This window comes from Impatiens glandulifera, chromosome 7, assembly GCF_907164915.1.
Source record: "Impatiens glandulifera chromosome 7, dImpGla2.1, whole genome shotgun sequence".
NCBI lineage: Eukaryota > Viridiplantae > Streptophyta > Magnoliopsida > Ericales > Balsaminaceae > Impatiens > Impatiens glandulifera.
In genome coordinates this window covers 9,922,915-9,995,003 of record NC_061868.1, presented here as the reverse complement: position 1 = coordinate 9,995,003, position 72,089 = coordinate 9,922,915, and the positions used below count along the sequence as shown (strand labels likewise).

The 72,089-nt window shown below is 27.7% G+C and overlaps 2 protein-coding genes and 1 non-coding gene across 3 annotated transcripts; 2 read left to right on the top strand and 1 right to left on the bottom strand.

The window, feature by feature from the left end:
* The first annotated feature begins 45,199 nt into the window (after positions 1-45,199).
* Positions 45,200-48,633, top strand: LOC124945576 (sodium/calcium exchanger NCL-like). Its single transcript, XM_047486032.1, has 8 exons — positions 45,200-45,677; positions 46,386-46,571; positions 46,652-46,833; positions 47,007-47,152; positions 47,229-47,505; positions 47,594-47,735; positions 47,811-48,004; positions 48,214-48,633. Exons 1-8 carry the CDS (start codon positions 45,317-45,319, stop codon positions 48,460-48,462), a joined length of 1,737 nt encoding a protein of 578 aa, XP_047341988.1. The 5' UTR covers positions 45,200-45,316; the 3' UTR covers positions 48,463-48,633.
* A 3,939-nt stretch (positions 48,634-52,572) lies between these two features.
* TRNAI-UAU lies at positions 52,573-52,646 on the top strand. The gene has a single exon. It is a non-coding gene; the product is annotated as a tRNA-Ile (tRNA).
* Positions 52,647-58,947: 6,301 nt separating this feature from the next.
* LOC124944884 (transcription factor TCP4-like) lies at positions 58,948-61,361 on the bottom strand. The gene is made up of 2 exons (XM_047485234.1): positions 59,429-61,361; positions 58,948-59,321 (listed from the first exon to the last, which is right to left on the bottom strand). Exon 1 carries the CDS (start codon positions 61,123-61,125, stop codon positions 59,479-59,481), a length of 1,647 nt encoding a protein of 548 aa, XP_047341190.1. The 5' UTR covers positions 61,126-61,361; the 3' UTR covers positions 58,948-59,321; positions 59,429-59,478.
* Between the last annotated feature and the right edge of the window lie 10,728 nt (positions 61,362-72,089).

Genomic DNA, 72,089 nt, shown 5'->3' with positions numbered 1-72,089 from the left:
CACCCTTTGATTCTTGAGTTTGTTCATCAGTTCCCATATTTCATTTTTGTCAAGCAATGCCATCTCCTTTGCCATAGGACACTTCCATTCAATTCTCTCATAGCTCTTCATTGCTTCTTTTAACGATTTCGACTTTGAATCTTGTACCTCATCTACCACAAGTAATGCAAAGGCTACAAAATCGGAGTAGCTAAATCTCTTCGGAGCTCAGGTTGTCCTATGGTCTCTATCTCGTGCTAATTGGTTTGAGCTAAGGTTCTCTTTTGGATCCGTACCTTCCTCCTCTATTTGACCGCCTGTTTCATCCTCTTCACTAGCCTCCTCCATGTATACCGATTCTTTAATAATCCCTCCTAGGAACTCCACCTCAAATTCAATCCTCTCTTTAGCGACTTCGCCAACTTCGACTGACTGTGTTGCTCCATAATAAAACTCAGTTTTCCTAAAGACCACATCATGTCTAATGATACACTTGGATGTTTCCCCGTCCTTGTAAAAGAGTTTCTAACCCTTTACTCCCTTAAGGTATCCAACAAACATACACTTCTTCGCTCTCGGCTAAAGCTTTCCATCCCGTTGGTGCATGTAAGCCACACAACCAAATACCTTCAGGTTGTCGAGTTTTGGAGGAGTGCCATTCCAAACTTCTTCTGGTGTCTTGCATTCCAATGCCGTCGATGGACAACGATTGATAAGATAAGCCAGAGTGTTAACCACCTCACCCTAAAACCGTTTCGGTAGACCAACCTTAAACAATATACACCAGACACGCTCAAGTAACGTTCTGTTCATTCGCTCCGCCAAGCCATTTTGTTGGGATGTATGTCGGACATTTTTTTGACGAACCATCCCTGCTTCCTTGATGAACTAATTGAACTCCTCGCCTAGGTACTCCAACCCATTATTTGTTCGGAGCTTTTTAACATTATTCCCGGTCTGAGTCTTTAACATCTTCTTTCACTCCTTAAATTTAGTAAATGTTTCATCTCTGTGCTTCAAGATGTATACCCAAACCTTGCACGAACAATCATCAAGAAGGTGATAAAATACCGACCTCCACCTGGAGTTGCAGTCCTTGCTAACCCCCACAATTCTAAGTGAACATAATTGAGCGTCTTTTGAGTCACCTCAATTGATTGCCCAAAATTCACCCTCGTAGCTTTACCGTATATGTAGTTCTCTGAAAACTCCAAATCATCAAGTTTCTCCTTGCCAAAATAACATCTTTTACTCAACTCCTTCAAACCCCTCTCACTTACATGCCCCAATCTTTTATGTCATAGACTTGTTGACGATACATCTCGAGGTTCTTCCACTACCGCCATATCACCAACCAAGGTGCTACCTTGAAGGACATAAAGACTCTTCTCTCGCATACTTCTCATTACCACTAGCGACCCCTTTGTGACCCTCAATACGTTCTTCTCGCCCTTCCATGCAAAACCAAGTTGGTCTAGTGAGCCAAGAAAGATTAAATTCCTCAAAAGATTCGGGACGTGTTGTACTTCCGTTAATACCCTCTTGATTCCATCATGCGTCTTCAAACGCACTATTCCAATCCCCATCACCATACAAGACTTGTTACCTAACAAAACTTCACCCAATAAAGTCTTCTCATAGGTCTTTAACCAACTCTCGTTAGGTGTCATATGGAATGAACACCCGTAATCCATAATCCAACACTTGTCGGACTAATTTGTGGAGACAACGAGAACATCCACACTTTTGTATCCATTTTCGACCTCTTGAACAATCGTCGCTTCTCCGCTCTTCTCCCCGTCGTTACTCAAATTTGGACAATCTTGCTTAAAGTGCCCTCCTTGTCACAATTGTAGAACTTAGTAGATTTCTTCCTTAGAGACTTCGAATGCCTCTTCTTTTTGCTTTTATTGTCTCTTTTCTCGGTTCTCCCTCGAACCAAGAGTCCATATCCACTCACATTGCTCTCTTCATTCTTCTTCTTTTGGTCCTTCGATCTCAACGCACTCATTACATTATCGAGGATAAGCTCCTCCCTCCCATGCTCGAGTATGTCTTTGAACGTCTCATATGACTTCGGTAAAGAATTCAAAAGATCAGTGCCTTATCCTCATCCTTTTACTTCTCCCCGATGTTTTCTAAATCAAGGAGAATCTTGACATAATCGTCGATATGCGTCTACAAATCCTTCCCCTCAATTATTCTAAACTTGAAGAATCTCTACTTGATGTAGATCCAAGACGAAAATGTCTTAGTCATATATAAAGATTCCAACTGAAGCCACACATCTATTCTCGTCGTGACACTAGCAACCTCTCGCAGTACCTTGTCATTGAGACTAAGAATCAAGATATTTTAGGCTCTTTCCAACACCTCCATCTTTTCTCTACATTCATTGAGGTTGGTAATTTCAATTCCCCCTCGAGTTCTTTAGAGACTCCCATTTGGCTTAGGTGTTCCCTCATCTTCCATAACCCAAAATCCTTTGTCCCATCGAAATTCTCGATACCCACCATAGAAGTCGACCCCATCTCAAGTAAAAAAAATCGAACTGTGGCCGCCTTAGACCAACCTCGCTCTGATACTAGTTTGTTGTGAAAACTATCACTGAAGAATGAAAAACAGAAATAAAGCAATTGTAATGGATATAGAACAATAACGTAAAAGCAAAGAATAAACAGAATAACGATATAAGAGTTTTACCTAGGTTCAGACCAATAGTGTCCTACGTCCTGCTTTCGGAGAATCGATTCAATAGAGTTATAATTACAAATTCTAACTCTATGTATGTTTTAGGTTTTAGTCTCCTCACACTATACAACTCGTTTACAATGTAAATATATATAGACTTTTAGAATTCATAATTAGGAAAGAATCATCATCTCTATATATTATATTATATTATATTATAATATACATATATATATTCTTTCCCTTTTAGAATATATCATTCTCTCTCCATATAATATAATATATATGGATTTTTTTCTTCTTTTGTACCTAACATTGATGCACACTAAATTGGGCCTCAAAACCCTAGGCTCAATTCCACATAACATAACAGAAAGAGAGGAATTAAGAGATAGTTTGGTGATTGAAGAACAAAGTCACAATGAAAATGAAGAATTGATTGAGACTGTTAATTTGGGTGAATCAAATGAGAACTTGGAGAATGACTCTCAACATGAAAATTTAAATTTGATTGAGAATTTAAGGATCCTAGACATTAGAATAATATTAGTCAAAAACTGAGAGATTACTTGGTACATACGGGTCCAAAAAGAGTGAATGATTTTTTGTTTTCTAAGGATAGTAACAATAGGCATTTTGATTCATCGCATTACACACGGATAATAGTAAATGGACAAACATTTGATAGACTATGGATTGTATATTCTATTTCATTAGATAGAATATTTTGTTTCTATTGTAAGTTGTTCAAGACTGAACAAATGATGAGTAGAATGGGGAATTTGGGTAATGACGGATACAAAAACTGACATAATATACATAGAAGTCTTAAACATCATTAAGTTAGTAGGGATCATATGGATTGCATGTTTTCTTGAGTTGAATTAGAAAAGAGGATGAAAAAATCAAACAATTGATGACAGTATTCAACTTCAAATCAACAAAGAAAGACAATATTAGAGGCTAGTGTTAACAAGAATAATCTCCATTATGAAAATATTTGTCAAAAATACTTTGGCCTTCCGAGGAAATAATGAGAAACTTTATGTCGAGAATAATGGACTATTTTTGAAAATGATAGAAACGGTTGTTGAGTTTGATTTAGTGATGGATGAGCATGTTCGACATTGTGAAGCAAGGGAATCACAAATACATATTTAAGTCCCAAAAAACTCAGAATGAGTTGATAGAGAGTTTGACAAACGATGTGAAAAGGGAAATCATTGCTAAAGTTAAAGATACAAAATATTTTTCAGTAATACTTGATTGTACTCCAGATGCGAGTCATTAGAAACAAATATCTCTAGTGCTATGATGCGTGGATAATTCGACAGTGGATAATTCGACAGATATACCAAGAGTAGAAGAATATTGGGTTAAGTTTTTGAAGGTGGATGACACATCAAGTCTTGGGTTATCAAGTGTACTTTTGAATGTGTTAACTAGAGTTGGGCTTGACATTGATGACGTAAGTGGACAAGGGTACGACAATGGGTCTAACATGAGTGGAAGACACAAAGGTGTACAAAAAAGATTGCTTGAAATAAATTCTAGAGCTTTTTACACACCATGTGATTGTCATAGTCTTAATTTGGCATTAGTTGGTATGGTGGAATGTTGTCCTAAAGCCAAGTCCTTCTTTGGAGTGGTGCAACACATCTATACATTGTTCTCTTCCTCTACAAAGAGATTGAAATGTTTTAAAGATTAGGTGCCTGGTTTGAATGTTAAGTCATTGTCACATATCCGCTGGGAAAGTCATGTTGAGAGTGTAAAAGGTATAAAATAGCAAATTGTACATATAAGAGATGCTTTACTTGACTTGGCGAAAATTGCTGTATATTCTAAAACAAAAGGTGATGCTGAGACCTTAGCATTTATATGATCTTGAGAGTTTTGAGTTCTTGCTTGGAATGGTAATATGGTATAACTTGTTACACACAGTAAATGCTATGAGTAAGTTTATCCAATCTGAAGATATAGATATTGATATTGCAATCAACCTCTTACAAGGACTTGATCAATTTCTTGATGAGTTTAGAGAAGAGGGATTTGTAGTGTCACGAATGAAGTTATATAAATGAAAAGTGAAATGGGGATTGAACCTATATTTCGAGAAAAACGCATCATTCGAAGAAAAAACAATTTGATGAAAGTGACAATGATGATGTGACACAATCTGATGACGAGTCTTTTAAAGTTGAATATTTTTTGTTTATAATTGATCAAGCTCGATCTTCGCTTCAAGTTGGATTTGAAAATTTTAAATAATATCAAGAAATATTTAGGTTTTTATTGAATTTAGAGAAGTTAAAACGTGAGTCTTTAACTAGCTTGATGAAGTCTTGTATGAAGCTTTAACAATTTTTGAGTCACGATGGATGTTCAGATATTAATGGTGATGAATGGTATTCAGAGTTGCTGGTCGTGAGATGCTATTTAATAAATAAAAAAGATCAATTGATATGCTACAATGTCTGGAAAAACTGAATGGTTTATTCCCAAATACTTATATTATATATAAGATTTTGTTAACCATACCAGTAATAGTTGCATCGACAGAAAGAAGTTTCTCGAATGTTGAAGTTAATCAAGAATTATCTTCAATCAACAATATCACATGATAGACTAAATGGGCTAGCAGTGTTGTCAATTAAGAAAGAAATAGTCCGTCAATTAGATTATACAGATTTGATCAATATTTTTTCCTCTAAAACAGCTAGACGAGTGATGTTTATTTAATTATTTTAAATATTGTTAACTTTTGTCTTTTTATTTGCGTGGAATATTGTTTCTGATTTATTTATATATATAAATATATATTTATTGCTACTGAACTTTACGACAATAAAATGACCCATTTTTTATTTTTTGTCTTCAGCCTTGTCAAACACAAGTACAATTACGGCTCTATTTTGGCTACTTTGATTACCTTCCAAAACTCTATTATTAAAGTTTGTTTGAAACGAAGCTAAACGTGCAAATGATTACCACAAACAAAATTAATATGACACAATTATTATTTGGGTTGAATTTGAACTAACTCACATTGTTCGAATTTTTGAACTAACTCATTTCTGACTAACTTTAACATTTTAGATATTTAAGATTTTTCTCTTTGATGGGGAAGGAATAATAGATTCGTATATATATTTTTGTAAAGAATTATTACCGTTTTATTATTACTATTTTTATCATTCTCATTTTGTATTTACCTTATAACTTTAGGGATTTGTTTGTTTATTTTGTTAGTATTTATAATGAGAAAACTATCAAAGTGCAAATGTTGGTTTTCTAATATCTCAAAACCTAATCTCTAAAGCTCTCAACTATTCTTCTAATCTCTCAAAACCTAATCTCTAAAGCTCTCAATTATTCTCCATTTCTGTTGATTTCTTAACATGGTATCAAAGCACGTTGGTGAAAAATTTTAATTGACAAACTAAATTCACCATGGCTGGAAGAGAAGTTGTAGAAGAAGGCGCAACTGGAAGCGGAACAATGGGAGCAAATCAAAAAAGGAAGTACAATATTGATCCTTTGATGCTCCATAGTGTTGATAATCCGAACACCATTCTCTGCTCAAAACTCTTAACAAGATTCAACTACTTCATCTGGTGCAAATTAATCAGGTTAGCCCTAAAAGATAAAATTAAATTAGGGTTTTTGGATGGTTCATGTCGTAGGCCTAAAAATGAAGCTGATGCAGAACAATGGGAGATAGTTGATGCAATGACCTGTTCTTGGATCATGAATTCAATATCAAGTGAGATCCAAGAAAATTTCCAAGAAACAGAAACAACTCATGTGCTATGGACTGAGATCAAAGAGCGTTATGAAAAGAACAACGGTCCCAGAAGATTTGGAGTAAAAAAGGAAACCACAAATATGAAACAAGGTTCTCTAACTCTAGAAATATATTACTCCAAGATCAAACTTTTATGGGATGAGTCAAAAGGGTTAAAATCAACATTCTACTATCAAGATGAAAAATATAGAGAGCATACTGCTCAAAATGATGAAGATGACAAATTGCTTCAATTTCTGATAGGACTCAATGATCGTTATGAGCACATCATTGATCAAATCCTTGTTGCTGATCCATCTCCTACAGTTTATAAAGTGTATACTATGCTTTTGAATGTTGAGATGAAACGAGAAATTGATGAAAATAAAACAGAGAGTTTCAGTGCTCTCCACATCAGAAATGAAGAGAATAAAAATCTTAATTTTGATAAAAGTGTGGCTCTTGCTATTGAAAAAATAATGACTATTAGTCAAGTAAGGAACAATAAGGTTAGAACAGACAAAGGAAAAACTTCTCAAAATCCTTACAAAAATACAGTTTGCAAACATTGTGAATTGAAGGGGCATATTCAAGAAGGTTGTTTCAAACTTATTGGCTATCCAGAATGGTTTAAACAATCAAAAGAGCAAAGGAAGAAAACATTTGTGAATGTTGTCAACACTCCGTATAATGTCAACAACAACCCCGACAATGTAATTGCTTATGATTTTAAGATGTTCCGAGCTTTCATGAAAAATATGAAAGGAAATGAGAAAAATAACTTGGAATTTCAAGCAGGTAAGCATTCTAACATTACATTAATTTTTAGTATGAATCTTAATCATGTTGATAATTTTAGTATAACTTGGATTATTGATTTTGGAGCTAGTGCTCATATTTGCAATAATAAAAAACTTATGAATAATATTTATACAATTGCTAAACCATTAAAATTATTTTTACCAGATGGCAGTAAAAAGATAATTACAGAAATAGGTACAATTGTTTTAAATAAACATTTTCACCTAAAAAATGTTATGTTTTCTTCAGATTTTAAATACAACCTTATATCTGTTGCACAATTACTAGAACTAGCATGTATCCCGTGCATTTGCACGAGTAAAAATATAAAAAATCGTGAAAAAAATATTACGGTAAAAATTTTATGGGCGGGTCAACCCACAATCCGACCCAAATATCCATTTACTCTCACATATATCCAAATTAACCACAGCTCTGCATCATTATATATATATATATATATAGTTAAAAAGTTAAACTTATATTGTTAAAATGTCACGCGTTTATCAAATTTTGGGTTGAATTTAAAATATAAAGTGTTATTAGCCTAATTGGTTAAAAGTTCGAACCATACCTATAGCATTTTTAATTTTATTTTTAACCGTTTTAAGTTTATGGACGGGTCAAACCCATAATCCGACCCAAGTATCTATTTACTCTCACATATATCCAAATTAACCATAGCTCTCGACCCGGCAATCCGGACACTTTAAAAATTAAACATCATTATATATATATATTAGTTAGTTAAAAAGTTGAACTTAAATTGTTAAAATGTCGCGCGTTTATCAAATTTTGGGTTAAATTTAAAATATAAAGTGTTATTAGCCTAGTTGGTTAAAAGGTTATACTTGTTTTGTTAGGTTGCAAGTTCGAACCATACGTATAACATTTTTAATTTTATTTTTAACCGTTTTAAGTTTATGGGCGAGGTCAACCCACAATCCGACCCAAGTATCTATTTCCACAGCTCTCGACCCGGCAATCCGGACACTTTAAAAATTAAGCATCATTATATATATATAGATTAGTTAGTTAAAAGTTGAACTTATATTGTTAAAATGTTACGCGTTTATCAAATTTTGGGTTGAATTTAAAATATAAAGTGTTATTAGCCTAGTTGGTTAAAAAGCTGTACTTGTTTTGTTAGGTTGCAAGTTCGAACCACACCTATAGTATTTTTAATTTTATTTTTAACCGTTTTAAGTTTATGGGCGGGTCAACCCACAATCCGACCCAAGTATCCATTTACTCTCACATATATCCAAATTAACCACAGCTCTCGACCCGGCAATCCGGACACTTTAAAAATTAAGCATCATTATATATATATATATATATATATAGATTAGATAACTTTAAATGTTGTTTTTCTTCAACATATTGTGTTTTGTAAGACCTTGAGAAAGATTTAACATTAGGAAAGTGGATTAGGGTGAACAATTTGTACTATTTTGAAAATGATATGGATGATTTCAACGGTGATCATTTTGTCAAAACAAAAACCAATTATTCCTTTTATAAGAAATGACAAATTCTATTAATGTAAATGAAAAACTTTCATTTTGTAGACTTTGTAATGAGCAACAGTCAATGACTACTATTAATGAAAAATTTCCATTTTCAGTTCAAGTTAATTGTAATACATTGCATCAAAGACTTGGTCATCCTTCTCATAAAGTTTTACAAAAAAATATTTCCAAATATAAAACATGAACTTAAACATTATGAAGTTTGCCCTATTTCTAAAATGACTAGATCACCCTTTTATACTAGTCAATCCAAAACTAACTCAATTTTTGAATTAGATAACTTTAAATGTTGTTTTTCTTCAACATATTGTGTTTTGTAGGACCTTGAGAAAGATTTAACATTAGGAAAGTGGATTAGGGTGAACAATTTATACTATTTTGAAAATGATATGGATGATTTCAATGGTGATCATTTTGTCAAAACAAAAACCAATTATTCCTTTTATAAGCAATGACAAATTCTATTAATGTAAATGAAAAACTTTCATTTTGTAAACTTTGTAATGAGCAACAGTCTATGACTACTATCAATGAAAAATTTCCATTTTCAGTTCAAGTTGATTGTAATACATTACATCAAAGACTTGGTCATCCTTCTCATAAAGTTTTACAAAAAAATATTTCCAAATATAAAACATGAACTTAAACATTATGAAGTTTGCCCTGTTTCTAAAATGACTAGATCACCCTTTTATACTAGTCAATCTAAAACTAACTCAATTTTTGAATTAATTCACATTGATTTATGGGGACCATATAAAGAGTCTTCAATTATCAATACTCCATATATGTTAACAATTGTAGACGATTATAGTAGAACTACATGGACTTTATGCTTTCTGATAAAATAATAGTTTTTAGTATAATAAAATCATTTTTTAATAAGGTTAAAACTCAATATGAAAATTCTGTTAAGATTATTCGTAGTGATAATGGATCTGAATTTATTAATTCAAAATGTTTTGAACTTTTTTCTAATATTGGCATTCAACATCAAACCTCATGTGTTTACACTCCACAACAAAATGGAGTTATGGAGCGTAAACATAGACACCTTACTCAAATGGGAAGATCCGTAATACTCCAATCAAAATTGCCTATTAAATTTTGGCCATTTTCTCTATTAATGGATACTTATCTCATTAATAAGTTACCTAGTAGTGTTCTCAATTGGCAAACACCATTTTCCTTACTTACCAACAAAGAGGTTGACTATAACTATATGCGAACATTTGGTTGTCTTTGTTACATAGCAAATATTCAACCTTATAAAGGTAAATTTGAACCTAGAGGTAAAAAATGTATTTTTTTGGGATATCCTCTTAATAAAAAAGGTTATATAATTTATGAAATGAAATCACAAAAAATTGTAACTTCTAGAGATGTTCATTTTTTTTAGAATATTTTTCCATTTGATCAATCTGGAGTTTTAAAATCACAAGATAACTTGGATTCTCTAGAGCATTTCTTTAATAATAATGAGAATTCTCCTTGTTTTGATTCTGATGAGTTTGACATTTCTGATGAGTTTGATACTTCTCATGAAATTCAACTTGATGCCTCTATGGAAAATCAAATTAATGATCCTAATATTAATCTTCCTAATAAAGAACATGTTCAACCAACTAGTTTTGTTCCAAGAAAAGGAACAAGATCTCGAAATAAGCCTCACTAGTTTGATGACTATATGATTAATCATATCATGGCTACACAAAACACAAATCATATTCTTCCACCAACATTTCTTTTAATTTCTAATTGCACAGATACTATTTATAAATGTTTTCTATCTAACATTTTAAATGTTTGTGAACCAAAAACATACAAAGAAGTATCTCTTAATTCTGATTGGATCAAAGCTATGAATGATGAAATTCGAGCCTTGAACGCCAATAAAACTTGGGAAATTACCACTCTTCCACATGATAAAAAGACTATTGGCAGCAAGTGAATTTATAAAACCAAATTAAATCCAAATGGTACAATTGACAAATTTAAAGCTCGTTTAGTTGCCAAAGGATATAATCAAATAAATGACATTGATTTTCATCAAAGTTTTGCTCCGGTGGCAAAACTTGTGACTATACGACTATTAATTGCATTAAGTGCTGCTAAAAATTGATTTTTTTCATCAAATTGATGTGCATAATGCTTTTCTCCATGGTCATTTAGAGGAAGACATTTATATGCAACAACTAGATGGTTATATTGAAGGTAATCCAAATCATATTTGCAAATTAAAAAGAAGTCTTTATGGCCTCAAGTAGGCTTCTAGACAATGGAATACTGAATTTTCAAATAATCTTACTAGTTTTGGTTTTGTTCAATCATCTCATGATCATTGTGTGTTCATCAAACAAATGAATTCTATTATTACTGTGGTATTGATTTATGTTGATGATGCTTTAGTGGCTGGTAACAATCTTGATGAAATCTCTAAAACAAAAGCATTCATTGACTCTAAATTTCCTATTAAAGACTTGAAGGAAGCAAAGTACTTCCTTGGTCTTGAAATTGGAAAAACCTCTAAAGGTTTGTTTGTCAATCAAAGAGAATACATTCTTGACATCATTGATGATGTTGGACTCATTGAAGCTAAGCCGCCTAAATCCCCGATGCGTAAAGGCATCAAACTTGAACTAGATTCACAAAGTGTCTTTGTTGAACCAGAATCATTCCGTATACTCATTGGCCGTTAATTTACCTAAATTTTACACGACCGAACATTGCATTCGCGGTTCAACAATTAAGTCAATACATGCACAAACCAACTAAAGTTTGGGATGCTAGTTTACAAATTGTTAGATACCTCAAAGAAACACCTTCCCTTAGAAGTTTTTTTCCTTTTTCTAATCATGTTGTTCTTGAAGCTTTTTCTGATGCTGACTAGGCAAAGTACTAGGATAGTCGATGATCGCTTACGGGATATTGTATCAAATTAGGGACTGCACCTATATCTTGGAAAACGAAGAAGCAAACCATAGTATCTCGATCTTCTACTGAAGTAGAGTAACATAGTCTTGCATAAACTATTTGTGAATTGCAATGGATATCGTACTTACTCTCGGATATGGACGTCAAACTACAAATTCCCATTCCATTTTGGTGCGACAACCAGATTGCAGTTCATATCACTCAAAACCCCATCTTCCATGAGCGTACAAAACACATTGACATCGATTGTCACGTAGTTCGTGAAAAATACAAAACCTACTTTATTGATCTTCGACATATCTCAACCAAAAATCAAGTTGCAGACATTTTTACTAAGACTTTGGATGGTACTCAATTTGATGATTTACGTTCCAAGCTTTATCTACAAGATTTTCATCTTGAGGGAGGAGTGTAAAGAATTATTACCGTTTTATTATTGTTTTTTTATCATTATCATTTTGTATTTAACTCATAACTTGAGGGACTTGTTTGTTTATTTTGTTAGTATTTATAATGAGAAAGCTCTCAAAGAGCAAATGTGGATTTTCTAATCTCTCAAAACCTAATCTTTAAAACTCTTAACTATTCTTCTAATCTCTCAAAACTTAATCTCCAAAGCTCTCAATTATTCTCTATTTCTATTTATTGCTTAACAATTTTTAGATTAATTAAACATTTGTTATTAAATAATTATGTGACAAAAAAATAAAATGTGTGTTGGAATCCGTAAACGGACATTCATTAAGTCAAAAATACTTGAATTACTATTAATATTATAGTTCGAGCTGCGGTTTAATGTTCACCTATATATTAAACAATGAATTTGTGTAAATAAATATAAAGTGGTTCAATTAAGTCGGTTTGTACACGAAAATGCACAATAATATATAGGTGAACTTTATTAAAGGCTTTCATATATATATATATACATATAATATAATTCCCAGAGGAAGATGTTTGCATTAGTTTTTCTAAACTCATGTCTCCTACAGATGAGCTGATGTATGTGCAACTCCTCCAATGCTTCTTCAAACTTTTTTGGGATATAGTGAATTCATGTCACGACTCACGACAGCTTGTCGTCAATGGCGTCCTTGGAATCATATAATTTCAACGTTTACGTTTGTCCTCTCGTTACATCTTCTTCGACGAGGTAAGTTTTCAGAGCGAAGATGAATTCCAATCGAGAAATTGTTTTCACTTCATAAATATACATTGCTTCTCTTATTTGTAAATAATTGAAATTATTATATATAATCAAACTAAAACAAAAATTGTTTCTGGCTCATTCGATTGACTTTTTGACCTATGACCTATGACCTATGATTACATTAACGACCGGAATGGTATACCCTACCTATAGACTTATTGGACTTACTCAAGGCCAACCCTAATCATATGTTTCCATAATAACTCCCACTTTGAAAAATTATTAAGTTTTTATTTTTTGGATAAGAGTATTTTTACAATATATGATGGGTGAGCTGTAATGTAGGAGTTAGCACGTGATGGGCACATGGGGGGGAGACATTGGAATTTGGAGTGAAGGGAAGGAAAGGGGCCATGCAAGCTAGATTATTATCATTTTCCAAAAAGCTTTTTTCTGTCCTCACTCATTCATAATTAATTATATTTCATAGAATAAGAAGAAAGACAATATTTATATTCTATTAGTCTAGTTTGATGTTTAATTGATTATTCAACTTATTTAATTTTGAAATTTGTTTTTTTTTTTTTAAATTAAAATGACCATATATAAAATACTATTATTGATTCATCGTAATCATCTTATCCTGAATCTGATTTCAGTAGTGACCTCACTTATACGTATTATGCATATTTATTATATTAATATTTATTTTATATATATATATATATATGCATGTGAGTACTGACAGGTGGGGTTTGTTTGATTCAGTCTTCTTTTTCATTCCAGTTTATTCTAGGCGCCACTACGGATAACAAAAGAGCTTGTTTTATTTTGGATTTTTTTTAATAATAAAGTAAATTATTTTTGTTTCAAATTTTATATATGTATTTAATTAGATTTTTTTAGTTGATAAATTTTGAAGTAAAAACTAAAAATAATTAAATCAAATCAGCTCTTAAAGTTTATTCAAAAGGTTAAATTCTTTGTATTTGTTTATACATATCATTCTTAATTAGTTTCAGATTATTCTATTTAGAAGTTAGATGTGTTAGATTTTATTTATATCGAAATTAGTTCTTTATTATTCTTTACCCTTATATTTTTTTATATATATTCTTTTATCTTCTTATGCAGAAATTTTATTTAATTTTCTTTTACTCAGCTTATAAAAAAAATGTAATGATTTTTTTTTTCAAATAATTGAAGTTGCAGAATAATTGGAACCTGGAATTTGTCTTTTTCCTGGGAAATTTGAGACCCGACAGTAAAGGACCTTACAGGAGAATAGGAAGAGATAAATTTAAAATAAAATAGTAAAGAACAAATATTTTATAATCAAATTAAGTTGAACCAAATATACAAATAAAACTTAATTAAATTTCTGAAAAGATTCATAAAGTTTGAATTCTTGATTTTTTTATTATTATTTATGCAACTTTATTAATCATATTAAGAACTAATCCACGAGGTAAGTGCTAAAGAATCTATACTTAAGAATTATTTATTAAGGGAAAATAATTTATGACAATTACTCACTTTTATGTTGGCCCAATTAGCTGAGTAATAAATCTGTGTCCTAAGGCCCAACAAATTATTAGGCATAACTTTAGCCCATACTATTTTATTAATTAAAGTGTCATTATTTCAGTAGAGATTGAAAGTGTAATTTTATAATAATATTTTCTTTTGTCACTATTCTTTAGTTAGCTCGATTTGAGCTTTGAAATCACTCCAAATGCATAAATTTATAAACTAATGTTTAAATCCTCAGAATTTGTATAGAAATAATATTCATATTTGAAATCTCATTATTTTGCTCAATTTTTTTACAAAAATGTCAAATCTTTTCTAAAACCGCTCAATTTGGAATTTTATATTATTTCAAATTCATATAACTTAAAAAAAATAGTCCTTTCTTTCAAATTGTTTGGACAGTTGAAACCAGAGACAGATCTAGAATTTAGAATTGAGACGAGGTTACAAAATGAAGAAAAGTTATTTATAAAAGGGGGGATAAATGTGAATTTGATTCGTTTTTAAAATTTAGAGAATTGAATAGTGATTAAATTGGAAAAAAAAATGGGTTGGGCCGAAGCCTACCTGAGTCCCTTAATAAATCCGTTAGGGTTGAAACCCTCTTTGCATTCAAAATCTTTTTTTTATTCAAACAAGATTCTCTCATTTTATCAAGTTCTCCTCAAATTTATTCAATAGATTTCATCTTAATATATTTAGTTTCAGATCAAACTTTAACTCAATGGTTATAAACTCAAAAATTCATTCAAAACGGGAAAGAGTAGAGGTTCTAGTTGAGTAATTACTTAAACTAGCATGTATCCCGTGCAAATGCACGAGTAATAATATAAAAAATCGTGAAAAAAATATTACGGTAAAATTTTTATAAGCGGGTCAATCCACAATCCGACCCAAGTATCCATTTACTCTCACATATATCCAAATTAACCACAGCTCTTAACCCGACAATCCGGACACTTTAAAAATTAAGCATCATTAATATATATATAGATTAGTTAGTTAAAAAGTTGAAATTATATTGTTAAAATGTCACGCGTTTATTAAATTTTGGGTTGAATTTAAAATACAAAGTGTTATTAGCTTAGTTGGTTAAAAAGTTGTACTTGTTTTGTTATGTTGCAAGTTTGAACCATATCTATAACATTTTTAATTTTATTTTTAACCGTTTTAAGTTTATGGGCGGGTCAACCCACAATCCGACCCAAGTATCCATTTACTCTCACATATATCCAAATTAACCACAGCTCTCGACCCGGCAATCCGGACACTTTAAAAATTAAGCATCATTATATATATATAGATTAGTTCTCTCACCGAAATATATAACTTTTTGTGGACATTTAATGTTGTTTCCAAAATGTGGCAAGCTCATTAATTAAATTTTAAGCTTATAAAGGAAATTTTGAGGTTTAATTGGATACAATATTTTATATGATGATGACAACATTTATTTCTTTTTGGAATATTTGACCTCTTTTGTTGAACTAATTAAATATTAGATGATGGATAAAAAGAACTTTAAAAGCTATACTATTGAAGAAATTAAATGTGTGGGTGTAGAACTTTTACTTTAATTCATCACAAATATGAAAATAATTGTTTTACAAAAAAAAAAATTAAAAATTTAATATGAACGGTAATAAAATTGATGAAATAAAATAAAAGATCGAGAATAATTAAAAGCGTCACAAAATTGATTTCGAATATTGTTAGAACGAAAGATGATAAAAGAAGACATAATAAATTGGTATGAAATAAAAGAATTATATTATAGTTTATACCAACATAATAATTTATATTTTATTAAAATTTAAACTATTAATTTAATTGGTTCATATATTAAGAATTGAAATATTAAAATTGATCCCTAGGCTTTTCCATATTTGATCTATCATAATGAATAATAATTTATTTTATTTTAAAAGTTAAATACAACTCATAAAATTCACAAATATATGAAAATTAATAATTAATTTGTGTTATGTGTACAAGAGAAAATGAAAATTTGAACTACTACCATCAAATATTCGTATTGACATGTTTAGTCAAAATAACTATTTATCATCAATTCAATATTAATACGTTGAATAAACACTTTCTTTTTCTTAATGCGATCTTTGGTGACAAATATTTGTGTCGATATACTTATTTCAATTCCCAGTTATTAATAGAGTTTGCAATTCTAACGGTAAAAAATATAACTCTTTAATATATATGTAAAGTGACCCAAAATCATGAAATAAATTCAATTATGTTAGTCTCTTAAAAGTATCTTATAAACATTTTTTTACAATTATCTAGTGATCTTAATCTAAATTAAAATATATATTTGTGATTTTTTATAAGTAAAAATAAACATATGATAGTATTTCACTTTGGATGAAATAAAAAACATTTCTCATCCTATTATTGTATTCTTAAAATTTTCTTTTAGTTTTTTATTTGTGCTTGGTTAATGCTGAGTAGTTCCATGCACAACATTACAAAACTTTGAAATATTTATCCTAAATTTGATTTGATTTTGATTTGGTTCTATTAATAAATTAAAAATATAACATCTTATTTACTAAGAAAAATAAAATCTTATTTTATCAAAAAAACACAAAAACTGCTTGGTTAATAAATGATCTAAAATATTAAATAAATCACTGTACAAAATTTAAATTAAATGTCTCACATTTCAAACTCATTTAAAACAATCGTTTTCTGATTTAAAATAAAATATACAGATAATATAAATAATTAACTAGCTTGACAGATATTGACAAATAATTCATTAATATTTTAGAAATTAAATAACAAATATTTGTGGAGAAGATGTCGACAGCAATGTGAAAACTTGTCTTGTAGGGATATGAAGGATGGACCACAAAAGTTTTTCTTTTATATATTTTACACCCTAAAATATTAGAAACATTAATATCGCTCTAAATAAAAGAGTGAAAAAAAACTGTATGAATTATGTTTTTATTTCACAATAACATTTATGTTAAAAATGGATTTTGATGTTGTGTATGAAAAATGTGGAAATTTTATTTGATGAAAAAAGTGTGAAAAGTTTTCAACTCTTTTGATTATGCAACACAATTTTTTTTATTTTGGATTTACATATTTTTGTCATATATAATTTTTAAATAATCGATTCTTTATTTTAAAATTTAATTCAATTATGAAATTACTCATTAATATTATATATATATATATATATTATCTAATTTTATTTACTATTAAATAAGTTTGAAATATCTTTCTTACTAATTTTAAAAATTAACATGGTTACTTAATTAATTTGTTTTAATGTTTTTAAGTTTTTAATATCTTTTAATATATTTTGAATAAAAGTTTTAATATTTAAAAAATAATATAAACATCTTTTTTTGTTATTCAATAATATTATAAATTAAAATAATAAATATAATTGTAAATATAGTGGTAAATAAATAAATATTATCCTTATTTGGATATTTGGATATATATTATGTATTTATATATATATATATATATATATATATATATATATATATATATATATATATATATATATATATATATATATATATATATTTATAAGAATAATTAATAGTTTTAAAATATCAATAATAAGAAGACAAAAAAAATATTAATATTTTAAATATTTATTAAATAATTAATGTAAAATTTCATTGTACAATGTTAAAATTTTATCATGTTAATGAATAATAAGTAATTATTATTTAAAAAACATTAACATAATATAAAAAAAATTTAAAAAAATTATTTTATATTATTATATTTTAAATAGTTAATAAATATTTATTATGTTAATTATAGTATGAGAAATAATTAGGAAACAATATTTGAGTGAGAAATGAGAGAATGATGTGATTTGTCTGAAAAATTAAAATAATTTCTCTCCTTTCTTAAAATTTTTTAAAATTTTTTCAATTAACAAGGTGTTCATACATAATCATTTTCTCATTCTCTTCCTATCCCTCCTCTTATAATATTATTATATAACAAAAAACAAATGTTAAATATTATTTAAAATATATATTATTAAATAAAATAGAAAAAAATTCAACAAATTTTATTAAAAAGGAATAAAATATTATAATACAAAACATTACAAAACATTTAACTTACAATTTTATTTTTAAACTTTTAAATTTAGTATTGGAATATATTAGACATGTTTAAAATTGGAAAGTTTGGGCAATTTTTTAAAAATATTATTTTTTATTTTATTTTTATTTAAGTATTAATTTAGATGAAATAATGTTCAATTATTTTTATAATTATATATATATTAACAAATTTAATAATATTTATTTGTTCAAATTCAGATTCACTCTAGTTCTAGGTGTTTCCAAATAGGCCATTGAGAAAATTTTGAGACCATGATCTTGTTCGGTTTGAGTTATTTGAATAACCAAAATAAAAAATGTCATTACACATTCTCATCTACCACATTACTCAATTCATTAACTAAAATATTAAAATACCATATATTTTAAATTATTAATTTTTATTTTATAATTATATATTAATACTCTTTTAAGTTTTTTTTTACCAAAATCAATCAGTACCTCTTCAAAAGAATAAGGAATGTTGAAAGAAAAAAATTACAAATAATTCTAGTATATTTTATCAACCCTAATCTCGTGAGAATGGCTTATGAAAGCAAAACTGTGTAGAAGTTGGATCAAACTTTCAAAATGTGAGTTGAAAAAAAAAACTCTAATTAGAGTTTTATCACTCAATTTTTTATAGTAGAGAATTTTATTGTAAGTGTTAGTTGAGTATGTATATAGCTACTTGAAATTTAAGTTTATAAATTTGATTTCATCTTAATTTATATATTACAAAATATGATAAATATATTCGTAAGCACTAAAAATTTACGTATTCAATTTATAAATTTAAAAATAATTATATTTTAATAAATAATTTTAAAATAATTAAAATCAAAGCCAAAGTCAAAGCCCTAATTAAACAATTAATGAGATTAATTATTATAATAATTTAATCTTAAATTAATTAAAGATAATTTAATAGAATAATTTAGGATACATGTTATACTCATTTTATCTCAAATTAATTTTGGAAAAATTAAGAAAATTAAAATAAATAATTTATGATAAATATTGTATCTATTTTATTTAACCCAAAAATATAAAATAAAATAAAATAAATTGACAAAATATATGTCATATTTATTTTAAATGTTTGGTATATTTTTAAGAATTTAAAACAAAGCCGAAAAAGTTTTGGAAGAAAAATCAATTTCAAATAAACCCTTAAAGTTAAATAAATAAATTTGTGATCCAGTGTGTAACCGAAATTTGAATGAATTGCTACCACATGAGTCATAATCATCAGATAGGCGTTGTATTTTCATCAAATGCCCAAGAGATGTCCACGTCGCCCGCTACAACGAAGCAAGAGCGCGCTCACGAAGAAGGGATCAGCTAATGCACACCCTAGCGCCGTTAGTTGAATTGCAACGAACTGCTCGACCGTTGATGGAACGCGGACGGAACGCCAATGGAGTGTCCCGTGTCTGACTTTTTGCTCGAAACGATGCAATTTTGAGCCTAGATCGTCGTCTTCATCGCGACACCGGACGGATAAGAACAACAATCATCTTTGATTTTTCAAAGATGGAACTCTACCATTTATTGATCATTTCGCCTTATACAAAAAGTGAAATGATCACCCTACTTCGGTGATCATTTCCCCTAAGCCTATTATCATAATCTTAACCTACACCGGTGACTAGCTGTAAAACAACCAAAATAGCATCATAGTTGTTTGACTTGAATATAATGAAGCCCACTTGGTCGATGAACCGACCTTGAGAGACTTTAAATACTCTCCCTTGATCAATCTGAAGCCAAGAGAAATACTCTCAAGCCTCCAATAATTTTTTTCAGTAATCTTCCATTAAAGCTTCAAGCTTTCTGGATTTTTCGAAAATTCAATGCAAGGTATTAAAGCTTGGATTCAGGTATCCCCAAAGCTTCCCTAAGGTATAAAGTGTTCTCCAATCCTTAGTAAGCTTTCAATCATCCTCTGAATCAAATTACCAGTTTGAATTGGAATTTTTACATTTCAGTTTTGACAGTTCGATATATTTTCTGGTTATTTGATTGTGAAACGATCTTAGAATAATTTGCGAACTTTCTGTTGAAGCCAAACACAATCAATCTATCTAAATTGAAAACCCCCAAATTTGAATTTGAAAATTTTAAAATCGGGTTTTCTTGCTCAAGAACAACAACCTAGAAAATTTCTCAACATGTTTCTAATGATGTTGAGAACTTATTTAGATAATTCTTGATCCATCTCGATCATGTTTGATCAAAATAAAAATTTCATAAAAATTAAAAATTTTAAGTTCTTAAATTGGTTAAGACGAATAGTCAATGTTTATGTTTTGGTTCCAATCAATCATATGAAACATAAAGAAACTATTGAAAAGCTCCTTACACTTCAATTAAGCCAAAAAACAAAATACCCAATTTTTACATCAAAACTGTTTTGGTTGAATGAATCATCATCCTAATCGAATGACACCTCATGATGATGTTCATAATGCTCATGGGAGCTTTTTGAAGCTACCCAAGCCTCTAGATCAAAGAATCCAAGTCTCAATCAAAACTGTAAAACTTATAGTTTTGATGTTCTTGAGGACCAAGGAACCTAGCTAGGTTCGGACAGGACCAAGAGGTCCGATTAATAATTTTTGACATTCGACCGAGGATATTCGAACCTAGGAACGAGAATTTCTGCACCCGACTGGAAATTCTAGCCTTAAGATCGGGAGGTTTTCTTATCCGACCAAGAATCCCAAACCAGGACCGATGATCATAACCTCAAGAATGGGAGGTTTCCGCACCCGACCAGGAATCCTAAACCAGGACCGAGAAGGTCTCGATCTAGGACGGAGGGTTTTAGCCCCAATTGATAAAAATCGACCCATGACCAAGGACACGGGTCCTAGGATTTGTTTGGTTGCATTTTTAATTTTCAAAATTAATTTTGTAATTTTGGCATCCCAAACCATTTTCTAAAAATTCCAAAAAAATAGAAAATGATTTCAAAATATTTTTAGTATATTTAATAAAAAATATATTTTAGATAAGGGCTCGTTCGGGATTTATTTTTAAACCATAATGCCGTTAAAATTAATGTTCTTCAAGTACGTTCATCCCTACTCATCATCATCAACAATAGGTATCACTATTTAAATATTTTTTTTATAATTTTAAATATACATAAACATGTGCATGTTTATGACCAGAAGAATAATTGGTTAAAATAATACGTTATACAACCAATTTTCAAAAGCCGAGATTTTATAAAGTATACACCATTTTTAACACGGGTACGAATGATGAAACGCGAAAACCATTTTCCGCGTATCACCAAACTACGAATCAAACAGAACTCTAGTTAAAATTACGTTTGTATACATATACATTTGTATTGGTTTTAAATTGAAAATTTATTGACGACTTTTTATCAAATAAATAATCTTTTAAATTAAATATTTTTAATTAATATAAATAAAATATTTCTTTCATCAAATTGTTATTTAATTTTTCAAATTTAAAAATTATTTGTGATAAAAAATTAATTATTTTTATCATTAATTTTAAACTGCTAGGATTAAATTTATATATCTTTTAAAAATAATGTTTTATTCAAAAAATCTTGACAGGATAAAATTTCTCGAATTTCAAGAAAAGGATTTTCCGGGGTTACACTCATTTCAATGTGTTCTCTCTAAATTTGTGTTGTAGTTTGATATGATTAAAAATTGTTCATAATCTAAAAAAAGATTAAACACCATTTATTCTATTTCTTAATTAATTTCCTTTAAAATATATATAATGAATGAAAAAAATGATTAAATACCATTTCTTGTATTTGTTAATTAATTTCCTTATAAAAAATAAAAAAAATAAATAGTCAATCTTTTCTTTTACCTTAAAATAATTTAAATTTAAGTTTTCTTCAATGGAGTTTTTTTAAATAATTTTAAAAACTCATAACTTTTTATTTATACTTTAGTCCATTCGTATTAATCAGTTAATTAATACACTAAACACTTAAATATTATTTTAAAAAACCATTAACCAAAATAATTTAGGTAAACAAGTTGAATTAGAAAAGGTCTTAATTCACTTCTCTATCAAAATAAAATTATAAATTATAATATAAAATCATTTATTTGAGACCTAAGTGTTATTTTCACAATATGTAGCTCCAACATTAGATTGTTTTAATTAGATTGTTTTAGACTCATACTATCACAATTCTAGTTTTTTTTTTCAAAATGAACAAAACGCCTTCTTATTCTATTATTATTCTAACGTATAATTTTTGCGTTTCTAATTAATTTATCACGTTTATAATGAAATTATATTTATAAATATTTTGAACCCGTATTTTTCTATAAATTAAAAATTATTAGACCTAAAAATTTTAATTTGTTCAAAATGGTTTGGTTGTCTAAAAAAATGTGATATAAAGAAAAAAAATTGATGATATCAGTTAGATTTGGTAGATGTGTTTCAAACTATTTTTACAAATTATATCTTTTTTAATATTTAATTTAAAAAATAAATACATTAAAATTAATAGATGTTACACAAAATAATGTTTATTCTAAATTGCATAATAATTCGAACACTATGACACAAATCAAAATTAAGTAACCTTTGATAGCAATATTTGAAATTTGTAAATAACAAGTGGAACATTTATTTATTCTAAAGAAAACCTTTATGGTCTCTTTCGGAGCAACCTAAATATGACATTTATTTTTCACACTAAAGTTGGCATATGATCACGTATTTGCATTATTTAATAATAATTTCATTAACTTAGCACAACATTGAATTAAATAATTTCATTAACTTAGCACAACATTGAGGACCGCATTAACTTATAATTGTTGAATCATAGCTAACCATGTTGATAATTTAAAAAGTAATTTATTATAAATGCTTAAAATTTGTTCACATTATATTTTATATATAACCATATAAAAAGTTATTCTAATTAATAACATTAATTTTCCTTTCAAAATGAGAAAATTTTACAATTATTATGTGATCCTGTTAAAATATTCAATAATGCACGTTCTTGATCTACAGCCATCTTTAGACTGAGCAAAAATATGTCAAATCTAGTTTGCTCAACAAGAGAAAGTAAAAGTGTTGTTTAGATTGACCTTTAAATAATATAGATCACATAACTTATAAAATAATACAATAATCTGAATTATTTATCTTGAAAATAATATTTATACTAATTAGTAAAATATAATATAAATAGTAATCTATAAAATGATTCGTGTTAATTATGATTAAAAGACAATATTATATAATAAAAAAATCAAACAATTACCCATTATATTAAAAAAAAATCAAAATTTTCAATAATTTCCTATAAAAAATATTTTAAAATAATCACTTTACTATTCAAATAAAATTATATCAAACAAGGTCTAAGTTTATTAAAATGCAACTATAAATTTAATAATTTTTTCTTTCCAATATAGTATGTAGTAACCTACCGTCACTTGGTCAACCGCCTACAACGGTTTTGTCCTTCAAATGTTAGTTCTCATACACCGAGCTTTTCAAACCTACCTCCACGGCCTGTTACATGCAGCTAAAATGTGACTTTTTAACCTAAATGGACCTTTAACCTAATGTCCACAGTTTCTAATCCCCTTTTGTCATGTAAACTCATGTTGGCCCTTCGTGACCCGAATTGAAAAAGATCAAGGAAATATCGTGCTCTTATTATTAGAAAGTGGGAGTGGTTAATATCATACTATATCAATGTTAATTTTTTTTTCATGAAAGGCATAAAGCTCGTTTTATAGGTGATGAGAAAATTCAACAAGTTTGCATGGATTGTGGTGACACTTTTAACCTGGTTGTTAAGTCGACGACTATTCACATTGTTCTTAGTCTTGTTTTATCTAAAACTTGGTCCATTCATTAGCTTGATGTGAAGAATGCGGTCTTACATGATGAACTTAAGAAGACTATACATGCATGAGCCTAAGGGGTTTCAGGATCCAACTAAACTCAATTATGTTTATCATTAAAAAATCTATGTCTCCACGGTATGGTACAAGAGATTTGCTAAGTTTATTCATACTATTGGGTTCTCTTAACAGTACTTCACATAATTATCTTTTCGTCTATTGAAAATGTACATCTATGACTTATCTTCTATTATACTTAGATGACATCATATAGATTGCATCTTTAGATGAAATTCTTAAGCTATTATTAGCTTCTTAGCTCGTAATTTACTATGAAGAACTTGAGAAGACTAAGTTATTTTTGGGTATAGTCGTTACCCATCACGCCAATAGTTTATTTTTATCACAAAAAAATATGTAATAAAAATTGTTGATCGTGCCGGCATGTCTTCCTGTAAACTGTCACTAACTTCTGTTGATACTAAATTGAAGCTTAGTGCTACATCGAGTAATCCCTTTGTAGATATGTTTCTATATAGTAGCCTTGTAGAGATATTTCAATATCTTACTTTCACGAGACCCAACATCACTTATGATGTGCAACAACTGTGTTTATTCATACATGACTCCAAAAATGCGAACATGCATACATTAAAGCGCATAATGTGCTATATACAGGTTACTCTTGACCAAGGTCTTTACCTTTATCCATCATCTATGTCAACTCTAGTTTTGTATGCTGATGCTAATTGTGGTGGTTGCCCAAATACTAGACAGTTGTTCACTTCAGGTTATTATGTTGTTTTCAGGAATAATTCAATATATTGATCTTCTAAACTATATATAATCTTATATGGTTCTAGTGCAGATGTTAAGTATAGAGGGGTGATCAATGTGGTTTCAAAATTTTGTTCGTTAGATGAACCTCTTATTAGAACTTCACTATCTAATCGAGAAGATTACTTTAAATTATTGTGAAAATATTAGTGCGGTATATCTTGTTGGAAACTCGGTTAAGTTTCAACGTACTAAACATATTGAGATGATATTTATTTTGTTCGTAAAAATGTTGCTCATATATACAAGTTCGAGTGTTTAAATGTCCCATCACGTTATCAAATTGTCGACATCTTTACCAAAGGTCTACTCTTAGTATTATTTGAAGATTTTCAGAAAAGTCTCAATGTTTGAGGACCTCTTGGTTTGAACTACTGGAATTTAGGGGTGTTCAATATTTTGTTTAAATCGAATATCGAATTCGATTCGGTTTAATTAAAATTTATTCGAATTCGGTTCGGTTTTCGAATTGGCTAAAAAAAATAAAAATTCGAATAAATCGAACCGAGGAACTCGAATAACCCGAAAACCGAACCGATAAACACCCTGTTGTTATAATATATTATAATATAAGTAATACCAATTAAGTGTGAATCAAGACATTTATTTGATATATTGACTAAGTCATAATGATTTTGGTTTTTTTAGTTAGATGGAACTTAATTATACTATTTTTAGCATCGTATAGGATGCTATATTTTCCTTATTTTTATCTACAAAATGTTGCAAATTCATTATTTAAATTTTAAGCTTAGAAATGATTTTTATTTTTTTAATTTGGATACAGGATTTATGATGGTGATAACATCTATTTTTTTTTTGGAATCTTCGACCTCTTTTTGTTGAACTAAATATTAGATGATGGATAAAAAACTATTAAAAGCTACTGATGAAGAAATTAAATAGGTGGGTTTAGAACTTTTATTTTAATGCATCACAAATAAGAAAGAATTGTTTTAAAAAAAATTAAGAAAATTAATATGAATGGTAATAAATTAGGAAGATTTTGTGCGATTCATATGGATAAAAATATAAAAAAAAATTAATAAAAAAAATAATAATAATATGTATTCCATATTTATAATTTTTAATAAATCACGAATAATAGATGAAAATAAAAAATAGAACACTGTCTTTCCATATTTTATTCAATTCCGTAAAATAACTTATCTTCTCACATATCTCATCACATATTTTTTTTGAATGAATTTCTCATCTCGTGACTTTACACTTTTACTTTCAATCAAATATTTGATTTCTATTTTTTAACCACTTTCAATTGATATCAGCTTATGATCCCTAGGCAAACCACATCTCAATCAGACTTGATTAAAGAGTTGTAATTTATTTTGTTAGATTGCAACTTCAAAACATACATATAACATTTTTAATTTTATTTTTAACCGTTTTAAGTTTATGGACTGGTCAACCCACAATCCGACCCTAGTATCCATTTACTCTCACATATATATTCAAATTAAGCACAACTCTCGACCCGACAATCTGTACACTTTGAAATTAAACATCATTATATATATAATATAATATAATATAATATATATATTAGTTAGTTAAAACTTGAACTTATATTATTAAAATATCTCGCGTTTATCAAATTTGGTATTGAATTTAAATTATAAAGTTTTATTAGCCTAGTTGGTTAAATGGTTGTACTTGTTTTGTTATGTTGTAAGTTCGAAACATACATATAACATTTTTTATTTTTTTTAACCATTTTAAGTTTTTGGCGGGTCAACTCACAATCCGACCCAAGTACCCATTTACTCTCACATATATATACAAATTAACTACAGCTCTCAACTCGACAATCCGGACACTTTGAAATTAAGCATCATTATATATATATATATATATTAGTTAGTTAGTTAAAAAGTCGAACGTATATTTTTAAAATATTCTGCGTTCATCAAATTTGGTGTTAAATTTAAAATATAAAGTCTTATTAGTCTATTTGGTTAAAGGATTATATTTGCTTTGTTATGTTGAAAGTTCAAAACATACATATAGTATTTTAAATTTTATTTTTAACCGTTTCAAATTTATGGGCGGGTCAATCCACAATCCGACCCAAGTATCAATTTACTCTCACATTTATATTCAAATTAATCACAACTCTCAACCCAATAATCTGGACACTTTGAAATTAAGCATTAATATATATATATATATATATATATATATATATATATATATATATATATATATATATATATATATATATATATATATATATATATATATATATATATATATATATATAGATGTAATGAAATAAAATGAAAGATTGATAATAATATGTTAAAAAGAAAGATATAAAAGTTAGCGCTGGGTTTCGCAACTCCTTCGAAGTGCGACTAATCCCCGCTAGTTAAGAAGATAGCTCGCAAATCTACTCAACCAATTTAACTAGACACAGAACTTGTCGTATGACGGACTCGAACCTAGGACCTTAGAGAGTTTGAGGACTTGAGGATACCCACCTCCTTTTGCCGCTAGACATAGTAATTTGACATAAAATAAAAAAATTATATCAACTAGGAAGATTCTCGTGCGATACACACGGATAAAAATATAAATAAAAAATTATAATAATATGTATTTAATGTTTAAAATTCTTAATAAATCATGAATAATATATTAAAATAAAAAATAGAACACTCTCATTCCACATTTTATTCATTTCGGTAAAACAACTCATCTTCTCACACATCTCATCAAATATTTTTCCCAATTAACCTCTCATCTCGTGACCTTACACTTTCACTTTGGTCAATCAAATATTTGATTCATATTTTTTAACATTTAGCATCCTGACCTCACACTTTGTTCAATCAAATACTTGATTCATATTTTTAAACCACTTTCAATTGTTATCGACCTATTATTCATTGGTAAACCACATCACAATCACACTTGGTTAAAGGATTGTACTTGTTTTGTGAGGTTGCAAGTTCGAAACATATATATATATATATAACATTTTTATTTTTATTTTTAACAGTTTTAAGTTTATGGGTAGGTCAACCCACATTCTGACCCAAATATCCATTTACTCTCACATATATATATTCAAATTAACCATAACTCTCGACCCGGTAAACCGAACATTTTGAAATTAAGAATTATTATTATATATATATATATATATTAGTTAGTTAAAAAATTGAACTTATATGGCTAAGAATGTCCCACATTCATCAAATTTGGTGTTGAATTTAAAATGTAAAGTCTTATTATCCTAGTTGGTATGGTTGAACTTGTTATGTTTGGTTATAAGTTCGAAACATACATATATCATTCTTAATTTTATGATTAACCATTTTAAGTTTATGGTCGGGTCAACCCACAATCCGACCCAATTATCCATTTACTCTAATATATATATTCAAATTAACCACAAATCTCGACCCGATAATTCAAACACTTTAAAATTAAGTATTATAACATATATAGATTAGTTAGTTAAAAGTTGAACTTATATGGTTAAGAATGTCTCATCTTCATCAAATTTGGTGTTGAAATTAAAATATAACGTCTTATTAGCCTACTTTTAAATTTATCCAATAAGTTTGAAAAAATCTATAATGCATATGGACCAATCATATAATTTGACAACATTCAAGGTAAGAAAAGTAGTTTAAAAAAAATTATCAAACATTAAATTTTGAATTAAATTATCAATGAAATGATATAAACGTTTTACTTGTGTTTAATATTTTATTAAAAATATAAAAAAAATAATTTAACTAATTTATTTAAATTTTTTATATTTATAAAATTTTGATTATTTAATAACTAAATTTGGTAAGAATCGATATTTATCAAAAAAAAAATAGTAAAATAAATAAATTTAATCTAATAAATTGTTTTAAAATAAATAAATTAATATAATAGATAATTGGAGAATTATAAAAAAAATATTTAAAATTAATATATATATATAAATAATTTAAAAAATATGTGATAATAATATTATTTTATACATTGTCTTAATTTGTTTTTTATTATAATAAATAATTAGACAAATATTAAAAAATAATTAAATTAATATAAGAATTAAATAAAAAAATATGTGTTAATAAAAAATTGTTCACAATGTCTTAATTTCGATTTTTATAATAATAAATTATTGAAAACTATTTAAAATTAATATATATATATATATATATATATATATATATATATATATATATATATATATATATATATATATATATATATATATATATATATATATATATATATGTATGTCTTAATTTGTTTTTTTATAATAATAAATTATTAAAAATTATTTAATATATATATATATATAAATAATTAAAATAAAAAATATTTAATAATAAAAAAATAATTTTTTTTTAAGTATCTTAATTTATATTTATATTTATATTTTTAACAAAAAAAAATTTATTTCTTTTATTTCAATCTTTTGAATTAATAATATATATATATATATATATATATATATATATATATATATATATATATATATATATTATTTGAAATATATAATGTCATATTTTTTAAGTTAAAAGTGGGATAAAGTTGGCAAATGTAGTTGGGTTCAGAATTGATGATCTTTTGTCAACATATCTTGTATGTCATTAGGTGTTGTGATCCAAGGTATATTGGGACCTGATTATCACTAATATGGAATATAAATTGTTTAGATGGAAAAGTAAAATAATCTCGAAAGAGGCTCGGCTAATCCTCATTAAGAGTGTGTTGTCATCTTTGCCCACATATATGATGTCGTTATTTATTCTCCCCAAAAGTGTGGCGGTAAAAATGGAGAGAATAATGTGTACATTTCTATGGGGATCTTCTAACTCATCATCTTGTCATCTAGTTAGTTGGGATAAAATTAAATGTTTTAAATATCAATGAGGTCTAGATATTTGAGATCTTATTTCTTTTAATAAAGTTATTCTATCAAAATGGTGTAGTAGATTTGCAATAGAGCCGAATATTCTTAATGCATCGATAATCAGATATAAGTATGGTAATGATTGGTCTGGTTAATTCACCAAAATGTCTAATTATCCAGCGGGATGTAGCATTTAGAAGAGAATTTATCCTATGTAGAAAAGTTTTCGTGAGCTATCTAGATTCATTGTGGGGATGGTTCTTCCATTAGATTTTGGGACGACATTTGGTGTAGTGTCAAAAGTCTAGATACGATGTATCTTGAGTTTGCTTCCATTGCTATATGTAGAAATGTCACAGTTTAGGACATGTTTGATCCTCAGTTTAGTGGTTTCGCTAGCCGAATTAGATATAAAAAGAGATTAAACATTTTGGAGACTTCGTCCCATAATAAAGTTTTACTTTTGGTAGGTCATAAACAAGTGTCATCGTCTGAACAAGATATTATGCGTTGACAAGATATAGATAGTTTCCATGTGGAGCATTGCTACAAGTTGTTCGTTAAGTTAATTCCATATAATTTTATTAGGAAAAAATTTAGGAGTCAATGATTCCATCAAAGATCTCGTTCTTTGGATGGAGCGTTATTCATAGTGGAATTCTAACAGACGATATGTGCATGGAAAATGGTTGTATTATGGCTAGTCATTGTCGTATGTGTATGTTGAATCAGCAACTCACTTACTTTTGCATTGTCGAGGGGTGAGTAGTATTTGGAGCCTTAAGAGTCTGTCGAGCAAGTTAATCGTTCTTCTCAAGAATTTACGAGCTAAATAACATTTTAAGTATTGTTTTTTCTTATTTTTTATTTGTTATTTTCATGTCATGTTTTGTCGTTGTACTTAAACGATTTTTTTCATTTTTAATATACATGGACCCTTTAAAAAAAATTTAAAAAATGTCTTATTTTTTTACAATAATAAATAAATAAAATTTCGATTACTTTAAAAACTTAACATATTTAGTTAAATATATTTTTAAATTTTTTTCTAATTTATATATTTTTTAATATATATATATATATAAATAAGAACATTATAAGTTAAAATAACAAATATTTATTATATTTATGAATTTTATATATATATTATATAAATAATTAATAATTTTAATACTACAAAGAAGAAGAAAAATGCATTATTAAAATCTCTTACACCCATATATATCATATAAATTATTTTTCAATGATACATTATTAACCCTAATCATTCTCAATTTGCATCATACTTAAGTATTTGACTATGCCTTTTGGCTTTGGTTCCCTCTTTGTGAAAGAATTTTACGGTCTTCAAGGTGAAATCTTAAACATTCAATTACACATTTTGCATGATCTTAAGCCTTGAAATACCATTTGTTGACGAACTCTTAGTTTTTCTTACTAATGTTTGTTTTACTCAAGCCAACATTCTCAACATTTGATTACACTTTTTGGCATGAACTTATGCTCTAAATCACCCTCCGTGGACGAACCATTATGTTTTCTCACCAATGTTTGTGTTACTCAACGACATTCTCGCTTCTACTTCATCTACCAATGTTCGCGCACTCACATATAATAATTACTTTTAGAGGGATTTGAACTATGGTCTTAAGTAAGAAATGTTAACACTTTAACTGTTAGACCACTTATGAATTTTAAAATAATTTTATAATTTTTTGTATATATATTTTGTTAAGTTACATTTTGAATAATTATATATATTATATAAAAAAATTATACTCATACCAAAAAAAATATAATAAAAATATTTCCGATGATAATGATATATATATATATATATATATAACATTATATATAATAAAAATAATTAAATTTTATATCCTAATTTTATTTGTCAAGTATAAGAAACATTGTATACACATTTTAAAATTATTGTAAATTTTTTATTGTTGAATTTATTTTGTTTTTTTATATATTTATTTTGTGTATCCCACGTGAATTTATCAGTATTTATTATAATGCTTTACTCAAACCAATATTCCCAACATTCGATTATACATTCGGCATGATTTTAGACCCCAAATCATCCTCCGTGGACGAACCTTTAGGTTTTCTTACCAATGTTTGCATTACTCAATCCGACATTCTCAACATTCGAATACACATTTCGGCATACATTATCGTTTCCGCTTCATCTAACAATATTCGCACATCCACATATAATAATTACTTTTAGCGAGATTCAAACCCTAGTCTTAAGTATCTCGGCAATTCGAACACTTTGAAATTAAGCATTATTATATATAGATTAGTTAGTTAAAAAATTGAACTTATATTGTTAAGAATGTCTCATGTTTATCAAATTTGGTGTTGAATTTAAATTATAAAGTTTTATTAGCCTATTTGGTTTAATGGTTATCTTGTTTTTGTTAGGTTTTAAGTTCAAAACATACATACAGAATTTTTAATTTTATTTTTAACAATTTCAAATTTATGGGTCAACTCACGATCTGATCCAAGTATCAATTTATTTGCACATATATATTCAAATTAATCACAACTCTCAAACCCGAAAAATCAAACAAATTCAAATTATTCATTATTATTATTATTATTATTATTATTATTATATATATATATAATATTTTGAGAATCACAATATTACATTGTCACAATTTGTTTTCCTTATTCGTCTCATTTTAACTATTAAATTAATTATTTAATTAACTAAAATATTTTTATTTTATTTTTTTATAATTTAAATTTTAAATATATAATTGAAAACTCAAACATCCTATTATTTATTAAACCAAAAAAAAGTTTTTGGACAAAATTATAAATTTTTAAATATAGTTGAATTATAATTTCGACACATATAAATTTTGAAAAAAATATTTATAACTTTGATAGAAAACATGTTTAATAGGCATATTTTTAGGATTTTGTTTTTATAGTTTTTACAAAATTTGTATACCATTATTCTAACTATCAAAGCACTAATTTTATCAATTAAAATATTTTTATTTAATTTTAATAATTAAATTAATTATAGTTTTGAATAATTTAATTTTTATTTGACTAATTATTTTAAACAAAAAAAAAGCTCAAAATATAAAATCAAACAAGCTCAAAAAATGAGTGTGAATAAAATAATAGTGGGTATTATATATATTTAAATAACTAAAAATTGTTTAAAATAATTGGAGTTGGGTACAACTGTTGGTTCCAACTACACTTCAAATCTTTTAGTTTCCAAATGAGGTTGAGTTAGATGCATAGCTGTGATTTTGGAGTTTTCAAACAATGCTTCAGAAGATGTCGACAATAATGTGAAAACTTTTTCTTGTAAAGATATGAAGGATGTACTACAAACATTTTTCTTTTCTTTATTTTTTTTTCTTTCACATCCTAAAATATTAGAACTATTAATATTGCTCAAAATAAAAGAGTAAAAAAAACTATATACTGAAAAATGGTTTTTTTCACAATTACATTTATGTTAAAATGATTTTTGATACTGTGTATGAAAAATGTAAAAAATAATTATTTGACGAAAAAAGTATGAAAAGTTAACAACTCTTTTGATTGTGCTGCACAAATTTTTTATTTTGAAATTACAAATTTTTGTTATATATATTTTAAGTAATTGATTTTTTTTTAAATTGAACTCAATTATGAAATTACTCATTAATATATATATTATCTAATTTTATTTTATTTACTATTAAATAAGTCTCAAATATTTGTCTTGCTAATTTTTTTAAATGAACACTGTTACTTAATTTTGTTTTTAATCTTTTTCAGTTTTTAATTGTTTTTAATATATTTTGAATAAAAAAATTAACTTTTAAAACATAATATAATCTTATTTTTTTTATACAATAATATTATAAATTAAAATAATAAATAGTTATTAAATTGTGTGGTAAATAAATAAATTGTTTTTATTTTGATATTTGAATATATATTATTTATTTATTATATTTTATTGATTTATTTATATATATTTATAACAATAATTAATAGTTTTAAAATATCAATAATAATAAGACAAAAAAGAATTAGTTAAATATATCAGTCTTTTATCTTAATAATTTAAATATTTATTAAATAATTAATTTAAAATGTCAGAAAAAATAAGTTATTATTTAAAAAACTTTAACATAATATAAAATAAATTTTAGAAATAATTAATTTTATATTGTTATTTTTAAATAATGTATAAATATTTATTATTTTAATTTATAATATTATTATATAACAAAAAAAAGTGTTTATATTATTTAAAATATATATTATTAAATTAAATATTAAATAAATTACCAATTCAACCAAATATTGAAAAACAAAACATTAAAACGCATTTAACTTACAAAAATATTTAAACTTTATGGTTATTTAAAAGTATATTGAGAAAAATTCAACACTATATTATGAAAGCAAAATTATGTTGAAGTTTGATGAAACTTTTAAATTGTGAGTTGATATTCAAATTAACAAATTTATTGCTTCTTAAACAAACTAAAAAAATCAATTTTCTCAATATTGTCTTGTTAGTATGCTTTGAAAATGAAATCAAATACCAACATCCTATTTTCAAGACACAAAACAACTTTAAATATTCCTTTAAATTCAGATGCTTTCAAGTCAACTTTATGATCATCATTTCTAATGTAAGTTGCCTTCGTATGCTCTTGATTAGAGTACACTAGGGAGATTTACACATGAATAAACAGAGAACTTAAATTATTGGAAAAAAAATTATTGAGATCAAAATTGTCGTGTTTTGTATCATTAGTATGTAGAGTCTCCTCTTTTTTTTCATAACAAAAGTCGTCGAGAAGAGACGAGTTTTCCACTTTAGAACAATCGCCATCAAAAGTGGTTTCGTCTTTGTTTGGAGCTGAATGTGTCAATGAGGAGGGCTTCGATTGTGAATGTGTCAATGGGAAATGTGTCGATTGTCCCACATCTTCTACATGTTTCTCGTCATCTTCTAATAACTCCTCGGATTCGACTATCAATTTTAGACGATCGTTTTCCCACTTTTGCCTTGTCATTTCTTTATTGGAATTTTGTTTTTATCTTTTAATTTCATCAGCGATCCTCCATGATTTTAATAAGTCAATTATTTGTCAACACTTTTTCGTGATTAACTTCCACGATTTTAGCTGCACTTTCTTTTGTATATGTCTTGGATTGTCCTTGCACATGACTCAAACTCACATCGTAATAGTTGTTTCAGTTCTCTCCACGTCAATCAATTACTGAGAGTTTTCATGACCAAATGTTCCTTAAGCCATCATAGTGCATTTTCCCTCAAGTGACTTGTCGCAAGATTGACCTCATCTTTTTAAAATGTATCGTTAATTCGAAAAAATATTTCTGCCTCATAAATCCAGTCTTCAATATCTTCGACATTTTCTTCAAAAAAAAAAAATTGGGGAAATTCATTTTCAAATAAGCGTATTTTTCTTTAAGGCTAGAATTCAATTCAACAAAATTATATTCAAAATGTAGGAGTAGTAACAAATAATAAGATGTTCAAGCAGTAACCAAACAACCATTTTCTTCAAACAAACAAGACTTTAAAATATGGATTCCTTCTCTAGGAAATCAAAAATCAATCTTATTTAGTGGCAAAATCAGAAACCACTGGAACTCTGTTTCAGTTCTTAATTCACCATCGTATTGTAGTTCCCTCATACGGAGCTTCTATTTGTATCACTTCTGGTTGGAAGTTCGAAGTCACCCCATAACAGAACAAGGTTAATATCGGATATTCTAAATCAAACGACTCTTCTCTAGGTAGTTAGTTGGGTTGTCTATTGGCTCTGACTATCGGATCTTCTGAGAACAATTATGAAAAATGAAACTCTAAAAAATAAAGAAGGACAATAATATTTGTTAAAGAGGAAAAATCTTAAAAGTCTTAAATGTTGTGTATTAACTAGGGCTGCAAATGAGCCGAGTCGAGCTCGAATTTGTTCGAGCTCGAACTCGACTCGATTTAGTATTTATTAGCTCGACTCGAACTCGAGCTCGAACGAGTTTATAAATTTGAGCTCGAGTTTGACTCGACTATTTACCTATAAGCTCGGCTCGACTCGAAAAGCTCGAACTCAAACTCGAATTCAAGATCGAGTTCGAGCTCAAACTCAAGCTCGAGCTCGAATTCAAGCTCCAACTCAAACTAAAATTTATTTTCAAAATAATATATCAAACTTTCATACATATTCAACATTTAAAACATAATATTTAAAATTCAAAATATGAAAAAATTATAACTATTTAAAATTCCAAAATCATAATAATCCAAAAAGCATTCAACCACAATTACTAGTCAAAATTCTAAAATATAAAATTATAAAATTAAAGTACAATACTATATAAATTGTTTGAACATTCAATATATTAATATTTTTTAAGTCACGTTCTTCAAGCAAAGCACACAAGTACACCTACCTGCATTTAAGATTAAAAATAATTAATATAAAAAATACATGTTAAAACAAATAACTAATATTTAACTTACTTTAAGGTTTAAGGGAGATACGGACAAAAACAAATTCAACCTATTTTTTATTAAATATTATTATATATAATTAAATTATTTAGGTACAAATATAATAAAAATTTATTGACTTATTTATAGAAAGAATGTATTAATTTATTTACATATTACAATATATTATTAATATTATAAATTCATTTTTTGTCTCAACATATTATATATAATATATACTAACCCTTTTTATCTCTTCATAATATATACAAAAATATATACTAACATTTTTTTTTATCTTTTATTATATATAATATATTAATATTTCAATATTATATATAATATAATATAATATTGTTTACCATAATAGTGTTTTTCTATATAGATTAATGATCAATATATATTAAAAATATTTTTCTACATAGATCTATGAACAATATATATTAAAAATATTTTTCTATATAGATCAATGAACAATATATATTAAAAATATTTTTCTATATAGATCTATGAACACTATTAATATATATAATAGTGTTTTTCCATATAGATCTATGAACAATTAATATATATATATAATAGTGTTTTTTTCATATAGATCTATGAACTATCTATATAAGCACAAATTTCTCATAATACAAAAAATCAAAGTTATTTAAAAGTATGAGGAATAACTATAGTAAAAATGAAAATATATTTTAATTTACCTGTAGGTTTCTTGTGAATGAATGATAGAAATAGTGTAGATGAGAGATAACATAAAAAAATGTATTAACCTATTATGAATGAGTGAAAGTAATGATGAAGACGAAAGAAGAAGAAATAGTAAAGAAGGAAGAAGAAGAAATGGTGAAGATAGAGGAAGAACAAGAAGAAATGGTGAAGATGAGGAAGAAGAAGAAGAAACGATGAAAACGGAAGAAAGAAGAAGAAAAAAAGATGAAGAGTCACTTATGATTGATACATTAAAAATTAGGGTTTTGTTTTATGACAATATAATATAATAATGTGGATTATGTGCCTTTGGGCTTTGAAAATAGAGAGAAAAAATTTGTTTTAAATTTTAAGTTTTTTTTATATTAAATAAATAAATATATTATATATTATCAGGCTCGAAAAAACTCGACAAACCTTCGAGCAAGCATTATATGAGCTCGAGTTCGGCTCGAATATTAAACGAGCCGGCTCGAGCTCGGCTCGAACTCGATCAAAGTCAAGCTCAAGCCGAACTTTGATCGAGCGGCTCGCGAGCAGCTCACGAGCGGCTTGACTCATTTGCAGCCCTAGTATTAACCTTTACAAACAACTCTTATAAAGGAGTAATTATCCTAGAAAACCCTAAATTACACATACATACATGCTCAATCCCATTGATAATTAAATAATCCATAATTGCATAAAAGACAATAAAGACTAATAACTTTTAATTTGTTGACAATCAATGCTTAGACTCACAATCTCCCCCATAAGCTTGATTTGGTTCAAGATTCTTCACGTCGAGCAGCTCTTGCATCTTCGCGAATTTGACTCTCGTTAGTGCCTTGGTGAGAATGTATGCACGTTTCTCTTTAGTGCTTAATAACTCTACAACGATCTGTCAGTTCTCGACACATCCACGAATGAAGTAGAACCGAGTGTCGATGTTTTTGCTGCGTCCATGAAACATCGGATTCGTCATTAATACTATTGCGGACTTGTTGTTGACATAAAGGGTTATCGGCTTTGGCTCGCATCCGAGAACCTCGCTCAACAAGTTTATTAGTCAAAGTCCTTGACACAATGCTGTAGTAGCTGCCATAAACTCCGCCTCACATGAAGATAACGAATAATGTGTTTTACTGCTTGTTGGTGTATAGTGGTAGGTTGATCCATGTACCGACTCACTATGCCAACTATATAAGAGATATTGGGTTGAGAGTTCGTCAAGTACCTTAGACACCTGATGATACGCCTATACTCTTTCGGATCCACCAAGCTTCCTTCTATATCTTTTCCGAGCTGCAACTTTACTTCCATCAGATATTTCCTCGAGTTGCAATCCTCCATTGCAAACTATTTCAACACTTTCTTTTCATAAGCTTCTTGTTTCACCTCGATGTTATCTTTCTTCTAGTCCACCTCGATACCAAGATAGTACGAGAGTAGCCCAAGATCACTCATCTCGAACTCCTTCATCATCTATTTTTTGAACTCCTCAACACCCTCGATGCTTGATCCTATCACGATCAAGTTGTCGACGTATATGCCAACAATGAATACTTCTTCTCCACGGTTTCTCGTGTATACAGCCTACTCTTGAGAACATTTCACGAAATCGATACTCATCATTCTCTTGTTGAAGCAAGTGTTCCACGTCCTTGGTGTTTGACGTAGTCCATAGAGAGTCTTCTATAACTTGTATACATTGTGCTCTTTATTATTGATGATGAAGCCTTCAAGTTGAGCGACATAGACTTCTTCTTCGATGTTATCATTTAGAAATATTGATTTGACATCCAAATGGTGAATCTCCCATCCATGATGAGCTGCGATGGAAAGAATTATCCTAACTGTGTCAAGTTTTTCCACCGGTGTAAATGTCTCCTCGAAGTCAATACTTTGCTTCTGAACATAGCCTTTCACTACCAATCTCGCTTTGTGCTTGAGGATATTGCATTCGCTGTCTCTTTTCAACTTGAAAATTCACTTTAACTCGATGATCTTGTGACCGGGTGGTAAGTCGGTGAGGTCCCATGTTTTGTTCTTCCTGATAGACTCTAGCTCTTTGTTCATGGACTCATTCCATGACTCTTCGACTTCTGCCTCGTGATATGTTGTTGGCTCATCGGTGGTGAGCAACAAAAATTCATCAACATCCATCTCTAGTAGTAGTGCCTCCAAGAAGATATCTCGTATGATTCTGAATTCCACGGAATTTTGTACGAGCTCGTTGTTGTTGTTACACTGCTCGCACTTCTTCTCCTCCTCGAACACGACATCTCTACTCACACGATTTTTCTCGCAAGCTGAATCAGGAAACCTGTGCGTTTTGCTTCCGTCTTTGAACTTTACATTTTCAGTGATTTTATCGTCGAGCTCATTGAGTTTCTCATTATGGCCTTTCATATGGTTTTTTGCTCCATTGTCAAGGTACCACACGTCGGTGTGATTACACTCATCGCCACTTGTGAGGAGTTTCTCTATTACTTTATCTTCATTGAGAAACACCACCTCTGGTTCCTCCTTGGACGGTTCTTGCACGAACTCTTCAAGATATTTCTCCTCGTCTTTGGAAAAAAGCATATTTCACTCCCTCAGCAAACATTAATATTGGCTCCTCGTCATAAAAGCTGGTGAAGGTTGCCTCATCATCTTCGGGCAAAGAATTCTTCACTACCTCAGCAAACATTAATGTCGGCTCCTCATTATAGAAGTTAGTGAGGTTTGCCTCATTGTCAGACCTTTTGTTAGGGCATTGAGACACGTAGTGCCCATACTTTTGACAAGCGTAATACTTCACTATACTCTTGTCTTTGCGGGGCTTGGTGTCTTCTTGTCAAGATGAGCTTTCTCCATGACTTTCACCTTTTCCCTTTGCCACAACCTCGGTTATCTCCACCGTTGTCGCTGCGACTCGACGATCTAGTAAAAAAATCGGTTTCTCCGTTTTTCTTCATTCGTGACATCCATTCATCATGCGTGAGAAATAGGTGCTCCTCCTTTTGGTCATCGTAGTCGTGAAGTCTCTCCTCGTGGACTTTGAGACAACTGACGATCTCCTCGACGGTCATATTCTTGTGGTCACCAAATTGCTCGATCGCTGTAACGATCTGCATGTATGTTTGTGGTACGACTCTAAGGAACTTATTGACAATGGAGATCTCCTCCACCTTCCCTCCCAACAAGCGGATACCAGTCACGATGGATGTTAGTTTCATTGAAAAATCATCCACCAATTTCCCATTCTTCATGTGAATCGCCTCGAATTGTTTCTTTAAGGTTTGCACTTTAACGTCTCCCACGCTAGCTTGACAAAATCCTTCTCGGCCACCATGAGAAGGACGTCCTCGGAGAGCGCTTGATAGATGGCGGCAAGAGCCATTTTATCCTTCTGTTCGTCGACATCGCCGAACATCACGACTTCCCACACTCTTGTGCTTGTAAGTTTACCCACATCTTCAACGCCCACACTAAATAGTTACTCTTTGTGAGTAACGTATAGGAGAGCGTCATGTTTCCTTCTTTTCCAATCTTCATTGTCTCTGCATCTCTGGTTGATTTTGACGACATGTTCTTTAGATAGGTTCTGATACCAAATATTGGTTCTGATTATTAGATCTTCTAAGAACAGTTATGAAGAAATGAAACTCTAGAAAATAGAGGACAATAATATTTGTTAAAGAGAAAAAGTCGTAAGAGTCTTAAGTATTGTATATCAACCTTTACAAACAACCCTTATAAAGGAGTAATTAGCCAAGAAACCTTAAATTACTTATACATACAGGCTCAAACCCATTAATAATTAAATAAGTCTTAATTGCATACAAAACAATTAAGACTAACAACTCTCAATTTAATGACAATCAATGCTTAAACTCTTCTTTAGGTAGTTAGTTGGTCCGCCAACGCTTGAGTTACAATAGTCAAGATTGCGATTTCACTAGTTGAGAAAAAAATATGGTTGTTGTTGTTAACTCCTTCTGTTAACTTCATCTTTTTTTTTATTCTTTAATCTTATCTTGAGTTTAGCTTCTTCAAGTAAGTTGATCTAGATTTTTGTAAGAATTGATGCTCTGATACAAATAAAATTATGATGTATATATAATTATTTATTAAAAATATATATAATTAAAAATAATAATAATAATCAACCTAATAAATATGAAAAGAATTAAAATAAAAAATTATTGAGGAGTTAATATAAAAAGATATATATATTAATGTAAAAGAAAATCAATACCCGTGTATTTTATATACACGTATCCATTTATACTCACACTAAGATTCAAATCAACTATCCATTTATTAAATAAAATATTGTTTAGGTCTTAAAATTGTTTTAAATAGGTTGATATATATATATAATTATATATATTATAAAATAATTAATATAAATACACTTATGTATTTATAATATATATATATATATTATAAAATAATTAATAAAAATAAATTATGATATATATATATAACTATTTATTAAATAAATATAAAATTAAAAAAATAATAACCAATGTCATAAATATGAAAAGAATTAAAAAACTTTTTTGAGGAGTTAGTATATAAGGAGATAAATATATATATATATATATATATATATATATATATATATATATATATATATATATATATTAATGTAATACAAATAGAATTATGATGTATATATATAATTATTTATTAAAAAAAAATATATATATATATAATTAGAAATAATAATAATAATAATAATAACTAATTTAAAAAAAATATATAAAAAGAATTAAAAAAAACATGTATTGAAGAATTAATATATAAGGAGGGAATATGTATATATATTAATGTAAAGGAAAATCAATAGTCATATTTGCGATCATACATATTTATATTCGTGATATGTACTCATTTATATACTCACCAGATAATTAAGTTTTATTAAATATATATAGATTTGAAATAACTTCATTTTTTTTAATTTGGATTAGTGAAGAATTTTGTTATATATATATATATATATATATATATTTGAAATTTATAAATATATAGTTTATAAATGTGATTTCATCTTAATTTATATATATATATATATATATATATATATATATATATATATATATATTAATAAACAAAATATGACAAATATATTTTAAATAATTCTCTCTAAATTTGTGTTGTATTTGAGATGATATAGATTATTTAAATAATCTCAAACAAATTCAACTAATGATTAAAAAATGTTCATAATCTGTAAAAATGATTAATTACCATTTATTATATTTCTTAATTAATTTCCTTTAAAATTAATATATAATGAATGAAAAAAATGATTAAATACCATTTATTGTATTTTTTTAATTATTTTCCTTCAAATATATATATATAAAAATATAGTCAATACTTTCTTTTACCTTAAATAAATTTATATTTAAGTCTCTTCTTCAATTGAAATTTTTTAAATAATTTTAAAAACTTTATATCTTTTTATTTATACTTTCATCAATCATACTAATCCATCAATTCAATAAAATATACTTATTTTATTTCTTTTTGAATTTTTTTTATTTAAACAAGTTCAGCTAGAAAAGGACTTAGTTCACTTCTCTATCAAAATAAAATTATAAATTATAATATAAAATTATTTATTTAATACTCAATTGTTATTTGAAATTAGAATTTGAGTTGGTTCTAACCCACGGAGCTAAATATTAGATTTAAATTTCATTATATGTGTTTTTAATTATCAAAATTTTAATTATTTGAGTCTTTTAAAAATGGACGTCAGTCTTACATTTTAATGTTACTTCATCACATATGTTGGACTTATTCTTTTAAATTAAATTATTTTTTAGAAAGTGTTTATGAGACAAAAAAAGAATATTGTGTGATAGAAAAGATTTGAAAAAATTCGAAAAGATAAATTTGATATATATTGTTAAAAAAAATTGAATCAACATAACTTTGTGTACGGCCTACCAATTGAAACATATTTGTTTTTAATTTAAATTATTTTTCTAACCGAATACATTTTAAATGGACTAAAAAAAGGTGTGACAGGTAAGAATGGTTGAAAAAAAAAAAAAAAAATTATTATTATTTTTATAAATATAATAAATTAATTAAAAAATAAAAATACAAAAAAATCTCATATTAACTAAAATTATGATGGTTCCAAATACTATTCTACAAATTGGAGCCTAGTTCATTAGAACAACTAAAGAATTTTAAATAAAAATTAAGTCATTTAGTTAATCTAAAAAACATTGTCTCTTTCGGAGCCAACTATATATGACATTTATTTATCACTCTAAAGTTGGCAGAAAATCACGTATTTGCATTATTTAATAATATTTGCATTAACTTAGCACAACTTTCATGACCGCATTAACTAACTTATTATAATTGTTGAATTATAATTCATAAGTCATAACTAACCATGTTGATAATTTTAAATTAATTTATTAAATGCTTAAAATTTGTGCACATTACTTTTTATATATAACCATATAAAAAGTTTTTCTAATAAATAAATTATTAACATTAATTTTACTTTTAAAATGAGAAAATTATCAATTATTATTTGATCCCGTTAAACTATTCAATAATGCACGTTCTTGATCTACGGCCATCTTTAGACTGAGCAACAATTATGTCAAATTTAGTTTGCCCGACAAGATAAAGTAAAAGTGCTGTTTGGATTGACCTTTAAATCATATATATCACCTAATTTGTATATATATTACAATATTCTGAATTATTTATCTAGAAAATATTATTTATACTAATTAATAAAATTCTATAAATTATTGTAATAATTATGATTAAAAGACAATTACCCCTTATATAAAAAACAATCTTATTTTTTAATAATTTACTATACAAAGTTATTTTAAAATAATCATTTTACTATTCTAATAAACTTAAATCAAACAAGGTCATAAGTTTATTAAGATATTAAAAAATGATTATAAAAAATTGATTAAGCTCATTCACATTTGATTGGCTAGCTAGTTAGCTAGGGCATGTTTGATTTGGTTTATTTGAAAAATTAAGATAGGGGAAAATTAATGATTGATATGATTTTGAGGAGATGAAATATTTTAATAAAAATTATTTAAAGAGTAATAATAATAATAATAATAAATAATTTAAAATATATTGTATTTTAATATTTTGGTTAATTGAGTAGTGTGATAAATGAGTGGAAAAGTGAAATAATGTTCGAATTAATATATATATATTTAAAAAAAATGCTCTTTTATATTAAAAACAAAGCAAACATGACATGAGAAACAAAATAAATAAATCACAAAACATTAAACAAGAAATAATACAAAATCTTATCCAATAAATTATCGGGTTGATAGACATTTGAGAAGGACGATTAATTCTCAGATCAAATCTTAAAACACATCCTAAAAATAACATTATGAATGATTACATCTAACAACTACGATCATTGAATGTTCAAAAAATTCTCTCAAATAAGATAATTCATCGGAAAACAATGACAATAATAATCCAAAGATAGACATGTCATATCCAACTTCCAACATTTATCAAAAAATTCGGACATCACCTCACTCACCTAGTAAACTTCTAATAATTAATGTTTATTTATCTATTTTTTTTAGTGGTTAATAGTTATCCAATTTTTTCATGAAGGGTAGAATATTTTTTATTTAATTTATAGAATGTAATATATTAATTATAATTATTATAGCATTTATTAGACAATTATGGTTTATAGTCTATCTTATTATAAGATAGAATCAAACAACCCTTTACTATGAAATGTGACTAACAAGGAATTATCCACTATTTTTCTTCAATTTGACAATTTGCCCCTTCCTTCCTTCATGGATCATAAATACAGAAGAAGATTGCACGCGGAATATACACTGAAAGAAAGAAAATAGATATATATATATAGAGAGAGAGGGAGGATTTATATATATATATATCTCAAAGACTCACAGTTTGGCAAAAACAAAGTGCAAGTTGACTGTAGAAATCATGGCTCGGAGAAGGTCGGTAACCGTCATCTCTGTGATCCTCTGTCTCCTAGCGATTACCGGCGTCACCTACGGTCGTTTCATTTCCGATAGTCTCTCCGGCAATAACGTACCGTCTTTCCCCCGTATGAAAGCATACCTATCGACGGAATCCTGCGAGCAAACCTACGGTTTCCTGCCTTGTACAACCACAATTCTCGGTAACATCTTCCTCATTCTCGTCTATGGTTTCCTTATGTTCCAAGCCGCTACTTACCTCTCCAGCGGAAGTGAGCTTCTCCTTGAGATCCTCGGTCCTGGTCTTATCGGCGGTCTCTTCCTCCCTGTACTTGGAGCTCTTCCTGATGCAATGCTCATTCTAGGTGAGCTCTTCCTCATGTTTTCTCTGATTTTGACTGTTTCAAGCTATTCTATGATTTCTATTGCGATTGAAATTTGGAGATATTCGTTAATTTATATATTAGATCTCTAGTTGAATTCTGTATTTTGGAAATGGATCCTCTTATGTTAGCTCTTGTGGAATCGATTACTTGATTAGGCTTACAATAATTGAATAATTTCAATTTTGGTTTTTAAAATGACCTGTAGCTAATGAAAGACCAGCTTCTGTACAAGATCTGGTTTTGAAATTAATCGTGTAAATATTAATCCCCCTTAACAGTAGCCATAGTTGATGCTCAAAAGGAAGGGATTTGGATTTGACTGACAGATGTTGACTTTTTTTTGTAAAAGTTATGAAAGCCTTTTGCAAGATATCTTCCTCCTTCACTGCTCATTTACCTTTCACATTTGAAAACTTGAACTGTATGAAATTGAAAATATGTTGCCATCAATCTGCTCTGAGTTTCTGGTTAACTCGGACAGACTTGGATCTTTGGACAATCTCTGCTCACGTATACTTGTGATGGGAGATTTGGAAAGAGTGCTAAATTGAAAGGATAAAGGATTCTTCCTTCACACATTCGCCTCAATAATCTTTTTCAGCATTTCAGATTTTGATTTTCCCTCATGGTTGTTGTTTGTGGTGGTTCAACCCTTATGATGTGTGTATTTGCTTCTTGTTTATGCAGTATCTGGACTTAGTGGAACAAAAGAAACTGCGCAAAGTCAAGTCTCGGTTGGAATGGGTTTGCTTGCTGGTTCCACTGTTATGCTTCTCACGATAATATGGGGAACTTGTGTTATTGTTGGCAAGTGTGACATTGAAGGTCATTTTGCAGTTGATGGTAAAAATACCAAAGGATTCAATTTGACTGGTGAGTGTATTGAACTTTGATAATGATTGATGTATTTTGATTGTGTTGTAGATTTCTAAATTGGGAAGATATTTGTGCAGGTTCTGGTGTTACTACAGACATATGGACATCCTATGCTGCAGTAATCATGATCGTGTCTGTCATTCCTTTCCTCGTTGTTCAATTGCCTCAGATTTTGAACTCGACTTCGGGAAGACATTTGGCTGTTTTAATTGGACTTGTGGTCTCTCTTGCTCTTCTCATTGGTTATTGCCTTTACCAGGTTTCTATTTTTCTATACCCTTGTAATGTCAAAATCTTATATGTTTTTGTATTTTGGTTGTTTAAATGATGTGATTGATGATTGGATAATGGGTTATTTGAGATTAAATTTTGAATGAAATGGAGAAAAATGTGAATATCGGAATAACCTCAACTCAATTTAATTGAATGCAGGTTTTCCAGCCGTGGATTCAGAAGAGACGATATGACTATATCAGGCACAAGCACATAATATCGGGAGTTCTAACGCATTTGAGGAGACGAGGACTTGGCAGACTGTTCACCGAGCAAGGACTTCCTAATGAACAAGTCACGAGAAAGTTAGTTTTTTTTTTCTTCTTTCTGATTCTTTGATGTTTCATACAGCTTTTAACATGTTGAATTGTCCTTTGACAGACTTTTTCAGGCAATAGATACAGATGGGGACAACAATCTTTCGCCTACTGAGTTGAAAGCATTTGTTTTGGGCATTCGATTCGATGAGCTGAATTTGGACGAGGGAGATGCTGTTGACAAAGTTCTGAAAGATTTCGATACTTCTCTCGACTCGCATGTAGATTACAATGAATTCGTTACAGGAATATCAAAATGGATGGGTGAGGCCATGGAATTTAAGCCTAAGACGCGTTTAGCTGGTCCTGATACAATAAGTCATTTAACTGAATTCCACGAGGTTTTGTTCCAACTAATTCCATTAAAGATATAATTCATCTTTCTTTTCATAATACCGTATTGATATAATTTTCTTTTCTTTTTTGTAGGATACGAAGCGACAGTATTTTCTACTAGGGGCGGGACAAGGCGATGCGGGAGAACAGAGTGGTGATGAAGGAGTTGAAGAGGGTGGTGTTGTGAAAGACGTGAAATGGACATCGATTAAAGCAGTTTTGTTGTTGTTATTAGGTACACTTTCTTTTTCTTTCTATTTTAAAGATGAAACGTGCTCTAACTAATGAGTTACACTACATTGGCTATTAGGTACACTTATTGCTGCTGCATTTGCTGATCCTTTGGTGGATGCGGTTGATAACTTTTCCGATGCCACTAGCATACCAACTTTCTTCATCTCGTTCATCGCGCTCCCTCTTGCTACCAACTCGAGCGAGGCTGTGTCAGCTATCATCTTTGCTAGCCGCAAAAAGCAAAGATCCGCCTCTTTAACATTTTCCGAGGTTGGTTGGTTGCTTCTTTTTCATTGTTTTCTTTACATATAAAATGCTTAGGGAGTTCTTGATCAAACTAAAAATAAATCTTAATTTAAAAAAAGATACATGTTCATTTGGCTTCCTCAATTTGATGTTGGGTTTTTCAAAAAGGAATTTGTTTGATGAAAATGAACTTAAAATTTCTAACATAATCTAAATAACTTTTTGTTTTGCAGTTATATGGTGCAGTTACGATGAACAACGTCCTTTGTTTATCGGTCTTCCTAGCTTTGGTCTATGTTCGGGGTTTGACATGGGACTTCTCATCGGAAGTTCTCGTAATCCTTCTTGTTTGTTTGGTGATGGGCGTGTTTGGAAGTTTACGCACCACATTCCCTCTTTGGACAGCCTTCTTGGCCTTCGCCCTCTATCCACTTTCATTGGCTCTAGTTTACGTTCTTGACTATGTCTTCGGGTGGTCATAGATATTATCTATTATACCGGTTTGACCTCTATTTATTTTGTTTTGGTATAAGTTTCAAGTCATCAATCGTGAGAATCCATGTTCGTGACGTTTATGTTTTTGTATTCAAATGAATGGTATTTGATGTATTTTTGAAAACAATATGAATTCAAAAATCAAATTAAAGTTTTTGCATTATCACAATACCAACCAAAATTCAACATGATCCATTTAAGGGTTTGGTTGAAAATTGTTGGTTGGGAACTTGAATGACAGATTTGAATGGGATATATAGTTGTGTATTGAAATGACCCACATAAAAAGTGGTAGTTTGTTTATCTCTACATTTGACCACTCAAAAAGGGCATCTATTAATCTTTCTATGTGGACACCATTTCCCCACTCTCATCATCTTACAAGATAAGTCCAAAAAGACAAGATCTCATGGAAACTATTTATTTATAATAAAGAAAAATAACTGAATTTTCTATCTTCTTATATAGATCAATTATAAATGTCACATTATTTATTATTATTATTTTTTTTTGTTTATTATTTGAATTTAGAAAGTTAGCCCACTTATCAATTATGACTCAATTTTCATTAAGAAGTTTTTACTATTTATAATAGTGTCAACATAAGATTGTATATTTGATTAATTTTCTTTAATATTAATGTATTTTTATTGATAAAAATGTTTCTTTAAAAACTGTCATGATGAGTACAGTTCAAAACATTTCTTTTTAATTTGAGTCAACGAGATAAAAATATTTTAGCTTACTTAACTTAACATATATTTATATTTTTTTTCAATTCCAAAAAAGTTATTTTTTCTAGATAGGCTCAATTATGAAGGGTTGAATTTTAAAAAATTGAATTAAACTAAAGGCTCATGGAAATAGATGGGTTGGATCTAGACAATGTTACATCTATGAATTTGTTGAGTAAGAATTTATTTAAATAAATTTTGATTTTTTTTATGTGGATTGGCGATAATTTTGAGTAGCTGAGTTATTTTTATAATATAATGATTTAAAAAATAATAATAAATAATAATAATAAAATAATTTATTTATTTTTTATAATAGAAGATATTTAATTATTTTTATTAATGAGTTAAGTGATGTGATTAATAAGAGATGATGAGGTAATGTTTAATTATTGGAATTAAAAAATTAGAGAAGAGAGGTTATATCAAATTTCTATATTTGAGAAGGACTTTACAATATTAACACTGATCCATCAGTTTTCCCAATTCTCAGAAATAATTGTAACAAATGATATTTTCTTGTTAAAATTTTATTTATATTGATTTATTTTGTTGTTTGAGTGTTAACCTAAAAAATATGGATTAATGAAAAAAAAAATTCTTTTTTAAAAAAATCTCTATTTTAGCTAGAAAACATACAATAATATTTAGGGAAGCTATCATTTGTATTTATTTATTAAATATTTCATTAATTACTTAATTGTGAATGCCACTCAAACCTTTATAGAATATTATAACATATATAGAATAAACAATACCAAAACATTCACATAATCAAATTAACTAGAAAAAAAATGGTTGATATAATTAATAAGACAAGTCTTTTTTTTTGCAATACCAATTAAAAAATTGTTTTATCTTCTTCTAGCCTAGCAGCAATAAGAGATAGATATTCTCGATCTATTTGGAGGTCTGAGGTTCGAGCCCGTCAGACAATAAGTTCTGCCCGTTCAATTAATTGGTTAAGTGTGTTTGCGGGTTATGTGTAAAGTCGGACCTGAGAATTTGGTGCTCAATGCAAATTTAAATTTTGGGGCCCTTAAAATAATAATAAAAAATTAATAATATAAAATAATATATAAATAGTTAATATATTATAATACTAAAATAAGAGATTGAAAAGGAGATAAAATATATATATATATTGTATAATATACACTTAATATTAAAGGAGAAAAAAAGAAAAAATAATATTAATAATACAATACTATTAAATATTAAAAAATGGGGGCCCTATAAAGGTGGGGGGCTTATGCAACTACATAGGTTGCCTTACCCTAGGACCGACCTTGAGTATGTGTGCTTAACCCGTGGGAATTAGTCGCAGTCCGAAAGAGAAGTGAAACTCAATGTTCTCAAAAAAAATAAAAAAAATAGACTATTTTTATTGAAAATTACATTAAGCTTAATTTCATTTAGAGATGACAACGGGTAACTTACCCGCCGGGTAGTGAAGTACATATTCCTGACTCCGACTTTCATTATACTACCCGACCCCGATCCCAAACCCAATGGGTATCTATACTTCTATCCTCATCTCCGATTCACCGGGTACCCAATCCCCGACAGGTACTCCTCCATTACCCGATTAAAAACTTACAAGATTATAAAGATCGAAGAAAAAAAACATAACTTTAATAATTTTAAAATTAGTAATATAGAAATGTTAAAAATATAAATAAAATCATTACTTACTTGCATACTTATTTTTATTTTTGTAGATATTGAGAAAAATAAACTAGAGTAGAGAAAAAATATAATATAATTGGAAAAAAAATTAGAGAATAAAGATGAAGAATGATGAGTGATAAGCAATATAATGTTAATAAAATAAAAGTTGAAGTGAAAATTTATGTAGAGAAATATATTTTTTGGGAATATAATATATATATATATATATATAATAATGCTTAATTTTCAAAGTGTTCGGATTTTCGAGTCAAGAGTTGTGGATAATTTGGATATATATGTGAGAATAAATGGATATTTAAGTCGGATTGTGGGTTGATCCGCTCATAAACTTTAAACGGTTAAAAATAAAATTAAAAATGCTATATGAATGTTTCGAACTCGCAACCTAACAAAACAAGTCCAACTCTTTAACGAACTAGACTAATATGACTTTATATTTTAAATTCAACACTAAATTTGATGAACGCGGGATGTTTTAACAACATAAGTTCAACTTTTTAACTAACTAATATATATATATATATATAATGATGCTTAATTTTCAAAGTATTTGAATTGTCGGGTTGAAAATTGTGATTAATTTGGATATATATGTGAGAGTAAATGAGTACTTGGTCGGATTATGGGTTAACCCGCTCATAAACTTAAAACGGTTAAAAATAAAATTAAAAATGTTATATATATATATATATATAAATATATATATATATATATGTTTCGAACTCGCAACCTAACAAAAACAATTATAACATTTTAACCAACTAGGCTAATAAGAATTTATATTTTATATTAATACTAAATTTAATTTATATTTTATATTAACACCAAATTTAATGAACGCGGGATGTTATATATATATGTTTTTATATATAATGATGTTTAATTTTTAAGGTGTCCGGATTGCTAAGTATATGTTCTACATTTTAATTGACTAATATATATATATATAATAATAATAATGCTTAATTTTCCAAATATCTCGATTGTCTAGTCAAGAGTTGTGGTTAATTTGAATATATGTGAGAGTAAATTAAAAATTCTATCACATTTTCACCGTAATTTTTTTTCCGGTTTTTATATCATTACTCGTGCAAATGCACGAGCTAGATTCTAGTTTATTTAAAGTTGGTGTACAGTATAATTATGATGATGATGTTTAGAATGGAGTGTGGATAAGACCAAATTTAATTATGTATATTTAATGATATTTGTAATGATGACGAATTTGAAAAATCACACATTAAACAAAAAAAATAATATAGTCGGGTATCAGATTTGGGTTTTACACACTCCCTATCCCCGACCCCATACTCGTTCTTCCCCTTCCCATGTCTGACCTCGACCCCGAAGTCGATTTAAAATACCCAAACCTGGTCATCGGGTACACATGAGTACCCACAGATATCGAGCATACGGTACCCATTGTCATCTATAATTCTATTTTATTATCAATAGTTATTTAAGGTACATTAATGAGTCGTGGATAAGTAAGAAACAATTTAATAAAAGAATTTTTGTATTAAATATATAGATAGAGATATCCATCAATTGATATGTTTGTGTTTATTAATAGAATATAGATGGATAGGGATTTGAGGGTTGATGAACATAACATAAATATTGAATGTAAAACAATGACCAAATTACTATATTAATTTAAATTAATATAAATGCCCCGTAGCTCAGTTGGTTAGAGCGTTGGTCTTATGAGCCGAAGGTCGCGGGTTCGAACCCCGCCGGGACAACTTTTTATGAGTCGAAAGTCGCGGATTCGAACCCTGCCGAATCCACTATAAATATATTATTCAAGCATGATAATTTTTTATGAGTCAAAAGTCGCATATTCGAATCCTGCCGAATCAATTATATATATATTTTTTTGAACTTCGATTGGATCCATTTTGTTTTTAATATATATTTATAATAGAATGAAAATATTATGGACTATACATTTGTTTTTCATTGATTTTTTATATAGTAAGAATGGAACATGTACAACTTTGTCATAAGTTTGATTTATTTTTTCAAAAAAAGATAAATATTTTTGGCAAAGAAAAGTTGAAAGCACTATGGATTATACATTTTTTTTCCAACTTGGATTGGATCCCATTTTTTATATATATTAAGAATAGAACACAAGTCATAAATTTGATTTATTTTTTCAAAAAAGAAAAATATCTTTGGCAAAGAGAAGATGAAAACATGGATTCCTTTCATAGACACAAATGGATTATATATTTGTTTTTCAACTTAAATTATTTACATATTGAGAATCAAAGAACGTCTTTGTTAGTCAAAAGTTAGATTTATTTTTTTAACTTGTAAATTTCGTTGGCAAATTAAAGATGTATAATCCATAAAGCAATATGAATTATACATTTGTTTTCCAACTTCGATTGAATACCACTTTTTTACATATCAAGAATCCAACACGAACAACTTTTCATAAATTTGATTTATTTTTTCAAAAGATAAAAATATCTTTGGAAAAGAAAAGATGAAAGCATGATTCCTTTCATAGACCCAAATAACTCTTATAGAAGATTCCTTTGAGAGATCTTGACATTTCGATCATTGAAGGATCTTCATTGAAATAATGTAATATACCAAGAGATTGGATTCCATTGTCTAATAAAGCTCTCTTTTAAAAATTCCAAACCGAAAGGTATTTTTTTATGTCTACAATTTTTTTAATTAATTAGAGTAGCCCAAATGAGGCTACTCATTTGGTCTCCTTGGAGTGAGTTGTGAGTCAAGAAGATATTCTTTTGTCATGTCACATTTGTTTTTCATTGATGACACGTTTTGCATGGTTCAGACTACCTATATGAATTTTAAACACCTTCGAAATATTTTATGTTTATTTTGTGCATGTTACGGTCTTCGAGATAATCTTAATAAGTCGGACATTTTTTTTCAAATTCCTTTTCGAATATAAGAATGATGAGGTTGACAAATGTGTTGAGGTTCAGAATTAGTGATCTTCCGTCAGCATATCTTGGTATGTCATTAGGTGATAAATTACGATCCAAGGTCTCTTGGGACCCAATTATCACTTAAATAAAATGTAAACTGTCTAGATGAAAAGGTAAAATAATATCGAAATGGATCGACTAATCATCATTAAGAGTGCGTTGTCATATATGCCCACATATATGATGTCGTTATTCATTCTACTCAAAAGTGTGGCAGTGAAAATAGAGAGAATAATGTGTAAGTTTTTATGGGGATCTTTAAACTCATCGTTTTGTCATTTACTTAGTTGTTATAAAGTTAAAGGTTTTAAGGATCAATGAGGTCTAGATATTCAAGATATTATTTCTTTTAATAAGGCTCTTCTATTAAAATGATGTAGTAGATTTGCAATAGAGCCGATTAGTCTTTGGGCATCGATAATCATATATAAGTATGGTAATGATTAGTTTGGCTGGTTCACCAAAATATCTAATTATCCAACGGGGTATAGCATTTAGAGGGAATTCTTTTTAGGAATTAAAGGAAAACTAGTATGGCACTCCACAGCATGGTCCCCCGCTTAAACTCAAAACACTTTTAGATGTAATTAAACCCGTGACCTTTTTGGTCTCTTAAGTCGACTCTTACCACTAGGCTACCTTAGTGGAGTTTTGAAGGAGAATTTATTCTATGTGGAAAAGTTTTCGTGAGTAGTCTAGATTCATTGTGAGGGATAGTTTTTCGATTAGATTTTGGGACGACATTTGGTGTAGTGTCAAAAGTCTAGTTACGTCGTATTTTGAGCTTGCTTCCTTGACTATATGTAGAAATGTCACAGTTAAGGACATGTTTGATCATCGGTCTAGTGATTTCGCTAACCGAATTAAATATAAAAGGAGATTAAACATTATGGAGACTTCGTCACATAATAGAGTTTTACTTTTTATAGGACGCAAGCAAGTGTCTTGTGTCCACGTCTGAACAAGACTTAATGCGTTTGCAATATATGGATAGTTTCTATGTGGGGCATTACTACATGTTGTTCGCTAAGATGATTCAATATAATTTGTGTTCGGAAAAACTTTAGGAGTCAAAGATTTCATCCAAGATCTCGTTCTTTGGATGAAATATTATTAATGATGGAATTATAATGGAAGATATGTGAATGAAAAAAAAATGTATTCTGGCTAGGCATTTTCATATGTGTCTTGAAGAGGCTGAATTGACAATTCATTTATTTTTGTATTGTTGAGGGATGACTAGTAATTGAAGTCTTTTGTGGGTATTATTAGGATTCATTGGGTGATGCCCGAGTCTTTGGGTAGTTACTAGAAGTTTGAATTGATGCGGCTGATATGGAAGACCTGCATATTTTGGTAACCATTCCAATTATTTTTTGGTGGATTATCTAGTTGGAGAGAAGTCGTTGAAATTTTAATGATCATAGTCGTCTGATTCGTCTGATTCATAATACTATTATTTTTTAGTACCATTTTTACGAGCTTGATAATTTATTGAGTACTGTTTTTTATTTTTTATTTTTTATTTTAATGTCATGTTTTGTCGTTTTACTTAAACGATTTTTTTCATTTTTAATATAAATGAATATTTTTCAAAACAATATAGAGTAGCTCAAATGACAGAGAATTATGCCTAAAAATCAAATATCACGAGTTTAATTTTCACTGAAATTTATTAATTTTCACTTAAATTTATTAAGTTGAAGTGATAGTCATTATTTTGATGTAATAGAAGTGAGCCCTTATTACATGATTTCCCATGTTCCGCTTGTTTCCCTCATTGGAGGGACAAAATGGTAAAAATAATAGTTAAATATGACCATTTTATCCCCTGTGATGGGTAATAAGGAGAATCCCTTAAGAGGAGATCCCTTTTGTTGGCGTAATATAATGGAGCATACTAGTTTGCTAAGTTTATAAAAAAAATATTTTTTTTAAAGAAATTTCATTAAATTATATTGAAGTCTAACTTTGGGATTTTCTGAAATTCTTTTATTGAATGTTCAATAATTTTTTTTTTACTTTAGAGAGTAAAAAGTATATCTTGTAAAGGAGACAATTGTCTTTTCATTTTTAGCACAATTTAAATGTCTATATATACAAGATGGTTCCTAACTAATCATTGAGATATCATGATTTGTCATGGTTTTGGATATCTTCTAGTTGAAATGACAAATCTTTTAATATTTTTCTCCAAATTTCTCATAATCAATTACTCATTTATCCATGTGCTTATTTGGAATCTAATGTCATTTGGGTAATTTAGAGTGGCATTGATTGAGCAAAAGAAATTTGAAAATGACTCATGTTCACATATGGGACCATTTATAAATATATTTTTAAAACTAAATATAAAAACAAAAAATATTAACATATTTATGAATGCGTGTCTTTCACAATATTATCTAAGATTTGGTTTGATTTAAATTATTTAGGATTTTTTTTTTATTAAAACTCATATATTTTATTAAATATAATTTGTAAGAGGTAAATGATATTTAATCAATTTCATATAATAAAGTGCATATTTTATTATTATCATATAGTGGAGACCATTTAATAAACTAAAAAATGAGTATAAACCATTTATAAAATTAAAATATTTATTTTACATAGGTGTTTCTAGTATGGACCATTTATAAAAAGTAAATATTTATTTTACTTTTTATACTATCAAGTCTAAAGTATCACTCTCAATTGAAGACAAAAAATTCATTTAAATATATTACTATTTTATTTTAATATTTATTAACTAATTAATTTAAATATTATTACACATATTTAATTTTTATGATAAAAGTTTTTTATTTAAAAAAAAAATATTAATAACAATTACATTATTATTTTAAAAAATAGTATAATATAAATTAAATTAAAAAATTATATTATATTTTGACATGTTTTAAATAATTTATAAATACTTATTATTTTACTTCATAATATTATTATATAACAAAAAGATTTATATTATTTTTAAAATATATATTATTAAATTAAGTATTAAACAAAATTTTGAAATGAAAAATATTTTTAAAAATTAAAATTTTGAAAAAAATAACATTACAAATATATAAAATATATTTAACTTTTAAAATTAGGGATGAACATATTTTAGACTTATTTGATACTATAGAACAAAATTAAATATGATATATTTAAAAAAAATATATATAAGAAAAATTGGAATAAACAAATACTAATTAACTTTATTTTAATCATACAATCACTCAAACATGTATGAACTAAAATATTAAAATATTTTTATTTTTATAAAATTTTAATTTGACATAAAAAATACATTCTAATTCAACCAATTAAAATCCTAAATAATCTAATTATATATTAAAAAAAATAACCTACATCACTCTGAGGATTAATTTGCTTGAGTTAATTTGTTAATTGTTTTAAGAACATGTTTACATTTAATTTTTTTTTATCTTATTTAAAGTTTTATTATGCAAAACTTACACAAACCATTCAACTTATTTGCTAGAACACAACTAAGATAAGGAAGTATTGACATTTTATTGAATAAATCAAAGTCTTATATATTTTACTAAATAAAATAAAATTAAACAAACCACAAAAAAATCATTATTATATATCACAAATCTTCAACATGGCTAGTGATTTAATTCAAATAATCTCTTAATCATATTATCATTCTTTAATTCAAAATCTACCAAAATACTATAATCCCCCATTTTTTTTTCTCAAATACCCTACATCAAACAAGTTCTAGGGGGGGATCATTTGATGTTAGTTTTTATTCTTTCCAAAAATATGTGCATCACATATTATTTATTTTAACTATACAATCACTAACTTCTTCATCTAAAATATAAAATTGTGTTTTTATAAACTTTACTTTTATAAAATTTTAAAAAATACATTATATTAATTCAATCAACTATATATAAACCTAAAAGAATACATTTTCATCAAACTAATTATCTTTAACTCAATAAAAAATTCAAATAACCATCATCAAACAAAACAAGCTTGGTAGGATGCAATTTAAATCCTTCCTTATTAATGATATATATATATCCTATCTTTGTTTTATTCTCTGTTTAGATTTGGTTCAAGTGAACAGAATAACCCTAATAATGGTTTTCCTTTTGAGCTCTACAAGAGAAAGAGAAAGAGAAAGAAGGCACCATAAAGAAGAAGCAACCACCGTTTATCAGTTGTCCCTTTCAACAATAGTAACCAAGTTTTATGGGTATCTCACAAAGAAAAGAAAAAAAAAAAAAAAAAAAAAACCTTTCCAGCTAGACTTTGTCTCTATAGATTATCATTAATAATCACTATTAATTGTTTTTTGAGGGGACCATCAATTGTATTGATATTGATGGAGAAGAAGAAGATACCCATTATTACTACTATGCCAACCTGACCTTAATACCATATCAATTTTCTGGTTCTAATTCAACCAATTTAAACCTGAATTCCCAAATTGAATGTGAAAAAAACCCTTCAATTTCGGAAACCTAAGGCTAGTTTGATTCAGTTTATTTGTTGTACCTTATTCACTCCATTTGGATGAAAACTGATCATTGTTTTATCCAAAACTCATATATCACATCTAATTTCTTTTCAAACATTCTATTTATTAACTAAATAACCTACTTTTTTTTTATCAAATAATTAAAAAATAAAAATAAACCCAATAAAAATCAGCCAAGTAATAACATAAATATGGGTACAAGTTAATGAATTAAATTTTTTCTATATATATGGAAAATTACCTTAATTATTTTAGAAAATTACTGAGTTAGAAAATGACCTTTCATCTGATGCTCCAAAAAAACCCAGCAGGAAGTAAAAAGATGAGTTATTTCTTTAAATACTTTTTGTGGGCTTTGAAGTTTTTTTTAAAGCATAAACCACTTTTTTATTTTATTTTTTCCATTAAAATACAATAATTCCCCAAAAAAGATAAACAGAATATAATAAAAAAAAAATTTCATCAGACATATATATATCATGAATTGACCATTTCTAAAAAAAAATATCATTCCTCCCCATGTTGAGGCATGAAAGCAACCATCATCACAACCAAAAAGAATTAACAGTAACATTAATATTATTATAATAGAAAGCAAATAGTTTGATAGATTTTTCATGGTCCAATCATGGTAGAAATGAAATCCGAGGAAGAAGAAGAACAAACATCAAAACATCAAATCAAGAAAGGAGTTTAAACGGAAACAACACACGTTAATTAAACAAAACAAAAAAAAAAGGCTAATAAATTAGGATTACTACAAATTGGAATTGAAAAACCTGGGTTCTTCTTCTTCCTATGGATGATGATTGGTTGGTAGGTTTGTTGGTTGCCATTGAAATTGAACTGACTTGAAGTGGAAGCTCTCTCTGTTTCTTTCTTTCTTTCATTCTCTATGATAGATAAAAAGATTACTACTTTTTGTCTGGTTGGTCCTGTTTAGAACAGAAATTGGATAGAACAGTGAATTTGATTATGACTGATAAGTGATAAATCAAATGAATTAAAGAAAATGGTGGGTTTTTCTTTTTTTCTTTTTTACCTTTGTGGAGTTGAGAGAAAGAGAGAGAGAGTTTCACTGTCGAAGATCAATTAATGGCGAGAATCGGAGGAAGCAGAAGACGGTTTATCGGAGATGCCGTCGTGTTCCTCTTCGTCACCCTGAATACGTGCTGGAATACGAAACCCTGTAAATCCTGACCCGCCTGAGGAATATAAATTAGATGAGAATGAAGATGGATGAATAGGAATTGATTGATGAAGATGATGATGATGGTGATGGTGGTCGGAATTGGCGGCGGCGGCGGAAAAAGAAGACGGGTCTATCCAAGCACGAACAGACTGGGTGTTACTGGACTGAAGGGGTCCCCTCTGAGAAAGAAATTGGTTCTGACCGAACAACGGTTGCAACATCGGCGGTGCTTGAGGAGGTGGGTTGAAAACGAACCCTGCACTGCCGCCGGTTGGATAACCGGCGGTGTTCCAAGCTATTAGCCTCTGGAAACGGCCAATTTCCGCCGAGTGATGTTGCTCTGACCATGGGGTTGATGATGGGTCGAAACCCAGTTGGGTTCCTGTGAACAGGTTTTGGTCGGCGTGCTGCGATGAAGGCGGTTGTTGTTGTTGTTGTTGTTGTTGGTGATGATGGTGGAGGAGGATTGGATCTTGAAAAGATTGAAGAGATAGTCTCAGATCTTGACTCTGATTACTATTTCTCGATAGTAAATCCGGTTGGGAGAAATTATGAAAGGATACCGTATTAGATGAATGAGGCTCCGTTGAAGCACCAGTCGGGAAGAAAGACTTGATTGTGTCCGCTATTGAATCGGAATCCATTGACGGCGGTAAGAAGCTTGAATTCGTATTATGACCTCCACCCATCTGCAATTGCTGCTGAAACGCTCTTTCTCCACCGCCACCGCCACCTCCACCGCCGCCGCCGTCTTGGCCGACGAGGTCTTCCGGAATCGGTTCTTGTTCATCACTCTGTTTCCGGCGGTCGAAATTCGAGTTTCCGGCGGTGGTAGGATGCCAAGCAGGAAGCTCGGCCAGTTGATCGATTGAGGCTTTGGCTTTCTTGATAAGCCAATCGACGGCTTTACTCGGGCGGTCATAACCAAGTCGGTCCTGGACATCGTAAAACTGAATAGCAGTGTGAGCAGATAAACGAACGCGGCGGTCTCTCGGTCCTTTAGCGGTACAGACTTTACTATGTCGATCTTTCCGACCGATTGAACGGACAATGTGACCGCCTTGAACCTCGACGATCTCGCCGGCGGAATGTCTCAAACCCAATCTAGACGGATTGGATTGGGTGGTATTATGGGTATTATCTCCTCCTCCCATCTTTTCACACAATCTCGCATGTTCGTTGTTTTGCTCGTGGGAGGAGGAAGAAGGGTAATAAGAGCGTTTCTTAACAACAACAGGTTGAGCCGCCGTGGTCGGCGGAAGTGACGGCGGCGGAGATGGGTTTTCTAGACCGGTATAAAGAAGGGTTTGTTGTTCATGTATTTGTTGAAAGTAAGGATGAAGGGAATGACCATGGAAGATATTATTATGGTTCTGGTTTTTCCGGTGGTGGTCGTCTTCGTCTTCTTCCTCCTCCTCCGATGGCAATTTGTGATTCCTTTGAGGATCCAGACTCAGAGCCTTTCCCCCCCGCCTTTGATTTTCCAGCTTTTTTGATCTTTTGTTATTGACAGATGAAGTCTGAAATCTGATTCTTTCTACTGCCATTCATCTTCTTCAACCTTCCAAATTCCATTTCCCACCCAACTCGAATAAACCCTAAAAGCCTAACCCATCTTTCTGTAAATAGCCCACCCAAGATTAATGAATGACTCAATCAAGAACAAGAAAGAGTGATAATTGAAACAAGGGTTGCAGAGGAAGAGAAGAAAGAAAGAAAGGGTTTTTGGGGGTTGGGGTCTCTGAAAGTAGAAGAGGGGCAGGGGAGAAAGAGAGAGAGAGAGAGTGACAGAAAGAGAAAGAAAAAGAGAGAGAAAGAAAGAGATTAATTTTTTTATTTTTATTTTTAAATTATTAAAAAAAAATGAATTTAAAATATTGTCTGTCATCCACAGTAGCTGTCTGTGTAGTCTGTACTGTACTACTACTACTGCTGTGTCTACTTAACACATACCAAACCAAAATGCTTTTTTTACTTAACTAGACATTTTAGGACTTCTTTGAAACTATTATTATCTACACCCTTTAAACAAACAACCTAAAATCAGTTATTTGGGTATGTTGGGGAATTTTTAAAATCTTGATTTAGTCTTTAGATTGGTAGAGTATTTAAGTTCTAAATTATAATTAATGACTTTTTATTATTATTTTATTATCTACCCTTTTTTGGGTATCTTACAATGAAATGAGATATGTTAGGTTTAAGATCTATAGGCTTTACTTGTTTGGCTAAAATCTTCCATTCATTGTGTTTGATTGTTGCCATTAGAGTTGATGTCTCATTCTCCGCTGTAGGTTCGGATTGGAGATGTCGGAATCTGGGAGACGTGAATCGGGCTTTCAAGTCATTGAAATTTGACAAGAAAAAGCTTTTTTTTTTAAATGAAGCTTGATGGACTCATTTGATTTTCATGATCATGGTTGAAGTGGTATAATTGATTGTTTGACATTATGAACTTGTTTATGATCTTAGTTTAAGAGTTTTTTTAGAACGTTGCGTTTCGCTATTCTTATAGGGTGTGATTAATCCACACGGGTTAAGTACATAGCTTGCAAACACACTTAACCAATTTAACTAGGCGCAAAATTTATCGTCTGATGGAATCGAACCTAAAACCTCATGGAGATCTGAGAGATACTCACCTCTTATTACCTTTACCTTTATGCTAGAAAAAAGGATGAACTTTTAAATTGTATATTTGTTTTTGTTATTTATTTGGCTGGTGATGTTGATTTGTTATGTTTTTTCTTTTATGTCTTTGTTTTTCTTTTATTTATTTTGTTAAATTGACTTTATTATTGGTCTTTATGATTTGAATTATTTTTAAATTTTTGTTTACGAATAAGAAGTTATATATATTAATTAATTAATTAATTTATAAATACTACAATATTACATATACAAAATTAAAACAATTAAGTGATAATTATATGTTAAATAATATCACAAATTTATATATAACAAAAATAATGGAAAAAATACATAAAACAATTTTTTATGATAATTTCAAAGACAAACTGACTAAAGCTTGTTTCTAGTTACATTTTTAAATATAAAATATTTGATCTTTTAAAAATGATTATTTCTATTTTTTTCATTCTGATTTTAAAAAGTTAGAATGACATTTTATACTAACAATCTACCAGTTAAATTTTAAAAATAATATTAGTAAAACTTGAATCTAAAATTTGTATCTTATGCAGAAATTTGATACTCGAGATATCATAACATAACACGTTACAAATACTAATCTTACAAAATTACTAACTCTCTCTAACACCCTCATATATAGAACTAATTAATTAAAATAATAATTTGGTATCATTATTAATAACTACTATTCTTATTTTATAAACCTAATTTTGATTGGGTTATAATTTATACTAAAACAAGTTGTAGAAAATTGAAATAGTGATTATGATGTTGTTAATTATATTTTTATAAAAACAAAATTAGAATAAACTTTTGATTGATATTTATTTTCATATATAAACATATGTAGAGCCGACCAGATCACTATCAAACCATCTTTCACATCCGGCTCTCCATATTCCAAAATGAATATTGATTTATTACTTTGCATAAATAAATATCATTTTTATAATATTCATTAACTAAATTTATCAAATAATTTAATTGTAGAGGTCGACTTAAGAGGCTAAAATGTTACGGGTGTAATACTAAAAATAAAATAAAATAATAATTTACGTTTATATTTTAAACATTTTAGTTTCTTTGACAATTTTTAACCGATATTTTTTTTTTATAAGAAAAAAAAGTTATAGTTTTAATTGTTTTCAAATCAAGATAACATGAAATTTGTTTTTACTAAGAAGTAGGTTCATCAAAACAAAATCAATTTGTAGACTGTTTTGAGTTGAATAAATTATCTATCAAAATACAAAATTTTATATTAAGAATTGATATTGACTGAACTAAAATCCAAACAAGATCATAATGACAAGCCTAGAGCTTGTTTGGTCCAATTTTGGTCGGAACAAAATTATGATTTCTCATTTACATTTATTTCCCATACAAAATAGATTTTGTTAGATACATTGTTGTGAATGACCATAAATATGATCACTCCAATGAATAAATTCAGCTAATTTAAAAATATATATTATCCTGTTAATTTATAAGAGTGGATAACATGAACTCGAACTCATGGACATGAGTTTCATCGTTTTACGACTGAACTATGAGTCTCTACTAGTATATAATTTTCATTATATTTATTTCAAATAAATCAAAATATTTAATTTTTCAATAATAAAATTACTTCATTCTATCAGTTAAAATATCAAATTACTTAAATTTTATTTTTTATAAAAATTAATAAATATTAAATAAAACAAATAGTTGTCGAATACATCAATTATTTACAACCTTAGTAAAAATTTATATTATTAATAGTTTCATCTTTATAAAAAAGTATATAATAATTTTACATCATATAAAATAAAGTGTTCATCACAAGATTGATAGCTCCTCTATAAACTTTCAACTATATTTTTTTAAATACTTTAGTTAAAGGCCAATACTAATTATTAATACAAAGTTAATAATTTGTTTATTTAGTATTTTAGAAAGTGGTAAATAACTAGGTCACAGTGTGTGACCACCAACAAAGTCTAGAACTTAGAATTAGGTTAGTATGCATAAAAAGATAAGATATAACTTGGATTCATATATAATAATTTAACATTTTATACATAAATAATAAAATAAAATCAATAGGATTGTTCAAATAAAATTAAAGATTTAAGATTTAATTCATAAACTCAAGCTGAAAGGAAATGCCATAATTATAGAGTTTTGATTTTTTCTGAATTAAGAAAAAAGGAAATAATATATATATTTTCAATAAATAAATAAATATAATATAAATAATAGATGGTTCAGTGTCTGACTTTTAATTTTTATTTTTTTTTTATTTACCTTCTTCTATAATCTTTTTCAGTTGTACTTATCTCTTCCATAACTTTTTAATGATTCCTCCTCCAAACCTATTTATATTCTTTATCCATTCTTACATCTATATATTTACACGTCTAGGGTTTATGTTTGTAAGGTTCTGTTTGATTATAGTCATACTAAACATGGTTACTAATTTTATAAAAAACGCTAGTCGGAGAATCTGGAAACGTTTTGAATTTAAGCGGAAACTCATAACTGTCGAGAATTAGGCTAGTTCTCATTCTTTACAACCAAAAAATAATAATAAATTAGTTAATAGTGGAAGAACCAAATATCTTAGTTACCAACATAAAATTTAAAAGTGATATAAATCATTTGATGATTAAATTTACATGGAAGAATAATATAAGGATTATAAATGATTTTCTTTGCAAATAAACATTAATTTAACATGTTCAAGACTTAAGATTAGAATGTTTGATTATGCCCCGTGATTAGACCCATAAGTCAATTGAAAAAATATATAGTTTTATATGATTGGAGAGAAATAAATGGACCTCCACCATCTATAACAAATAATTTGTATTTCCAATTGATTCCCAAATCTATTTTAATTAATTTGCTTAGCAAAAACTTCTCAAAAGAAATCTAACTACTTTGTGGAATTGATTGTTATTTCTAACCATGTCAGGAGTGAGTTCGTTAAAATAGTATTTCGTATTTTATTTTCTTTTAATTATTTTTCTGTAAAAGTATTTTGAATGTTATTTCCGTTGCACCTTCACATCTTTTTAAAATATTTTGTTCACTTTGTTTTTCATTGTCATCGAGAGAGTGTTGTTTTACTTATTTTTTTTCGCACCTTTTATGTTTTGTTCAATTATGTTTCAATAGAAAATTAAACAAGAAATTATTAATATTCTTCATTTCATAAAAGAAAAAATATTCAAATATAGTAATTGGTGCCCCACATCCCAAATAGAAAAAGAACAGTTCTAACTATTAAAATAGAATAAATTGGTCCCTTCATTCATTTTAAAATTGATGCTAGCTATTTGCTAATCATTATACATTAATCAAACTTTACAATATTTGTTTAATCTAAAAAATTAAATCACAAAAAATAATAGTTATATTTTTGTAATTATTCCATTTCCGTACAATCAAATATCTGCTATCAATGCCACATCAGCTGGACTCCCATTGACCCGACAATGATAACGCCCATTCTTAAATTTGCCCATTTTTAATTTGCAAGTTGTATTATGGTCATTTGTAATTACTCATTAATTAATTAATTAGTACAAACATTAACAACTAATTATTGCTATAATATAACATCTCAAAATTCAAATGGTCTATTATATATATAAAATTTAGAAGAATTCAGTCAAACTATATATTTTTTTATAAATATTTATACTAAAATAACATAATGTTAAGATTAGTGATAAGAGTATATATCTAGAAAAAAAAATGACAAGTTAAGTTATACGTGAGATCATACTAAATTACTATATTAAAAACAAATTTACTTATAACTTAATAATAAAATAATAATTACAAAATACATTAGTTTATTTATTTAAATAAATAATTATAACTTATGTTCTAATATATATATATATATACATATATATATATATATATAAATTAATTTTATTTTTATAAAATTATAAGAGTAAAATAATTTATAAACTCGTAAAGTCTTACAATTTTAAATCGTAATAATTTAATAGTTTAATATAAATATATTTTTTTCAAGAGTTAAAGAATTTATTTGTCTTAACTTAAATTCATGATATTAATTTGGTTATTAAAAAACTCATATCATCTTGCAATGTAAAAGAACAATATTCCTCTATAATAAACACTTTGAATTTAAGCATCATGTGTTGTCATGATATATATTTTTTTTTAATTTTAAAAAAATAAAAGATAACTAACTAACAACTTAATAACAATAGATTATTAAAATATTAGTTAGTTAACTTATATGAATGTTATAATCATATATTATACATTGAAATGATAATAAATAGTTTAAAACTATACCAAACAAGAAAATTGATGCATTCAATTTAAAATGAATAAGAAGTTTATAAAGTTAAAAAAAAATGTGTGGTTACTCAACTTTATTATAATTATTTGATTACTTATAAGTAATAATCAAGAAAGAACATTATAAAAGAAATATTAGAGGCATTTATCCCAAGGCAATGCGTGCCCTCATGCAGCAACTGGTCAAAGTTTCTAAATCTATTACTTTGATCTCTAACTCATGGATTTTAGCTATTAATCTATTTGGAAAAAATAATATAGAAAAACGCAATTAGATTCAATATTGGTATAATGAAAACCATTACAATAATCGGGATTGAGGTGGCTCTAGTCTATTGTTAGCCCATAATGAAACCCGAGGTTATCTTTGTATCGTAAGTAGAAATTAAATAAAATTTTAAGAAAACATTCTTTCACATGTGTACTATTTCTTGATTCTTACATTTTTTTTAATATGTATGTGAGGTCTATGTTGATAAAATAAAACTTTTAATTGCCTTTCAAATAAAAAACAAAAAAAAACTATTCACTTTAATTTCCTTGTTTATGTAAATACAAGTTTAGAATTTATTTATTTATTATTACAATACTTTTGAGACTTGGGCATTTTTTAAAATTAACTTTGTAAGTTATGTCTAAATAGTTTTATTTTTGCATAAAATTAGTGTAATTATCTGATCATAAAATCCTAGAAAAAATTGTTAATTTCACTAGTGACTAGACTTGTATTTTAGAGTTTGTTTGATGTTGGATTGTTTAGGAAGGAACAAATAATTTATTTAAAATTTTAAAATAAAATATTTTAATTAATAAAAAAATCAACATCAAACTATTTTCAATATACTTTTCCAAATTCATGTGTTTGACTTCTATTTAAAAATATGTACAGTTTTGTTTGTGATTATATTTTGAATTTTCATTTGATTTTTAAAAGGTAATTTTGTAAATACATGAAAAAATAGGGTGTTTACAGTCATAGCAGATTATTAGCTGATTAGTTGTTGTTCTGGAAAGCGACCATACGACCATCGTTTAGTCTCTTAAAAAAGTTTGCCCCCCTCCCTGCATCTCACCTATTTGACCATAATACCCTTCTCATTTTCAATGTGATTATATATAATTTGTCTTCATTCTCTTATAAATAAATCATATTTATTTTGTGCCCTATTTGTTTTAAATCATTTTTTAGATCCATCAAAATAATTTTTAATAAGTAATATTTATTATATATATATTCTATATTTATGTTTTGAACTTTTTTTTACAGGTAACTAACAACCCTTCAAAACCATTATCTCCTTAGTTGTTAAAAATATTTAATTGTTTATAAAACTCTTTGGTGCATAGACTAAATGATAAACAATAAAAAAATTGAATCCATATATTTTAATAAATATCATTATACTACTCGTTTTTGCTTAGTATTCATTTTTAAAGTCGAAGTAAATGTTATAATAGAAAGATGACATACAATGAACATCGTTTGTGGGGTGTCGCGCCTCCACAAATTAGGAGGACGTGATGCAATAAGATGACATAGACTTCGATATTTCAAATATTGGATAATACTAAACACTTGTAGCTGAGAATGTTGATTCATTCATTCTAATTGGTTAATTTAAAAATTTTATTCATGATATTTGTTTCTTTGATTTGAGTATTATATGGTGGAAGATACTTTGAATGAAGAAAAAGGAAATTACTAAATAATGTTAATAAGTTCTTTTTTTACCCTAAGTTCAAGAAATCCCCACTTTATATAATGTTTTATTGTGCTTTCACATCCCTATTATTATTTGTTCAACAATGTGGAGCTAAAGAATTGAATGATATTTAATAACAAAGATTCATTTACCAAATCTTAAAGAGTCAAATGACATTATAATTATCTTGCATTTTTTTAATAACATTATAGTTTGTTTTGAATAATCTTATGCATCATATTATATATAACTTGAAGTATTTCTTTTACTAATAAATATTATTAAAAAATATCATTCCTTCAAAAGTAATGTGCTAAAATATTTCTTTACTAAAAGATTATAGTATTTGATAAAAATATGTTTTTAAGTTGTTTATTAATTTTAATTAACTAGCACCAATACTTTGCATTTGCATGTTAGGAGATTCTTAATGGACCTAAAATAACTTTTTTATTATGAGTTAATTTTGGGAAAAAAATCCCCTCTCAAGGTACTAAAATTCTATTTCTTTTACAATAATTTATTTAACCACCTAGGCCTATGCCATAAAGATGAAAACTCAATTATCAGCCTTAGAATCCAGCCTAGCCGACAATTTCTGTGCTAGCACAATTAATTATCCATACACATAAATTACAATAAAATTTTTGTCACAAAAATCAGTTGATAATGAAATTTAAAGTCTCCATATCCAATAAATGATTTTGTATATTGTTGTACATTTAAATATTTAAATAATAAACAACACGGTCGATGCTTACTTATCATCGTGATAACTACAATACATCATATAGACAAATTTGTCCTAATTCGATAAAGAAACAACTTCCAAAATGTATAATATATACATTCACATAATTAACGAAAATTAAGTACTATCATCGATACACGATAATAATGCAAACGTTACATTTGCGCCCCATTCAAGTTGTTTACTCATATGCTTTGTCAATTTGTGTAATACAGAATTGTCTATCAATCAATGATCCAAGTTGGATATACAAAATGAGGGAAAAATTCGTAAATTTAGAGTTTATTTGAAAATTTATATATAGTTAATACAATTTAGAGTTGTTCAATGAGGACAAAGATAGACACCAAATTAAGTTAATGCACTTTAAAATTTAAAGTTGTTGACTAGTTACCAATATAAAAGCCAACCGAGTATATCGACTAAAGAGATATGTAATTATTGAACTCATAATCGATTAAATAAATTGAATTTTATTTAAACAATTTTGCAATTTGGCTCTAACCATATTGTCCCTTTAGAAGATAAATGAAAATTTATAATTGGAATGATATATATATTTGGCTATTTCTAAAATTGATATGAATATCCTAAATATATATATGTATATATAAAATAGTTGAAAAGAAGATTTGAGTTGTTGGTAGTTAAATATTATTGACCCCACATAATAAAACCAAAATACCCACCCCTCTTGACATGTATATATATTTTTTTATAACATGAGTAAATTGTAAATTAGGTGTTAAAACTATATTTTTATTTTAAAATAAGCCCCTAAACTTTGTTAATTTGATTTAGGTTATAAAACTATTTGAAACCACCAATTTTTTTAATGAACTAAGCCATACTTCGGGTCATTAATTGATCTAGATAATCGAAATAATTTTTTTAAAATATTTTAAAAAACTAACACGATCTCTTATGGTCATGTCCTCGCAATTAAGGCATTTTTAGTGAAAATTAAACCGAAGTATTTAATTTCTTAAAAGACTTGTTGAATTTTTATATTTATTTTATGTATCGAGATATAATATGTTGTTCTTGTTATCACATTGATTGAAAATTTTGAGAAATAAAATATAAGGGTTTATATAAAAAGTTAAATAATAGTTTAGAAGCTTATTTTTGAAAGTTCTATTATATAGATATATCACTTTCATAAATAATTGATATATCCCTCTCTTACAGAATCAATGGAGACGATAAGACAAAAATAAAATACTATAGTTGAAAATATTTAGTTTAAGAAGACGATGGAACTTGATATTAAATTGACAGCTCAATGACCCTTTCTTCAATGGTAGGGTATAGTTCCATTAGATGCCGTCTTCTATACTTAATTCTTAATTTTATATTTTATTTGATTTTTACTAAAATCATTATGATTTAAATGGTAAGAAATGTATGTAACGGATTTTTATCTGATTTTGATAAAGTTTAAGAAATATGGGTATTGAAAATATAAAGTGCGAAATTGAAAATCACCTCACGTTCTGAGTAGGTAACGAATATATGATATTTGGTTCTTTAAAATATACTTTTAACACTTGAGTTATCCCAATGAGTTAAAAATAAAGAGAGTGTAATTTATATTTAAATGATCCTAATTGTTCGGGATAACTTATATAATAAACGATGCTATTATTTAAAATCAAACAAACCCTAATAAATGTCCCACAGATGACAGAACGGTAAGGTTGGCAAGCCTCTTAATTTTATTGAATTGGATACCCATCTATTATTGATCCTATTTTATTTGGTTTACAATTAGGTTTCTTGTTTGAATATGAAAATGGATTAAATAATTATGTTATTATTTGGAATGATTGAACACATATTTTTGTATGATTTTGTTTTCTTTTTTCTTAAGCTAATTAAGAACTATAAATTGAAAAAAGAAATAAAAACTAAATGAATATGAAAAAAAACTTATGTGTATTCTCCTTTTTGTGACTATTATTCTTTTATTATTTCCATGTTTTTTTTATTGGTTATGGATGTTTTTTAAGAATAGTTATAAATGATAATTTTGTTGAAAAAGTATTAACAAACTAATTTTTTTAACTGTTTAATTTAAATTTATGTTTTTAATGAGATTGAAATTGTATGAGATATAAGTGTAGGATCATGATAACATTTTTATGATAATAAACTCTGATTCTTTTATATTTTTAAAAAATGATGGTTACAAATTATCTTACTTAGAACTATTATTTATCAATTATTGGAACTAAATCTTAATAAATCGTTCAATATTTTTTATAGATTTTTTCTATTAAATTATTATTTTATTTTCCTATCAAATCACTTAATTTATAAATTAAAATATTAAAATAAATATTACTTTTATAGTAAATTAAAAATTTAAATATTAAATAACATTTGGTAATTTATTTTACAAAAATCTCAGACAGCCTATTTTTTTTATCAAATAAATTAAAAAAAAAAGATTCATACAAATTCTAGACATTAATTATTGAAAGCAAGTTGGTCAGTTTATTAAATTCTCTTTAAAGCTTGGCATTTCGAAATTGTTTACGTGTCATAAGTGGTGTCAACTTTCAATTTTTCTAGCAAAAAAAAAAATATTAATTATTTTACATTTATATTAGAAGTCATGAATAAAACTGTAAACTGGTTTACTCCATGTGTAACCTATTTTCTATAGACTTCAAAGTTTTCTTTAGGTTAATATATATATATCTCCAATATTGAGATTATGAGTATGTAAAAATTTGGGTTTCAAATGAACCTTTAATGTTGATTTTTGTTTTTATTTAATAAAAGTAAAACCAAAATTTTAATTATTTAATTAATCTTTTTTTTGAAAGGTTAGAGAACAATAGTAAAACTCATCCAAAATAAAAATAAAGATGGATCATTATTTTTAATTCAATAATCTTTTACTCAATAGAGAAGTTCACAATAACTATGAATATGGTTAATTTTTCAAAATAATGACACCTAACAAAAAAAGAAAAAAAGAAAAAAAAGAATAACTAGAATGACCTCAAGAGTACATTTGAATTTATATTATACTAAATTTGGTTATAAAGAAATACAAAATCTTCTA

What these genes read in the sequence shown, in the direction of transcription:
- LOC124944884 (XM_047485234.1), bottom strand. Translation starts at nt 61,125, where the DNA reads ATGGCAGTAGAAAGAATCAGATTTCAGACTTCATCTGTCAATAACAAA.
- LOC124945576 (XM_047486032.1), top strand. Translation starts at nt 45,317, where the DNA reads ATGGCTCGGAGAAGGTCGGTAACCGTCATCTCTGTGATCCTCTGTCTC. An exon ending in AATGAACAAGTCACGAGAAA is followed by an intron (nt 47,153 to 47,228) that starts GTTAGTTTTTTT and finishes GTCCTTTGACAG; the next exon opens with ACTTTTTCAGGCAATAGATA. An exon ending in AGTTTTGTTGTTGTTATTAG is followed by an intron (nt 47,736 to 47,810) that starts GTACACTTTCTT and finishes ATTGGCTATTAG; the next exon opens with GTACACTTATTGCTGCTGCA.